At 42.2% G+C, this 72089-nt stretch overlaps 1 protein-coding gene across 5 annotated transcripts; it reads left to right on the top strand.

Moving 5' to 3' along the window:
- The first annotated feature begins 39498 nt into the window (after window positions 1–39498).
- myb (v-myb avian myeloblastosis viral oncogene homolog) lies at window positions 39499–71812 on the top strand. Of its 5 annotated transcripts, none has more exons than XM_068026211.1 (17): window positions 39499–39720; window positions 42719–42787; window positions 46910–47027; window positions 47336–47407; window positions 48981–49073; window positions 51709–51929; window positions 54424–54655; window positions 55118–55198; window positions 55521–55625; window positions 56952–57206; window positions 58065–58427; window positions 59526–59665; window positions 60210–60324; window positions 60424–60543; window positions 63246–63353; window positions 67166–67282; window positions 70476–71812. In XM_068026211.1, the coding sequence occupies exons 1-17, from the start codon at window positions 39704–39706 to the stop codon at window positions 70587–70589; spliced, it is 2340 nt and encodes a 779-aa protein (XP_067882312.1). In that variant the 5' UTR covers window positions 39499–39703; the 3' UTR covers window positions 70590–71812. The 5 variants fall into 5 exon arrangements, with proteins under 5 accessions (XP_067882312.1, XP_067882328.1, XP_067882322.1 ...); XM_068026221.1 differs by lacking the exon at window positions 39499–39720 and adding an exon at window positions 70067–70146 and having other exon boundaries at window positions 70476–70565; XM_068026227.1 differs by lacking the exon at window positions 42719–42787.
- The last annotated feature ends 277 nt before the right edge of the window (window positions 71813–72089 follow it).

Below are 72089 nucleotides of genomic sequence, written 5' to 3'. Positions count from 1 at the left end.
ATGAAATGGATTAAGGGATCAGTTGCCATTACTCAGTCCCCCATTGTAAACATCAGCAAAGTTGCAGGAAAACTTAAATAAGGTTGAGGAGCAAACACTGGGTGAATGCATAGCATGAGTTCAAAGGAGCATACGGCAGTGGTAGTGGAGGATCAGCAACCTATTGGCTACAGATCCAGCTTATTTCATTCATCAGTCACACACCATCCTGCCTGGGGAAAAATATTCCATTTCTTCATTGTCACTGGGCCAGTATCCTGGAATACCCTACATTACCACCATTGTGGGAACACTATCACAAGAACTGCAGCAGTTCATGAAGAAGGCCCAATGCCACTTTCAACAACAACAACAAAACTTGTATTTATAAGGCACCTTTAACACAATGAAACATCCCACGGCACTTCAGAGGAGCATTACAAAACAAAATTTGGCACTGAGCCACAAGAAGAGATATTAGGGCAGATGTCCAAAAGCTTGGTCAAAGAGGTAGGTTTAAGGAGTGTCTTACAGGATGAAAGAGATGGAGAGGCAGACAGGTTTAGGGAGAGAATTCCAGAACTTAGGGTCTTGGCAAATGAAGCAACAGCCACCAATGGTGGTGTGTTTAAAATCATGGATGATCTAGAGGCCAGAGTTAATTGGCTGCCTGCCTCCAGTCCCAGCTTTGGAAATAGCCCAATGCAGTTTGAAGATATCAGGCTTCCGTCCCTATGCCTTCCACTGCCATTTTACCAGCCCTCCTGTCTTCCAGCCCATCTCCAGAGGCCTGGTAAAACCAAGCCTATATTTCCACCTTGTAGGCTGGAATATATAAACTCGCGCACATCGTGGAGCCACCACGATATTCAGCATGGCGGCTCATTTAAATGGCTGGAGCGAAACGCCTCCATCCCAATGATGTGGAGGGGGCGGGCGGCCCATCCCCAGCAATGACATCAGGTGCCATTGCGCAGGCGCCGATACCATTTTTAAAGGGCTTCCAGTTCTTCCATTTTATTGAAATATTTAAACATATAGTTAATTAAAATGGATTCAACAAAATAAAATAAATGTTTCCAGCCCCTCTCCCAACCCCCCAATAACCATACAATTCATCCCTTGCCTTTCCACCCCCCCCCCAAAACACTTACCTTGTGTACCTGACCTTCCCCCCGCCACCCCAGTTTGTAAACTATGCACTTTACCCCTTCCCACCATCCCCTACACCGATCGGAGGCATTTGACCCCGCTCCCTCGCCTACACTGAGATACTTACCTGTTCCCCACTCCCTACCAGTGTCCCACATCGATCCCTGGACGGTTATCCGAAGGCACGGAAGTGCCGGCCACCAGCACCAATATGGCACTAGAACGGATGGTGGGAGCGGGTAAGTACTTAATTCATGCATTTAAATAAATTTAACTATGCAAATTTTGCTCCCGTCGCCAAGCGGCGGGGGAGCTGCCATGAGACCTCGCCGCCGCTGGCAATATTAGGTTGGGCCTTCCCAGTGTTGAGACTTGTGGCAGGCCTCTGCCAGAGGCATTTTCCGGACCCCCCCCCCACCACAACCCCAATGTCCAGGGGGCTGTAAAATCCAGCCCATAGGGCCGGATTTTACCAGCCCTCTGGAAATTGGCTGGGAGGTGGGAGTGCTAGTAAAATGGTGGTAGAAGGCATAGGGAGGGAAGCCTAACATCTTCCAACTGCCATCGGATATTTTCAAAGGCGGGAACAGCAGCAGCTCGGTTGCCCGCCAACCGGAGGCGGGGAGCCAATTAAGGCAATTAACTGGCCTAATAATGACCATTTTAGTACCTCCCGCCGGCACGTTACTGGCATCTGACAACCCCCTGTCACGTGGGAAGACCGCCAGAAACATCAAGGAGGCCTCCTTGCGACTTCCTGGAGGGGTTCTTCCTTCCCAGAGGCTCCATGTCTTACGTTGGGGCCCCTCGGTGGCAATGGCCACCACTGCTGCTCCAACTCTGCCGCTGGAGAGTTCACCCCCCAATCGCTGGAGCTGCCTGCATGGCCCCGGCACATTGTCAAGTTGTTTTTTCCTCGTGTTGGTTTTCTCACCACCTGCTGCAGGCCCAGTCTGGCAGATGTGTTCTCCAGGAAACAGCCAGCTTGGTCAGCAGTGGTGCTACCAAGCCACTCTTGCTGATGAATATTGAAGTCCCCCACCCAGAGTACATTCTGTGCCTTTCCTACCTCAGTGCTTCTGACAAGTGGTCTTCAACATGGAGGAGTACTGATTCATCAACTGAGGGAGGGTAGTAAGTGGTAATCAGCAGGAGGTTTCTTTGCCCATGTTTGACCTGATGCCTTGAGACTTCATGGGATCCAAAGTCAATGTTGAGGACCCCCAGGGTCAATTCACCCTGGCTGTATACCACTGTGCTAGCATCACTGATAATTCTTTTCTGAAGGTGGGACAGGACATATCCAGGGATAATGATGGAGGAGTCTGGGACAGTGCTGTGAAGTGTGATGCTGTGAGTAGGACTGCTTCAGGCTGTTGCTTGACTAGTCTGTCAGACAGCTCTCCTCATTTTGGCACACGTCCCTAGATATTACTAAGGAGGAATTTGCAGGGTTGATTGCACTGGGTTTGTCTTTGTCGTATCCAATGCCTAGGTCGATGCTGGGTGGTCCATCCAGTTTTATTATTGTTAAACCTTTTTATAGCAGTTTAATACAACTAAGAGGCTTGCTAGGCAATTTCAGAGGGCAGTTAACAGTGAACCACATTCACTATGGTGTCCGGAGTCACAAGTAGGCTGGACCAGGCGTCTGCCGTCTCAAGCCACCAGTGCTGCGGGCATGTATACAGTACACCCCGTCTGGTTGTTGAAAATTAGATTTCTCTGGCAATCAAAAACATTCTAGAGAGGTTACTTCTGATGGTGCAGAATAGGGTCACAGCAGATCAAAGGTAGAACTGAAAGTCAGTAAATATAAGGCAGTACATTTTGGTTGAAAAAAATTATTATACTTTGAATAAGGGAAAGTTGGATGATGTGCAAGAGCAGAGAGATGTTGGGGGTTTGTGTTCATAAGACATTAAATGCAGTATCTCAAGTAGATAAGGTTATTTAAAAAGGAACATATGGAATAGTGGGTTTATGACAAGATGTAAAGAATATAAAATGATTATGTAAATCTATATAATAATCCTAGTAAGACCACAGTTGGAGAACTGTGTGTAATTTTGTGCTCCACACTATAGGAAGGATATTGAGGCAATAGAGAGGGTGCAGCGTAGGTTCACTAGGATGCTGCCCAGTATGAAGAAATATAAATATGAAGAAAGACTTGAAGACAGGGGAGATTTAAAAAATGAGAACGAGTAGATAGAAACAGGCTGTTTCTAGTGATTGCGAGGCCTATAACAAGGTGATATAGAAATAAGATAAAATGTAAAGCCAGAGAGCAGAAGAAACATTTTACACAGAAGATTGCAAGGCTGTGGTATGCACTACCAGTGTTAGTGATTGAGGGAGGGATCATCGGGGGGAAAATTCAACATCATTATATCCATTTTTGGGCATAAAGAGAAACTCAGATCGCAATCTCCCGTGCTCAGTTTCTCCTTTTAGATGTCCCAGGTGTCCACCTGTAAACAGCTCATTAAAATAGTAAAATAAGGATCCTTCAACTATTGAAAACCCATCCAGTAATTCTCAATGCCAACAAACAGCAAGCGGAAATTTATTCATAGGTGCACTTAGCTAAGTCCCTGATTAGTTTTTTTTGACAGCCAATGAGCATGTAGGCCTTTTGTGGCTATTGTTGCCATAACTGTTTGCAAAATGCAAGTCAAGTAACTTTTAGGAGATCCAGCAGTAGCTTTGTTGGTGAAAGATAGGTCTGTTGATCAGGTTGTCATTGGGCCTGGAGAATGAGGAAAAGGAACAGCATCAAGGGAGGAGGGCATGGACTTGGCAGCTGCTTACAGAAGTGGGTGAAGGAGATTAGGGTACAGAAGGCCTTACACCTTGCAGGTCTTCTGCAATAGAACATTCCACCTGAATTTCAGTGAGGAAAGTGTGCCTGGTGGTTCTACTTCACCAGGGAGTTGTTCCTGCAAAAAGTGACATAGCTCTGTATCAGGTCATGCACATAACTGCCTGTGGCTGTAACAGCCATGGTAGCCCTCAATTTCTATGCCTCTGAGAATTCCAGGCTGCAACAGGTGATATTAGCAACATCAGTCAATTTGCTGTGCACTGTTGCATCAGACTGGTCACAGATGCCCTCTTGAGAAAGTGCAACTTTTATCACCTTTCAAATAGGTGCAGCTAAACAAGAGAAAAGAGCTCTGGGCTTCGCCAGAATTGTGAGCTTCAAAGGCCCAGGCATCATTGTTTGCACATACATTTCTGTGCATGCTTCATTTGAAAACCTCACATTATTTGTCAACAGAAAGGGCCTCCACTCCTTGAATCTGCAGCTGGTGTGTAACCACAGGCATGGATCATGCAGGCCTGGTTTCCTGGCAGCAGTCAAGATGTATTTATTGTATGCCAGTCATCAATCCCCCTTCTCACATTCGGTCTGAGATTAAGCCAATCTTTTCACAACCTTGGTGTCACAATTGACCCCGATATGAGCTTCCGACCTCATATTCATGCCTAAGACCGCCTATTTCCACCTCCATAAAATCACCCAATTTTGCCCCTGTCACAGTTCATCTGCTGCTGAAACTCTCATTTATGCCTTCGTTACCTCTAGACTTGATTATTCCAATGCACTCCAGGCTGATCGCCCACATTCTACTCTTTGTAAACTTGAGGGGATCTAAAACTCTACTGCCCCTGTCTTAGCTCACATTAAGTCCCGTTCACCCATCACTTTTGTGCTCGCTGACCTACACTGGCCTCTGGTCAAGCAACATCTTGATTTTAAAATTCTCATCCTTGTTTTCAAATCCTTCCATGGCCTTGCCCCTCCCTATCTTTGTAATCTCCTCCAGCCCCATAACCCTCCGAGATATCTGCGCTCCTCTATTCCTGGCCTTTTGTGCATCCCTGACCTTAATCACTGCACCATTGGTGGCCGCACCTTCAGTCGCCCAGACGCCAAGCTCTGGAACACCCTCCCTACACCTCTTTACTTGACCAAACTTTTGGTCATCCGACCTAATATCTCCTTTTGTAGCTTGGTGTCGTACTTTGTTTTATAATGCACCTGTAAAGGCGCCATGTAAATATAAGTTGTTATTGTTGTTGTTGGTCCATTAGGTCTCAGGTTGACAGATTGAGAACAAGGAGTTTCCCTGACTACCTGGCTCATGACACAGGGGAGTGCTACAATGAATGCCACATCTCTGATAGAGTAAAGAGTTGGCCTTCTGCTGCCTGTATATATCTGGAGGTATCTTTCTGTACAGCCCTAAGAGGGTCACCAGATTTGTCGTGGTATGCTGCATTCTCTACAACTTCACCATGCAAAAGGAACAACCCTTGGATCTACCTCAGGGAAGAAAGAGGTGGAGGAGCAAGACGAAGAGGATAAGCATGAAGCAAGGATGACCAGGAAGAGCAAGGGCCAGCAATCTTACCAGCCACTAGTGCTCTATGGCAGCAAATCATCAATGAATTTTTCCATTGAATTATTCCCCCCCATCACTCTGCCAATGCACCAATAATCCCTCCTACTGCCACACCCACTCTGTATACCAAGCTGAGGAATGCTTTCATATTGTACACAGCACCAATGCAAAGAAACTGCTGGACAACAACAAACTGGTTCATAACAGTTTATTTCCCAATTGATTACTATTTGGTACTTCATTCTGTTACGACCAGGTGAGAAAGGGGTCTAGGGTTCCCTCTCAGCCTTCACCTGGTCTTACCGTAACAGGGTTTAATTTTAAACACAAGGTTTTTTTAGCTCCCCCTTAGTGAATCCTTGTTCACTGTTTTCCAACAGGTTTTCTTAGATTTAAAGAAGAAAGGTGGAACTTTATTGAACAAAACTCTAATTTGGAAATGACTGGTGGATTGCACTTGCGGAAAAAACTCAACTGTATGCTGATACTGATGACATAAGAAGTGTCTATGAAGCACTAAAATCTGTCTATTGTCCAGCACATCAAACCTAAAACCCCTTGAGGAGCGCCGATGGCAAGACTCTACACACCGACAAGGAATCAGTCCTGGATCGCTGGTCGGAGCACTTTGAAACTCTCTTCAGTTCCAAGTGCACAGTGCATGATACTGCCATCAATCGCATCCAACAACAGTCTGTCAAAGAAGAACTGGATGAGAGCCCAATTCTGGAGGAAACTGACTGCCATCAATCAGATGAAGAACAACAAAGCGCCCGGAGCCAGTGGAATTCCACCCGAAGCCTTGAAGCATGGTGGCCCTGCTCTATACACCAAGCTCCATGAGTTTATCACGGCTTGCTGGGAACAGGGCAGGATTCCACAGGATCACCTTGTACAAAAACAAAGGAGAAAAATCAGACTGCTCCAACTACCGTGGGATCACCCTCCTTTCTGTTGCTGGGAAGCTCCTGGCTAGAATACTTCTGAACAGGCTTGTGCCTACCATTGCGGATGAAAACCTCCCAGAGAGCCAGTGTGGTTTCAGAGCAAACAGAGGCACCACAGACATGATATTTCCACTCAGACAATTCCAAGAAAAGTGTTGTGAGCAAAACAAAGGCCTATATGTCACTTTTGTAGACCTCACCAAGGCATTCGACACTGTGAGCAGAGACGGACTTTGGAAAATCCTTGAAAAACATGGATGCCCACCCGGGTTCCTGACCATGGTGAAGCAGTTTCATGAAAATCTGTACAGACAAGTCAAGCAAAACAGCGACCTCTCATGTCCCTTCTGTATTTCCAATGGTGTGAAGCACGGATGTGTGCCGGCCCCAACCCTGTTCACCATCTTTTTCAGCATGATGCTGCAGCAGGCAACAGAAGACCTTAAGGAGGGAGTTTGCATACACTTCCAGACTGAGGGAGGCCTTTTCAACCTCAGGCGTCTTCAGGCTCACACAAAGACACAAGAAAAACTCATCCGTGAACTTCTTTTCACTGATGACTGTGCTCTCTTGGCCCACAGTCAATCAGACCTGCAACATATAACACATTTTTCCAAGGTGGCACAACTCTTCGGACTAAAAATCAGTTTAAGGAAAACTAAAGTCCTGCATCAGCCTGCACCCCAAGAAGAATATAGATCACCAAGCATTGTCATCGAGGGAACCGAGCTGAATGCCGTCAAACAATTTACTTATTTGGAGAGCATCATCTCGTTTGATGCCACCATAGACAAGGAATTGGACAATAGGCTTTCAAAAGCAAACAGTACATTCGGCAGACTCTACAAACATGTGTGGAGCCACCGCAGCCTCAGAGCGCAGACCAAATCAAAGTGTACAAAGCCATAATCCTCACCACCCTTCTGTATGGCGCTGAGTCATGGGTCCTATACCGCCGTCCTGTACACCTTCCAGAGCACTTCCATCAGCGCTGCCTCCGCAGCATCCTCAAGATCCACTGGCAGGACCGCATCACAAACATTTAAGTCCTGGAAACAGTCAACATCACCAACATCGAGGCCATCCTTCTGCAAAGCCAACTGCATTGGGCGGGTCAGGTTGCCCGGGTGGATGAGAATCGTCTGCCCAAGATCATGTTGTACGGAGAGCTGACCACGGGTAAAAGGAACAGAGGGGCCTCACGCAAACATTTCAAGGACTCCCTGAAGAAGTCCCTCTCTGTGTGCCACATCGAACATCGCTAGTGGGAACCGCAGGCCGTAGATCGTGATAGCTGGAGATGCTACATCAGGAGGGCTACAGACACCTTTGAAACTGAGTGAAGAACCAGCATGAAAGAGAAAAGGAGGAGAAGGATAGATCCAATTGCCCCCAACAGCAACTACACCTTCACTTGTACCTGCTGTGGGAGAATCTGCCGCTCACGAATAGGCCTGATTAGCCACCAGCGGACGAGCAACCGATGACTACAACCTTCCCAAAATCTTTCTCCGCTAAGAAGTGCTAAGAGAGAGAATTCAGTTAACGCCTAAGGATATGCGGTGTGCCCAGGCTAGCATGCACATGCATTACACACACGCAGATAGAGTCAGAAAAGAGCAGAAAAAATAAAGTGGAAAAGTTTCAGGTAATATCTGAAGATGGTTTTGGTACTGTTCTTCAAGCTCATTGTAGGGTCCTTAATTATAGATAGGTCTTGCTTTTTGTTGGGGCCCAGTATTCTTCTTAAACCTTGTTCGATGTAGGAGACTTTTCTCTCTTGTGGTTCACGTCTTCAGTGGATTTGGAGTTCTGTGAGAAAGAGATGGGAGCAAACAGGAGATGTCTTCTCAGTCCCAGAGCAAACAGTCTTTCTGAATTCAAACTCTCTGTGGCTAGTTCAAAAAAAATCCCTGGACCAGCCAGTTAGTCATGTGACCAACTGGTTTAACCAGTCCTGGCTTTTGTTGATTGTATCGCCTTAGCAGTCTCTGGAATGCTCTTCCTTACAACTTCATTGTCTGGTGATCAAAATCCATTGTGGGCTGTGGACCAGGGAATAGCCCTTTGTCTCCACAAGCACTGTCTGTTAGTATGCAAATGTCCTTCCAGCCAAGTGTCTGGTGATGTTTTAACAAGTCCTTTCTTCACTCCAGCAATAGTTTAAAATCAATGTTCATATGACAAAATTAATATGCCTCATATGGCAGGTGGGGGCCAATATGTTACCTCCACACCCAGCAGAATGAAATGTCATTTTTAAAGAGAGCATTTTATTAAAAGGGTCGAGAGAGAAAATATAAGATACAGGGGAAAAACACACATCTCTCTCTTTCTCTCATTCATTCACAGTCATTCATAAATCCTAAAACTTATTACAGCTTGTCTTTTCTTGGTGCCAGTGCTGCTTTAACTACCTCCTTTTTGGCATCCCAATAAACATGTGGTTCTTTGGGGAGGTTTTTCTTCAGTTTGCCCAAGTCCATGACTGTCTAGGGTCTTTGTTCCTGTTGAGGCCTGACAAAGGGAGAGGGGGTGTTAGATTTAATTAGCCCTAAGTTGGAATTTTTTTTCTCAGGAGAGTCAGTTGTGGGCGGGTCTAACCTGAACTCTCTTTCAATGCTTTGCTGAGTCATGCAAAGGCTTTTGACATTAGGAGGATGGGTGGGTCTCTTTTTTCTGACTGTGGGGGAGGATTCTTTGCTAATCTCCCTTTTGTCCCCTGGGATACTCCTGTCTGCATGTATTTGTGCAGACTCTACTGCTCACCCCTGTTGCACTTTACTAGGTGAGGCATCACCCTCACGGTTTCTCTGCTCCCTAGAGGTATTTCTTTGACTCTGTAGGTTCCTGTAAATGCTGTTAGCAACTCTGCTGGGATGCTTCTAGTGTCTGCATTTACATAGGAGGAGGATGTGGGGTGTAACCGTTCAAATTTATGGGTTTGGCTGACCGGACAGCAGCGGTTTTCATCCAGGATTTCTCCCGGACTTCCTTTAACCTGCTCTCTTGGTCGTTTACCCTTCCCTTTCTAACCTGTTGCCAGCCTTGTGCTTGCCTGTCCCCTTTTGTTCTCGGCGGGGGTCCCTTACAGTTCACCAGCCATCTGCTGGAGGGTCCTCCTAACACTGGTACAGGACTCAGGGGTGCAGGTTTCACTGTAGGTTGGGGTTTCCCCTCAACCTGGCACATGTGGCAACTCCTGCAGTACTCCACCATATCTTTGTGGAGTATTGGCCTGTCAAACCATTGTCTTATGTGGGCTTTGGTCTTTCGTATACTGGCATGTACAGCCACTTTAGTCTCATGGGCCCTTCTTAATATTTCTCTCCAGTACCTCTGCGGCACCACTTACTGGTGAAATCCTCGCCCTCAGGTCTATGAGGAGAACTCCATTTCCTCATCAGTACCACATTCTTTAAATAGTAGCAATCAGGGACTCCCTCTGCTTCACTTTCAGACTGGGCAGCCTGTGCTAACTCTCGCAATACTGGGTCGGTTTGCTGAGCCTCAGCTAGGGAAAATCCATCTAATTCATTCCCTGGGTCTTCTAACTTTCCAAAGAAAGTCTCAGATAGACCGACCTGGTCACCTGCCTGCAGTGCCAATTCAGTCTCCTCTGGGGAAGCTGGTTTGATCATGGCCTGATCCACTACACATTCAGGGAAACTGCAGGGGTCCGTCTCCTGCCACGGCCCTATCTTGCTGACCTCCTGCGGTCTTTTTTCATTACTGGGGGGCTACCATCTTCACCCCCGCCAGATCATTACCTAAGAGCAGGTCAACCCCGTCCACAGGCAAACTAGGGACACTCCCTATGGTCACCGGTCCCGAAACTAGGTCGCACTCCAGATGCACTCGTTGTACAGGTACAGGCATACACTGCCCTCCAATACCATTCACCACCATTCTGGCGTTCACTGCACTCTCTGGGAGACAGGTTAGACCTTTTCCCAGTAAAAGGGAACTAGTGGCCCCTGTGTCCCTGTGAATTATTATGGGCTTGCTTGGCCCATTTGAGGGGTATGGGGTTACTTTCCCTTCAGATACCAAAAACCCTGATAACCTTCAGGAAACCTATTAAATTTTCCTGCACTTGTAGCAGTAGACTTCCTGGGTCTCACTCTTACTGCAGTTAAAGTCAAAGCTTGTTTTGCTGTGCTTTCCATCAGGTTCCCTTCTTCATTGAGCGGGTGTGCCCTGATTAACCCTACAGGTTTTTCCTTTAGTTTCCAGCAGTCAGCTCTTAAATGCCCTGCCTTATTACAATGGAAGCACAAAGGTCTCCGGGCCTCACTCCTGCTCACAGCACCTTCATTTTTGGCTAGAGGAGGGCCCAAGTGTCTCCTGCTTTTCTTTCTATCCCAGGACTGCTTGGGCTCCTATCACCTTCCCACCCTTTGCCCTTTTCAGATTTGTGCAGGTGACTAGGAAAGGTTCTCCCCTGGGAAACCAACTTATAAATTAAAGCAAACTCATCAGCCAGAACGGCCGCTTGCTGTGCTCTCTGAACCCGCTACTCCTCTGCATGGGTCTTTATGGAGAGTATGAGAGACTGTTTAAATTCCTCTGGCAGTATTACTCCTCTGGGGTTCTCATAGCTGAGCTGTACTTTAAGGGCCCTCAGCCGCTTGTCAAAAGCCAGCTGCTTATTTATTTCAAACTCCAGATTAGTTTGATTAGCTTGCTTCTTGAGGGTTCTAAACTTTTGGCGATAGGCTTCGGGTACTAATTCATATGCACCAAGGATAGCATTTTTTGTCAGTTCATAATTTGATGAACTCTTATCTGACAACAGGGAATAAACCTCATGGGCTTTTCCGGATAGCTTGCTTTGTAATAAAAAAGGTCTCAGCTGCCCATTTTAGCTCCCTTGCCAGTTTCTCAAAGGACACAAAAAGCACTTCCACATCTTCCTCATTGAATTTTGGGATTAGCTGAGCTAGTTTTAACAATTCTGTATCTAGCCCTGAATTACATTCTTCCACATTGGCCATGCTTTCACTGGGGTTACTCTGTCATCCACTAGTTAACTCAAGCTGCTTCAGTTCTCTCTCTTCGCATTCCTTCCAGAAGGTTCTTTCTCTTTCTCTCTCCTCCATCGCTTTGTCTTCACATTCCTTCTGGAAGGCTCTTTCTTTCTCTCTCCTGTCTCTCTCTTTCTTTCTCCTATCTCTCTCTCTTTCTTTCTCCTCTAATTCAAGTTACCTCTGTTCCAATTGTAGCTTTGCTAGAAATACCCTGTTGGGGTCTACTTCTAACCCTGCTTCTGCTTCTTCAGATTCAAGGGAAAAATGGTTGGCCACTAGTCTTAGGAGTTCAGGCTTCCTAGCCTTGCCACGTACAGTGATCCCACACTGCTCAGCCATTTTCCTCAACTCCTCCATAGACAGTGCTTTTAACTTATCCCAAGTTACTTCAACCTGGCTTGGGGAGCTACTAGCTTCAGTTGCAGACATGTTAGTATTCTCACACACACAACTACAAGAAAACCTGTATGAAATCTTGCTCCTTTTTGATTGAGAACAATTTGGCTTCCCACTTCCAATTTCTCTTGTTTGTCTGTGGGTAAAATCCAGGACGGTAGCCCCCAGGTTTCTGTTATGACCAGATGAGAAAGGGGTCTAGGGTTCCCTCTCAGCCTTCACTTGGTCTTACCGTAACATGTTTAATTTTAAAGACACTGTTTTTCTAGCTCCCCCTTAGTGAATTCTTGTTCACTGCTTTCCAATTGTAAGGCAAAAAAACCAGTCAAACAGGTTTTCTTAGGTTTAAAGAAGAAAGGTTGAACTTTATTAAGCTAAACTCTAATTCGGTTAACACCTATGGATGCACGACATGCCTACGCGATACACACATGCAGATAGAGACAAAAAAGGGCAGAAGAAATAAAGTGGAAAGGTTTCAGGCAATATGAAGATGGTTTTGATTACTGTTCTTCGAACTTGTTGTAGGGTCCTTGATTGTAGGTAGGTCTTGCTTTTCATTGGAGCCCAGTATTCTTCTTAAACCTTGTTCGATGTAGGAGACTTTTTTCTCTTGTGGTTCACGTCTTCAGTGGATTTGGAGTTCCGTGAGAAACAGATGGGAACAGACAGGGGAGGTCTTCTCAGTCCCAGAGCACACAGTCTTTCTGAGTTCAAACTCTCTGTGGCTAGTTAAAAAAAAATCCCTGGACCACCAGTTAGTTATGTGACCAGCTGGTTTAACCAGTCCTGGCTTTTGTGGATTCTATCACCTTAGCAGTCTCTGGAATGCTCTTCCTTACACCTTCAATGTCTGGTGATCAAAATCCATTCTGGGTTAAGTGGACCAGGGAATAGCCCTTTGTCTCCACAAGCACTGTCTGTTAGTATGCAAATGTCTGGTGATTTTTTTTTAACAAGTCCTTTCTTCACTCCAGCAATAGTTTAAAATCAATGTTTATATGACAAAATTAATATGCCTCATTCTTGGCAGGTGGAGGCCTGCATGACAATTCCTCTTAACTATGTTATGGTCAATATTTTCCAATTGTTCTCTTACTCTCACATGCATTATTTTCCCCTTTCCATCTCCCAGAGCTAAATCAAGCAATGGTTCTTTCCTTATTAAACTAGAAACACACTGATTGAGGAAGCTGTCCTTGATGCATTCTAGAACACATTACCCACTAGAGCACATACATTACCTTTATTCCAATTTATCTTGTTTTTTTTTACAGATTTTTCTAAATGGATCTCCTCCTTTCTCTCACCACAATGGTTTGGTAGCCTGTAATGCCCACCAAGTATGGCACAATTTCCGTTCATATTTCTCAACTGTATCAGTGCAGATTCGGTCTTAACTCAATTCATTAGGACATCATTACATTCTAGCACTGATAGAATCTTTCACTAATACTGCCACCCCTTTTTCCCCTGAGCTCTCCTGAAAATATTATGGCTAAGAATACTATATCCCAAAACTGTCCAAACTCAGCTTCAATTTAAACTGTTAATTTATGCAATAGTCCAACTGCCATAGAAGAAAACGTTGCCACAGGACAGCTATCGCACTTTTTTTGTAATCAGTTAATTACCTATTACTACCTCAAGCAAGCTCCTAGTCAAGACACTAAATAAACAACTTTATAAGGCAGCTAAAGTGAAGTAAATTAAAATAAATTAAAACTAAAAATACAGAATATATAAATGGAAATATTAATACTTGAGGTAGAAATTAGTACACATACCAATTTAGCTGTGGGACAGCCTGCACCCAATCTGCACAGGCATTGGTCCCACTGCTTAATATGTTACATCCCTTGAATATGTAAATGAGAGGCCTAGCATCTGTTGAGGACCCCATTTAGAAATTTGTCTCTGATGAGCAGGATAGGCATTGGGCCCAGACTATTTTCAACCCCCTTATGTCCCACTCACTTGCACTGAGGCTAAACTTTTTGGTCTCTCAAACTTCACTACCTTCTCATAGCTCTTGTCAGAGACAGTTTTTTGAAAATGTATTGTTATGATATGGACATCATTGGAAAAAGCCAGCATTTATTGCCCATACCTATTTGCCATGATGAGATGATGTTGGAGGACCTGAATCAGCCACTAGGAGCGCACGTGAGTAACTGGGTGCTCTCTTACCAAATTTTCTTTTTTACCTGCAGGAGCAACATTTGACCTTCACCTGGCATGTTCCTTCAGTGATTCTTTTGAGCTCAGAAATTCAGAAGTGTGGAATATCAGACCTGCTTCTCACCATTGTGTGTGGGTACTTCAATCTGATCAAATCTAGTTACAGCATTAATAATACACCATCTACAGGTCTGCTTGGGGAATTCTCTGGTGAATCATATACTGTAAATTTTCAGGCCTACTAAGTTTTTTGAAGAGCAACAAATAGGCTGCCACAAGACTCCAGTCAAGGTTTGTTGTATGATTGCTTTTACGAGTGATGTCCCTTTAAGATCTTAGTATGCTAACAAGCTAAGTGCCAGGATGCAGTCATGTGACTACAAGCCAAAGGCATTCAGCAACTGTAACACATCGAGGAAGGCTCTGTAAATAGTTTGCTCTGTACTGTATATCATAGCTTAGCTGTAATAAACCTGTTTGAGATCTTCAGCATAACTGGACTCCACACTTCTCATCCATGTTGCATCAGTCAACATAAAGAACTCATTACAGGTTCACCACATCAGTACAAAGTTCACCATGTTGAAGCACCTGTGTTAAAATGGACTAATTTGATCTGCACTGCTATTTAACAGCATGCAAAAGTATTTTTATGCTTCCAGTACTGGTGCCAGGATTTCTGTAACAGCCTCTGTGAAATGGATAAAACCAAGCACGCAATTACCAATGCTGCTAATTAAATTTTATTTAATTTTTAGCATGAATATATTCATTCAAGAGGATTGACTTTGCAACCATCCACTTTCTGTAGCACAGTACATTGATTGTCCATATTCCACCATACAGACTCAAACTCAATTAAAAAGACTTCACAGTGATATTAATAAAGCAGTTGCCAACTACTTTTCCTCTCCCTACTCCTCAGGTGTAAGCCACAAAACAGAAAACTCCATGCAACTAAGCAGATCTCTCACTCCTCCGCATGTCAGAAGAGACAGCACATTCACTAGATGCTCTAATTTTGGCCAAAAAATTTCAAAATGCATTCAATGACTTATAGTAGGGCAAAGCCTCAGGATCAAAAGACTTGACCCTCAGTTTAATCCACTAACTACCTGCAGGGCAAGGAATTTCCACAAATGGACTTGCTCAGCTTTTGCTACAGGTAGTAAGAAAGTGAATCTTCAGTTCTGGCATAACCAGAACTCATACTATACCAAGCATGGCAGCTAAAAACTTATGGAACATCAATTAAGTGTTGAAAATTAGGCACAGACTGCAACTGAAGTCAGGAAAATGCCAGGAGTATGGACTTCCTCCCTGCATGCCCACCTCTTAGTCATTCCAACCCTACATCCAAAGGGATTCTCAGGCTGACACCTGAATTACAGACCTTTGGCACCCACTTAACCTTCACCTGCCTCAAGTGCCAGGGATGACACCAACTCAGCAAGACTCCTCAGCAGCCTCTCCCTTACTCCCATAATTTGTGTCTCCTGGTGCAGAAAGAACATGAGGTTTACCAATAGTAATCCTGATCCAGCATGAAGAATTGTATAATTGTACACAGACCTCAGTTTATGTATCTGCAGTATCAGTGCTACCTACAAAGCAGCATGCATTCTGTTATTTGGTTCTCTGTTATGACTTGAGAAAGTCTGCAATGTCTTCTACAACTTAATGATACATTATTATTTGGAAAACAAATTCTTATTGACTCATCAATCTTGGCCCAATGCTACCATGAGAGGCAGTTTACTATTGGCCTAGTGCCACAGTTCTGATCTTTAATCAAATTCTGCATATTAGACCTGAGAACTGCCTTTATCATTTGCATTCATATTAATTGAATTTTAAGAATAAATTATGTATAGTCTATGTATAGTCCACAACCTGCTGAAGCACCAATTATTTAGTTACTGTCTTTTTTAATTTTTATGTTAATACTGAAAAAGACAAGGACCACAACCATGTTTGTGGGATCATTCATTTACAGTGACTTGGATGTAATTAATTAAATACATTTCAAGCTCAAAAACCCTACCCTACTGTATAAACCAGGTACTTAATTTTCGCCGAACCTTTGAACTTTGGTTAGCAAACCTTAAGTGGCTGTTCCACAGAATGTCCAAGTTAGATTTAACAGACAGTTGGAAAAATACAATGAACTGCCTAAGTTTTAGCAACATGAGCTGCAACATGCAAATTATTGTATTTTCTAAATTTCCCCATTAATCGTAGCACATTCATTTCGGTACCATTAATGATGGAGTGAGGATAAGCAAATACTCATAGAGACACCGTTGAATATGTTAGTTATTTTGCAAATTTTTCTTCTTATGTTTATGGGTCATCCACATCACAGCAGGCAAATTACTTCCTTGCAAGTCACTACAAATCTCACTTTCAACGCATCAACTTGAGTTGCAAGGAGCAGACTCGGAGGAATTTTCCCTCCCTCCCCATTCTGGAGAAGGATCTAGTCTTCCTCAACAGCAGAACTGGAGGTCAAAATTGAATAGTAATCATAAACCAACTGAACTTTGTTTTTAATTGATTATTCTAAGTTTTGAATGAATATTAAACATAAAAACCACTGAACAGCATTAAACAATGTGATCAATAGTAAGGCCAAATGAAGAGATAACATTCTCAATGTTAAGCCCCCGCCCACGATAGGCGGGAGAGGGTCAGGCATTAAAAAGAGAAATATGGGAAATACGACCCCAACCCACCATTGCGCATCTATCACTTTTCACAGCATATCAGGGTATCCGAGTGACTCGCCTTAGAGATGCGGGACACTTAATTCACATATTTAAATCAGGCTCCCACAGTACAACTGGGAAATGTGGAAATCAGTCAGCCTGATTCCACGACCCTGCACAGTTCTATGTCATCTCAATTCTGCTGTGAATAACTGCAGTTGAGAGATCCTGTTAGATCTATAAAAATACAGAAGACACAGATTTATATTTTTGTTTTTTTCACTTGCCATTTTTTCAGGGTATATACAATCTAATTTGGCCATGCAGCATAGATTAACAATCTGCTTTCAAGGCTATCAGGAAGAATATATAACTGGGGATGATTTTTCTTCTGATTTTCTCATGCTCCTTGCTTGGCACTTTTCCATAGTGATTTGGTGCAGTGGAAATAAGACTTTGTTGTTCCCGTTTTGCAGGTGTATAACAGGTGCAGCAAGGGTTAACTTCAAGGACCATGTGTCCAATGGTCAAGGTCACTGTGGCCCTTCGCCTTTACACCACAGGACTGCTCCAGACCACAGCAATTGAGCGAGGCACTTAATGCCAGGACGAACACATACATCAAGTCAAATGGACAGAGCAAAGCAGGATGAGACAGCAATAGATTTTACCAGCATTGTAGACTTCTCCAGAGTGCACAGACTGCACCCACATTATTTTGCGTGCTCCCCGTCACCAGTAATTCTCTCAAAAGGGGTACCACTCCCTGAATGTGCAGCTTGTTTGTGACCACAGCCAATGCATCATGCAGGTCTCAGTCCAGTTTCCTGGTACCAGTCAAAATTCATTCATCCTGCATCAGTTTTCTGTGTCGCCTTTATTCCAACCAGGCCACCAAGTCACAGGTTGGCTAATTAGCGACAAAATGTATCCCCTTCAGATATAGCGCATGACCCCTGTCAGGAACCTGGGCATAGATGCACAGCTGGCCTACAATGAAAGTCATGCTGCCATCAGAAATATAATTGGGAAAACTGTCAGAGTGCTGGCGCAACACTTCTATTGCCGAGACCATTTGGAAGGAGCTCTGCAATACACCTCTGACCTTGTTTCCAGATTTCTGGTTGTGAGCTGCATAACTTTGCTGCACTGGAAGAACAATTCTTATCAGCACCTGCGCAGCAACAAGAGGAGATGGAGAGGAACAGCATGAAGAGGAACAACAGCAGGAGCAGTATCAACCACGAATCCCTGAAGTTGAGCTCTCAGAGAACAACGCATACAAGTACGATTCACCTGAAACATCCCTCCCTTCCCTTCACTACATACCAATCTTCCTACTATCCTTGTAACTGTGATCTTCACATTACATCTGCTTACCTTCCTGAGGTGCAGCCTCATGGGGCTTGCCCTCACTTGATGACAAATATTAACATTAACACCAAACCCAGAACAAAAAACTTTACTCCAATAACCCAATTCATATTTTTAGATCAGTTAAGCTGCTGAATTAAGAATCACCCTTGTGCAAATAGTTAGTGCCTATCTTCTGTCCTCATGTACCTATCCTAGTGCTTCTGTGAGGTTTTCCCTCAGTGGCTACTGCCTGGGAGGTGGTAAGCTGCTGTTCTTCCCTTGAGGTCAATCCAGATGGCCATGGTGGGTGACCTTGAGTTGCTCTAAGTCTGGAGGGCCCGGCTACAGACTGGTTAGATCAAGTGATGCTGCATTTTCAGGAAGGCTGCCCTCCCCTTCCGGAACTGGCATAGGGGCCTCAACATTTTCAGCACCTGAAATGAAAGAGAGAGACATGGTTGACTTGTGGTGTGAAGGGAGAACAGAGAGAGAAGTGACTGGTGAAAGCAGCTGTTTTTGGACACAATTGAATTTCTAGATCTGGGTGTCCGATGCATGAATATGTCCGCTCTCCCCTTGTTGACCATAAAATTTCAACTGGAATTAGGTTGATGTGACCAGATAGTTTTCCAAATTCACTGTTCATATAAATCAGTATTTGCACACTTTGAGAACCACCACTTTCCCTTTTAACTTTCATTCTAGCCATTGTTGCACAAACATGTCATGGCACCAAGTAATCCACATAACTTTCCCCAGAATTTTAGCCTATTAAGAAAATATATACATGTGTACGTATGAGGTTTTGAAGTAGTGTAAGTTATTTCAGTTTAAAATCTAAAGAATATAAATTAATGAATATAAATACCTTGTGGTTACATAACACCTGGAAAATGTCAACTCTCCTTTCAGCTTCAGCCATCGAGTGGCCTGGGTGGGAGGAAGTGAAATTAGAGTGAGTTTGCCTTCAGATTTCCAAATATTAACAAATATACAGATCAAGAAGTCTGATTTTTATGAAAAAAGCATTCATCAGTTTACACAATTTCTACCTCTTAATTCCTACTAATAATGAATTTCTAAGGTTCAACAACAAAACTGCATTTATACAGTGCCTTTAAGGTAGAAAAACACCCCAAGGCTCTTCAGGGGGAAAAAAAAATCAGTGAACAATAAATGCTGAGCTAAAGGAAGAGATATGGGGATGGTTGACGAAGAGTTTGGTCAAATATGCAGATTTTGAGGAGGGTTTTAAAGGAGGAAAGGGAGTTACAGAAGCAGAGAGGTTTTGGGAGGGATTTCTCGAGCAGGGGCCTGGACAACTAAAGGCAATGATGACACCCCGACTATTTGGAACAGCTGCTCCTTATTGGGCTAAGGTATCACAGGTAGGCACACCACCAGTGCATGTTTTTCCGCTGCACAGACTTAGGCCGGAATTTTACGCCACCCCAGCCAGCCGGATGGTGGTGTGGGGGTGGCATAGAATTTAGCGGGAAGCTCCGGAATGTCTTCCCGACCCGTTCCTGCCTCCAGCCAACTTTACAGAGGTCGGGGGGGGGAGGGGAGGGGGCGGGGGGAGGGGGGTGGCGAGAAACAGTCTGCCTGCCCCAGGTCAATCAAGGCCTTTAAATGGCCCGCCTCTGACAGGGTGCCCAATTGAGGGCCGCTACCGCCTCCAAACCCACCCCCGGGACCCAAGATGCCCCCCCCCAAAACAAACACCCTTGCCTCACCGGGGCATGACTAATCACCCTCGTGAGGCATCCAAAACCTACCTGGGATCCCAGCTCCATGGCATCCTCCTCGGTCAACTGGGCTGCAGTCCCAACAGTAGCCACCTCTCCCAGTGGCGCTGCTAAGACTAAGAGCTGCTGTCCCGATGATTGGCCGGCAGCTCAATGAAGCCGGATTTCCTCCCTCAAGCGGGTGGAAGTCCCACCTCAGGACAATTAAAGCCCAGGAACCCATAAAATGCGGGATGGATGCCCGGGCCAGGCGGAAGTGGGTTCGCCACCGATTTTTACGACAGTGGTGAACTCCCCTCCGCCTAAGGTAAAATTCCAGCCTTATTCTTTGAAAAGGGAACAAAGTGACTCTTTCAACATTAGCAAGTAACAGAAAGGGGAACACAGAAAGAAGCCCACATTCCATTTGGTGTCATAGGATGAGCAGAGTTCTAAAAGCCATAGAAGTCTTCTGCCAGTTTCACGCTTCCCATGGCTTCGAGCTGGTCTGGCATCTTCTCCTCATCTGCCTTGGATGCCAGGTCCTCTGGAGACTTGGCAGGTTTCTATGGATAAGGCACTTGTCACCTGTGGCTTTTATCTCTTATCACTTATCTCAGCTCCAGATGGTGTGGCATGCTGCTACATTGACCTCTTCCTGTGCCACAAATTACAGCATAAATATATCTTCTTGTCAATTGCAATCCTCATTTACCTGCTCACGGGTGATATGCACATGGTGGACAGTATCAGCCGGCATAAGATGCAATGCTTTGATGAAGGCCATCTTGTTAGTGTGCAACTCAGACAGGGGCTCAGCTGTTGCCATGACATCTACAATTGAGATTTTGGGTTACATGTGTTTTTGGGGCAATGGTTGCTTTCACAGGGTGTGTGTAAAATTCCATAGTAAGCTTAAATAAATTCCTTTATTGTCCATTACCTGAACACTATTAAATTTGTCTTGTACTGTCCTGAAGTTATATTATGCTCAGTAAGTTGAAACAGTACAAGATTACCTATTAGAGATGGTTTCATAGCTCTATGTATTATGTTTAGGGGCTGAATTCGGGTGTGGCTGAGCCTGGAAGATCACACACTTGGAAGGTGTCACTGGTTCCTAATGCCTCAGGGACACAATACAATTTTCAAAGGGAGGGTGGGAGGGGAGGGCTAGCAACTCCATACCTCCAATTAATTCCTTGTTGAGCTCATTGTAGAGCTCGTTAGGAGTTTGGGGAGCAACAGTTTGGAATTTTCAATTGAGAAGCATAGGAAAAAGGAGGGTCTTGGCCACACAAGCACAGCTGTAGGGAACACAGTGGGGAGACATGAGTGCTCATGACTGCAGTATGCAAAAGTTGTATAGAACGGGACATTTAAATTCAGTTGCTCATGCAGTAGCACAGAGTTGCCATTGCTGGTGCTGAAAGGCTTTCCTTTGTGAAGTGAGTGTTTCGACTCTTGAGATGGACGTGAGGCTGCTGGCATCACTTGGGCATCAGAGGTGGTTTGAGGAAGTCCTGGTAAACCAATGAATGGCAGGTGAAGTTAGGATGGGAGCAGGCTACTCTTACATTGGAGAGAGTAGCAAGGACGCATCTTCTGGGTCAGGAGGAGGCCGGGGAGCAAAGTGAGGGGCTGCAAGGGGAAGAAGGTGCTACCCACAACATCGCGTGTACCACCCAAGAGTCAGCTACTTGCAAATGACAGAACGCATGTCCACGAGGAGACTGTGCCTATCCAGACAGTTGGTCTCTGTTATTTGTGCTCTTGTCCACAACGATCTGAGGCCTAGCAGTACCCATGGCAGTCGCAAACCTGCAGCCGTCAAGGTCACTGCTGGCCCTCTGCTCACTCTGCTGCTCCATTTTCAAAGGCAACAGCAAGCCCAGTCATGGCTGCCATTTGCCTTTTAAAATTGCCCTCCGTCACCCTCCACCCTCACCCAATGCCACGAATTGGGCACTGAACTCGCCTCTGGGCCAATTAGGGCCTTTCCCTTTAAAAATGATCTTGCATCACTGACACAGTGCAGAGTGGGACCCAGAAATGATCCAGCTATCAGGTTTCCAAACCCCAGATTGAAAATCCAGCCCTAGGGGTCTGGTCACCACTTTACATTGATACGACAAAATTACTATAGCAACAGTTTCATAGTTGTGAGCATAAGTTGCCCAGACCAGGTATATTGTCTACATTAAGAGCATATGACTATTTTTTAGAAATATATTTACAATCATTTCTTTACTGAATAGTACTATCCAGCGCCTGCCACTCCTGGCAATATGATGTCTTTGCAAATTTTCTCTCCTAATCTGGAGATGTGAAGTTAACTATTAATTTATTCTGCTATTTGTTCTTCAATCCCAGTTTCTCAATATAAGTAAGTGGACTAATGCTTTATTTCATCCTTTATTTACTGGATATACATTTCAGTATGTAACTACTTAATTTTATTTAGCAGTCTTTCATTCAGTGCTTTACTTTTTTTAAATACATTTTTCCTAATTCTGATCATTTTTATATACTGCCCAATTATCCCTCTTTCCTGATCCTTGATATCCTTAATACTTCTCTTTACATTCCCACTTAAAAACAAAGGGCACCATTGTCCTTTCAATTGTTCTTACTTAGGGAAGCAATTAATTTTGATTACAGTGTTACTATAGATAATCCCAGCAGCAGTATGATATTCCTTACAAGCTACAGTTTGAGTGATTATTCTCGTAAAAAATTCCAACACCACTCTAGGATCAAAGAATCAATTAATTTTACAACAAAGAGCATCATGCCTGTATGTCTGGAAGAGTTCACCACTTAGTCGCATTCCCTTGTCCTTTCCCCATATACTTTTAATGTTTTCTTTTTCTCCGATTTATCCATAGAAAGATTACGGCACAGAAAGAGGCCACTTTGCCCATCATGTCTGGACCAGCTGAAAAACAAGCGACCCAGCCTAATTCCAGTTTGATTTTACAAACTATTATGGATTATACTTCCACCACTGTTTCTGATATAGGATTCCATTCCATATCTTAACAACCTTCCACATTAAAAAAAATGCTCATAACCTCTCCTTTTGTTCTTTTGGTGATCTTAAATGTGTGCCTTCTAATTACTGATTTACCAATAGAAATAACATTTTTGCTATTTATGTTATGTTCCCTTCATAATTTTAGAAACATTTATCAGATTTCCCTTTAACCTTCTCCATTCTAATAAAAAGAGCCCCAGTTTCTCTAATTTCTTCAGGCTTCATCAATTTAATAAAATGTAGCATATCATCAGTCACACTTTCATATAAAAATATTAGTGAGTTACTTTTCAGTTATTAATAGGTAGCAAATCGAAATAAGAAACAGAGATTTACTTAATTACTTATTTTTAATATTTCAGATCTAAAAACTAAAGGTGAAGACGTCATAGAGTCATAGAGGTATACAGCACAGAAACAGGCCATTCAGCCCATTGTGTCTGTGCCGGCTATCAAGCACCTAACTATTCTAATCCAGCACTTGGCACAGAGCCTTGTATGCTATGGTATTTCAAGTGCTCATCTAAATACTTCTTAAATGTTGTGAGGGTTCCTGCCTCTACCACCTCTTCAGGAAGTGCGTTCCAGATTCCAACCACCTTCTGAGTGAATTTTATTTTCCTCAAATCCCCTCTAAACCTCCTGCCCCTTACCTTAAATCGATTCCCCCTGGTTATTGGCCCCTCCACTAAGGGAAAATGTTTCTTCCTATCTAATCTATCAATGCCCCTCATAATTTTGTGCAACTATTACATATTTTTGTGAAAGATTAAAGCACTCCTGATAAATATTTCTAAGTAAAATTCTAAAACAGAATATAGATGGATAATGTGCAAATTGCATTATAAAGATTTATCCTTAGAAAAGTTCAGTCACCTTTGAAAAATTAGATACACATGTTCATTCGTTTTTGTCACATCTTGAATTGTCACAATAATCACATATTTACAAATAATATGGTTGTACTTTTCTTTTGTGTAGTAGCGTTAGTGCCCATTTAGCAGTTATAGCAAAAGGTTACTTTTGTTTTATTAATCCCAGAAACACAAACTTTGCAGTGTTAATCACTGAGTTAGAACCATAGAAAAATTACGGCGCAGAAGGAGGCCATTGAGCCCATCGTGCCCGTGCCAGCCAGAAAAAAAACTAACCGCCCAATCTAATCCCATCTTCCCGCACCTGGTCCACAGCCTTGCCGGTTATAGCACTTCAGGTGCAGGTCCAGGTACCTTTTAAATGAGTTGAGGGTTTCTGCCTCCACCACCGTTCCTGGCAGTGAATTCCAGACACCCACCACCCTCTGGGTCAAAACGTTTTTTCTCATGTCCCTTCTAATCCTTCTACCAATCACCTCAAATCTATGCCCCTTGGTAATTGACCTCTCTGCTAGGAGAAACAGGTCCTTCCTGTCTATCTAGGCCCCTCATAATTTTGTACACCTCCATTAAGTCACCCCTCAGCCTCCTCCGTTCTAAGGAAAACAACCCTAGCCTATCCAATTTTTCCTCCATAGCTGCAACTTTCGAGCCCTGGCAACATTCTTGTAAATCTCCTCTGTACTCTCTCCAGAGCAATTATGTCCTTCCTGTAATGCGGTGACCAGAACTATACACAATACTCCAACTGTGGCCTAACTAGTGTTTTATATAGTTCCAGCATTACATCCCTGCTTTTGAATTCTATACCTCAGCCAATAAAGGAAAGCATTCCATATGCCTTCTTCATCACTCTATCTACCTGTCCTGCCACCTTCAAGGACCTGTGGACATGCACTCAAAAGTCTCTCACTTCTTCTACCTCTCTCAATATCCTCCCATTTATTGTGTATTCCCTTGCTTTATCTGCCCTTCCCAAATGCATTACCTCACACTTTTCTGGAGTGAATTCCATTTGCCACTTTTCCACCCACTCAACCAAACCATTGATATCATTCTGTAGTCTACAGCTTTCCTCTTTACTATCAGCTACATGGCCAATTTTTGTGTTATCAGCAAATTTCCCAATCATGCCTCCCACATTTAAGTTCAAATCATTAATATATACTACAAACAGCAAGGGACCCAACACCGAGCCCTGTGGAACGCCACTGGAAACAGCTTTCCATTCACAAAACCATCCGTCGACTACTACCCTTTGTTTCCCGTCCCTGAGCCAATTCTGGATCCAACCTGCCACATTCCCCTGTATCCCATGGGCTTTCATTTTACTGACCAGTCTGCCATGTGGGACATTGTTAAATGCCTTACTAAAGTCCAAGTAGACCACATCCACTGCACTACCTTCATCAATCCTTCTTGTTACTTCCTCAAAAAACTCAATTACGTTAGTAAGACATGACCTTCCCTTAACAAATCCATGCTGACTATCCCTGATTAATCCATGCCTTTCTAAATGGCAGTTTATCCTGTCCCTCAGAATAGATTCCGACAATTTACCCACCACCGAGGTCAGACTGACCGGCCTATAATTATTTGGCCTATCCCTTGCACCCTTTTTAAACAATGGTACAACGTTCGCAGACCTCCAATCGTCTGGTACCTTTTCTGTATCTAGTGAGGATTTTAAGATGATCCTCAGCGCATCCGCTATTTCCTCCCTGGCTTCCTTTAACAACCTGGGATGCAATCCATCCGGCCCTGGCGATTTATCCACTTTCAAGGATGTCAGACCCTCTAGTACTTCCTCTCTCATGCTTATCGTATCTAATATTTCACACTCCTCCTCTTTAACTACAATGTTTACATCTTCCCTCTCATTTGTGAAGACAGAGACAAAAAACTCATCATGAACCCTGCCCACATCTTCTGCATCCACGCATAAGTTCCCTTGTACATCTGTGATAGACCCTACCCTTTCCTTAGTTATCCTCTTGCTCTTAATGTACTGATAAAAGATCTTTGGGTTTTCCTTGATTTTACCTGCCAATAATTTTTCATGCCCTCTCTTTGCTTTTCTAATTTCCTTTTTTACTTCACCCCTGTACTTTCTATACTCCTCTAGGCTTTCTAAAGTATTAAGATTTTTGTGATCGTCATAAGCTTTCTTTTTCTGCTTTAACTTACCCTGTAAGCATCTAGATAACTGGGGACTCTAGATTTGGCAGTACCACCCTTTGTCTTTGTGGGGACATGCCTACACTGTGCCTGTAGTATCTCGCTTTTGAATGCCTCCCACTGGTTTGCCACTGATTTTCCTTCAAGTAGCATATCCAGTTCACTTTCGCCAGGTCACCTCTCAGTTTCTTAAAATTTGCCTTCCCCCAATTTAGAACTTTTACTCCTGTTTTATCTTTGTCCTTTTCCATGATTATGCTGAAACTTACAGTATTATGGTCACTAGCTCCAAAATGATCACCCACTGTTACTTCCTCCACTTACCTAGCTTCATTACTGAAGACTAAATCTAGAATTGCGCTCCCTCTCATTGGGCTTGTTATGTGCTGGCTAAAAAAGTTCTCTTGAACGTTGTCCAAGAATTTTGTCCCCTCTGTGCCCTTCACACTGTTTGTATCCCAGTTGATATTGGGGTAATTGAAATTCCCAACTATTATTGCCCTATAGTTTTTGCACTCAGAAATTTGCCTACATATTTATTGTTCTACCTCCCTCTCACTATTGGAGGTCTCTTGTACACTCCTAGTGTGGCTGCCCCTTTTTTATTTCTCAGTTCCACCCATATGGCCTCATATAATGATTTCTTAGTTCTAAATCAACAACTAAAGCAATTATTATGGCTCATATCTGATTAAATTTATCCACAAGCAGTTTTGCACTCCTTTTTCGTGGTAATCATGCATGCAACAAAACATATCTGTAGTAGAATGTAATACTTCTTTGATATAACAGAAACATTTAACTATAAATCTACTTTACAAAAATGTTCTCAGGACGTTGATGATGCTGACAAAGCTGCAGTTATTGCGGCTTCAGAAGCATGGGAACAAAGTGGCCATTCGGCCCCTTGTGTCTGTTCCACCATTCAATTAAATCACAGCTGATCTGAACCTCAATTCCATCTACCCAGCTTTGCTCCAAATCCCTTGATACCTTGAGTTCCAGATTTCCACTACCTTTTGTGTGAAAAAGAGCTTCCTGACTTCACTCCTAAATGGCCTAACCCTAATTTTAAGTTTATGCAAAGCATTAGAAAGGGATGATGTATCTGAAGGTTCAAAGTCAGAATATATTTGGTTAGAATTAAGGAACAGTTACACTGGTGAGTGTGTACTCTAGGCCACCAAACAGTGGGAAGGAAATGAAGCAGCAAATTTGCAGGAAAATTGCAGAAAGATGTAAGAACTTCAGAGTAACGATAAATGGACGGCATTGATTATCCTAATATAGATGGAAAAATAACAGTATAATCAGAAAAGAGGGCAGAAATTCCTGAAATGTGTATGAGAACTTTCTTGATCAGTTGTTTCCAGCCCAAGGAGAGAGCCACGCTTGATTTAGTTCTGGGGAAATAAATGGGGCAAGTGAAGCACGTTTCAGAGGGGGAGCATTTGGAAACCAGTGAACACTGTTACAATAGGTGCGAAAGGTGTCTAGGGGTCTGTTACTATCTTCACCTGGTCTTATTGTAACAGGGTTTAATTTTAAACACACTGTGTTTTGAGGTCCCCCTTTGTGAATCCTTGTTCACAACTTTTCAATTATAAGGCAAAGAAATGAGCACAAACAGGCTTTCTGTGGTTTAAAGAAGAAAGATTAAATGTATTAAACCTTAAACTTAAACTCTAATACAGCTCACGCCTACAGATATACGACATGCCCATGCTAGCATGCACACGTGATATAAACATGCAGATAAGGACAAAAAAGAGCAGAGGAAAAGATAAGTAGAACAGTTTGAGGCAATCTCTTGTTATTGTTTCTCAAGCTCGCTGTAGCCCTTGATTGAAGATATGGTCTTGCGTTCCATTGGGTCCCAGTAGTCTTCTTAAAACATTATTGACGTAGGAAACCTTTGTCTCTTTGAGTTTCACGTGTTTTCACAAGATTCAGGTCTATGGGAAGAGATAGAAGCAGGCAGACAGGAGAGGAGATGTTCTCAGTCCATGAGCACACGGTGTTCTCAGTTCAAATCCTTCGTTGGACGTTCAAATTCAAAAACTCCAGCCAACTAGTCATGTGACTGTAACTGGTTTGACCACTTCTGTGTATTGGGGAAGCAACTACTGGGTCCCCATTGTTTCAACATCGTCTGGTACTATGAAAATGTCCTTCCAGTCAGGGCTTGCAATTTTAAGTTTTGTTCATGTGGTGAAATAATGTGTGCCTCAGTCTTGGCAGGTGAGGGGTTTGCCTGACAACAAAATATCATTAGATTTAGATTAGTTACAGAAAAAGGCAAGGAAAAAAATCTAATGTGAAAATGCTCAACTGATAGAGACAGCTAATTTCAATAAATTGAAAAGGGATCTAGCATGGGTGGATTGGAATCAAAGATTGACAGTTAAAACAGTAAATGAGCAACGGGAAGCTTTCAAAGAGAAGATAGTCCAGGTGCAGACTAGACACATTCCCATAATGTTTAGTTTAGTTTAGTTTAGTTCAGAGATACAGCACTGAAACAGGCCCTTCGGCCCACCGAGTCTGTGCCGACCATCAACCACCCACTTATACTAATCCTACACTAATCCCATATCCCTACCACATCCCCACCTGTCCCTATATTTCCCTACCACCTACCTATACTAGGGGCAATTTATAATGGCCAATTAACCTATCAACCTGCAAGTCTTTGGCATGTGGGAGGAAACCGGAGCACCCGGAGGAAACCCACGCAGACACAGGGAGAACTTGCAAACTCCACACAGGCAGTACCCAGAATTGAACCCGGGTCACTGGAGCTGTGAGGCTGCAGTGCTAACCACTGCGCCACTGTGCCGCCCATAATGAGGAATGGAAAGGTATCCAAAGGTAGAGCTCCCTGGCTGACTAAAGATAGGTGGCTAAAAATTGTTTGGCGCCGCTTTTTGGGGGCAGGGGCCGGAATTCGTGACCTGCCTGCGCCAGTTCCGGTGGAGGTAGGCAGCACAGCTGCTGATGGCTGAGTGATGGGAGTGTGAGAGGCTGGTGGAGCGATGGGTAGGAGATGTCATGTGAAGATAAATTCACTGACCTTGACCACCTACATGAGGTCATTAGACCTCTTATGCTTTTGTGCTGCCAACTTATCTAAATGATTGTAGCATAAGTTCGAGTGTCTGCCGTGCTGCTGGCTGCCTGTGTGCTCAGTGCGGAGCTGTGCAGCATTCGCAGAGAGCATGTTGTCCAGTCAGTCTTCTGTTCTTGAAGGCAGTCTGTCCCTCTTAAAGGAAAGCTGCACTGAATTACAGGAGACAGCTGCTAAATACTATTGCTATAATTGTATACAAGGAAAATGGAACACTAGGGTAGAGGCTCCAGCATCACAGATGTAGTTCTGGAGGCCTTAGTAAGAGAGGTGGACAGGAGGAGAGTGGCCATAGTTCTGCAGGGGGCCAAGAGGCCTTCAAGGACCACCCTCAGAAGGGTTTGAGAGCGGTGGTCATTGAAGTCAATTCCTGGAGTCTGGCCCAGAGGACCTGGCAGCAGTGCCATAGGAGGTCTAATGACCTCATGCAGATGGTCAAGGTCAGTGAATTTATCTTCACATGACATCTCCTACTCATCGCTCCACCAGCCTCTCACACTCAATTCACCACCCTCCCATCACTCAGCCATCAGCTGCCCCTGGCTCTCAGACTCACTCTTAACATCCACATTCTCCACCTTACCCTCACACACATCTACCAATGCTGCTAGCCTCGCACTCACATCCCGCTGCCTCACATATCCCCAGCTATTCAGTTATGGCAGGCACGCCATTCAAACACAGTACAACGCAATCACTGACGTTCTTCCCTATCTCTTGCAGGGCAAGGTGGCACACAATAGAACACAGCAGAGCAGAACCACAGGGAACAAGGACTCCTGCATTTCCTGTGCACTATGGAGATCGCCCTCTGCATCATGGAGCCGGCTGCAACAGTGACCATGGCATCTGGTGTTGCTGAGGACATTGAGGATGGCAGTACATCAAGCCATATGCCCCTTTTCAACTCCCAGCTCACCCTCATCCTGCTATCTGGCATGATTAGTAAGCTGCAGCTGCAGATGGTGTCGACATGGATCTCTTGCTTTCTATCCCACCCTCCTTTCGTCCTCCTAATCTTTCTGTTCTGATTTTCTGCTTTCAGACACCCAAGAACTGTTGGCAAAGGTTAGAAATGTAACAGACTTTGAGGAAGTGAAAGGGGGAGGGGGAAAGAACAAAAGGGAAGGTCTGTGATAGGGCAGAGGATAGGAGACAAAGATGTCATAGAATAAAAAGCAAAGGGAGTAGTAATAGCCTTAGTAAAAGATAAAACATTTGTCCAGAGAGAGTGTTAATGGCAGAATAATGAACAGCTCTATCTGAAAGCAAAAACATGCAAAACAAGTTTAAGATTGGCATATGATTTTTTCAAAAGGCAGTCATGGTCTGAAGTTGTTGAACTCAATGTTGAGTCCAGAGGGCCGTAGAGTGCCTTATCAGAAGATGAGGTGTTGTTCCTCAAGCATGCGTTGAGTTTCACTGGAACACTGCAGCAGGCTGAAGACAGAAATGTGTGTGTGAGAGCAGGGTGGTGAATTAAAATGGTAAGCAACCAGAAGCTCAGTGAAGCTTGTGGACTGAGCAGAGGTGTTCTGCAAAGTGGCCACCCAATCTGCATTTGGTCTCCACGATGTAGAAGTGACTGCATTGTGATCAGCGAATACACTATCCTAAATTGAAAGAGGTACAAGTAAATCACTGCTTCACCTGGAAGAAGTGTTTGAGGCCTTGGATGGTGAGGAGAGAGGAGGTAAAAGGCAGGTGGTATTGACTCCTGTAATTTCATGAGAAGGTGCCATGGGAAGGGGACAAGGTTTCGGGGTGATGGAGGAGTGGACCAGGGTGACACATCCCTTCGGAATGCTGACAGGGAATGGAAGGGGACGATATTTTTGGTGGTGGCATCACGCTGGAGGTGCTGGAAATGGTGGAGGATGATCCTTTAGATATGGAGGCTGGTGGGGTGGACAGTGAGGACAATGGGAACACTGTCATGGTTCTGGGAGGGACGGGAAGGGGTGAAGGCAGAAGTGCAGGAAATGGGCACTGTCAACCACAATAACTGAAAAATGTTCGCGGCCTCACCCATTCATACACTCACACACATACACACAGGAAAAGATAGAGAGTAGAGTGGTAGCATGAAGTTAGAATCCAATTGTGGTAAAAGAGTTTGTTCTTTTAAGAAAACCTTTAGAAGCTTTTCAGGAGGAAATCTTTCAACAGTGCAAACCTGAATGTTCTTTGTCTTGAAAAGGATGAAGCATTGAGGGCTCCTTGTGGTTAAGCCTCAATCCAAAGTCAACGGTGGAAATCCTGGTTCACTTTCGCAGATGAAGTGTTCCAAAGTCACCGTGCAATTTCTCTGTTGCAGTATTTAAATTATGTTGTCAGCAGGGCTCCTGGAACTGTCTCACAGCGGATCTGGCTGGAAAAGACCTTCTCTGGCTGTTCTACTCTCTCGCCTTTTAAGGTAGAAACTTGCCAGATTGGGGTGTCAGTCAGGTGACTAAGGGATCTCTCCCCTGGGGTGATTCATACAATGTTCCAGGATATGGGAACCGTTGTTACATGATGGCGTCTGAATGTGATGCATTCTGATAAATAGGTGTTAGTTCATACCTATTTTACATCTATTATTTTGGCCTTGGTTTTGGAGTCAGTCTGTCGGCAAAAGTCTTTGTTAGCTCCATTCCTGCAGGTATGCGTTATTAGGATGGAATGGGCTATTTTCCATTTCAATATGTTTTCCCCAAAGCTAATTCAGACATGTATAATGTGTTTTGTCTTCAACAGACAAACATGTCTATGGAACAGTACAGGAGGGGTCACCTGACCTCTACTCCATTTTGTCTATGGCACAAATGTGTCCATTGTCTTGTAGTTCAGTTCAACAGTTGACTTTTATGTCATAATTTCTCCTGTTCATTTCATATTTTATCACTGTTCCCTTTGTGAGCATGACAATACATTAGTGAGTAATATAAAACGGAACCCAGAAGTGTTTTATAAACATCTAAACACCTATCAGGTATAGGCAGGAATGTGCAGTCGAGGCTACAATCAGATCAGCCATGATCTTATTGAATGGCGGAGCAGGCTCGAGGGGCCGAGTGGCCTACTCCTGCTCCTGATTCGTATGTTCGTTAATAATAAAACGGTAGACAAAGAAAAGATGGGGCCAATTAAGTACCAAAGGGAGATCCTCTTTGGGAGGTAGAAGGCATGGCTCAGGTGCTAAATGAATACTTTTGAATCTGTGTTCACTCATTTAAAAGGTACCTGGACCTGCACCTGAAGTGCTGTAACCTACAAGGCGAAGGACCAGGTGCTGGAAGGTGGGATTAGATCAGGTGGCTAGTTTTTTCAGCCGGCGCAGACACGCTGGGCTGAATGTCCTCATTCTGTGCATAACTGGATGCATCCTAGATTGCTGAGGGAAGTAAGGGTGGAAATTGAGGAGGCTCTGGCCACAATTTTCCAATGCTCGTTGGATATGAGAGCGATGCCAGAGTACTGAAGGATTGGAAATGTTACACCCCTATGTAAAAAAGGGGAGAGAGATAAACCAGGCAGTACTGGCCAGTCAACCTGGTGGTGGTGGTGGGGAAACTTTTAGATACAATAATTTGGGACAACATTAATTGGCACTTGGAAAAATACAGGTTCATAAATGAGAGCCAGCATGGATTTATTAAAGGAAAATTATGTGTGGCTAACCTAATTGAGTTCTTTGATGAAGTAACAGAAGGTTGATGAGGGTAGTGCACTTGATGTTGTGTATATGAACTTTCAAAAGTTGCTTGTTGAATTACCACATAATAGACTTGTTAGTAAAAATGAAGCCCACGGGATTAAAGGGGAAGTGGCTGTGTGGATATGAAATTGGTGAAGCAGATAGTGTTAAATGTTTGTTTTCATTGGGTCTGTCAAGGTTCGGTACTAGGATCACTTCTTATTCATTCATGGGATGTGGGTGGCATTGGCTATGCCAGCATTTATTGCCCATCCCTAATTGCCCTTGAGAAGGTGGTGGTGAGCTGCCTTCTTGAAGCGCTGCAGTCCATGTGAGGTAGGTACACCCACAGTGCTGTTAGGAAGCGAGTTCCAGGATTTTGACCCAGCGACAGTGAAGCAACGGTGATATAGTTCCAAGTCAGCAAGGTGTGTGACTTGGACGGGAACTTGCAGGTGGTGGTGTTGCTAACCATTTGCTGCTCTTGTCCTTCGAGGTTGTAGAGGTCGCGGGTTTGGAATGTGCCGTCTAAGGAGCCTTGGTGCATTGCTGCAGTGCATCTTGTAGATGGTACACACTGCTGCCACTGTGCGTCAGTGGTGGAGGGAGTGAATGTTTGTGGATGGTGTGCCAATCAAACGGGCTGCTTTGTTCTGGATGGTGTCGAGCTTCTTGAGTGTTGTTGGAGCTGCACCCATCCAGGCAAGTGGAGAGTATTCCATCACACTCCTGACTTGTGCCTTGTAGATGGTGGCCAGGCTTTGGGGAGTCAGGGGGTGAGTTACTCACCACAGGATTCCTAGCCACAGTATTTATTTGGCTACTCCAGTTCAGTTTCTGGTCAATGGCAGCCCCTAGGATGTTGATAGTGGGGGATTCAGCGATGGTAATGCCACTGAATGTCAAGGGGAGATGGTTAGATTCTCTCTTGTTGGAGATGGTCATTGCCTGGCACTTGTGTGGTGCAAATGTTAATTGCCACTTATCAGCCCAAGGCTGGATATTATCCAGGTCTTGCTGCATTTCTACATGGACTGCTTCAGTATCTGAGGAGTTGCGAATGGTGCTGCACATGGTACAGTCATCAGCGAACATCCCCACTTCTGACCTTATGATTGAAGGAAGGTCATTGATGAAGCAGCTGAAGATGGTTGGGCCTAGGACACTACCCTGAGGAACTCCTGCAGTGATGTCCTGGAGCTCAGATGATTGACCTCCAACAACCACAGCCATCTTCCTTTGCGCTAGGTATGACTTCAACCAGCTGAGTGTTTTCCCCCTGATTCCCATTGATTCCAGTTTTGCTAGGGCTCCTTGATGCCATACTCAGTCAAATGCTGCTCTGATGTCATGGGCAGTCACTCTCACCTCATCTCTTGAGTTTAGCTCTTTTGTCCATGTTTGAACCAAGGGTGTAATGAGGTCAGGAGCTGAGTGGCCCTGGCAGAACCCAAATTGAGCATCACTGAGCAGGTTATTGCTAAGCAAGTGCCGCTTGATGGCACTGTTGCTGACACCTTTCATCACTTTACTGATGATTGAGAGTAGACTGATGGGGCGGTAATTGGCTGGGTTGGATTTGTCCTGCCTTTTGTGTACAGGACATACCTGGGCAATTTTCCACATTGCCGGGTAGATGCCAGTGTTGTAGCTATACTGGAACAGCTTGGCCGGGCTGCGACAAGTTCTGAAGCACAGGTCTTCAGTACTATTGCCAGAATATTGTCAGGACCCATAGTCTTTGCAGTATCCAGTGCCTTCAGTCGTTTCTTGATATCATGCGGAGTGAATCGAATTGGCTGAAGTGCGGCATCAGTAATGCTGGGGACTTCAGGAGGGGGCCGAGATGGATCATCAACCCGGCAGTTCTGGCTGAAGATTGTTGCAAATGCTTCAGCCTTATCTTTTGCACTGATGTGCTGGGCTCCCCCATCAGTGAGGATGGGGATATTCATGGAGCCACCCTCTCCAGTTAGTTGTTTAATTGTCCACCACCATTCATGACTGGATGTGGCAGGACTGCAGAGCTTAGATCTGATCCGTTGGTTATGGGATCGCTTAGCTCTGTCTATTGCATGCTGCTTATGCAGTTTGGCATACAAGTAGCCCTGTGTTGTAGCTTCACCAGGTGGACACCTCACTTTGAAGTATGCCTGGTGCTGTTCCGGGCACGCGCTCCTGCACTCTTCATTGAACCAGGGTTGGTCTCCTGGCTTGATGATAATGGTAGAGTGGGGGATATGCCGGGCCATGAGGTTACAGATCGTGGTTGAGTACAATTCTGCTGCTGCTGATCGCCCATAGCGCCTCATGGATGCCCAGTTTTGCATTGCTAGATCTGTTCGAAATCTATCCCATTTAGCACGGTGAAGGTGCCATAGAATACGACGGACGGTATCCTCAATGTGAAGGCAGGACTTCGTCTCCACAAGGACTGTGCGGTGGTCACTCCTACCAATAGTCATGGACAGAAGCATCTGCGGCAGGCAGATTGGTGAGGGCAAGGTCAAGTATGTTTTTCCCTCGTGTTGGTTCCCCCACCACCTGCTGCAGACCCAGTCTAGCAGCTATGTCCTTTAGGACTCGACCAGCTCTGTCAGTAGTGGTGCTACCGAGCCACTCTTGGTGATAGACATTGAAGTCCCCCACCCAGGGTACATTTTGTGCCCTTGCCACCCTCTGGGCTTCCTCCAAGTGGTGCTCAACATGGAGGAGTACTGACCTATCGGCTGAGGAAGGGCAGTAGCTGGTAATCAGTAGGAGGTTACCTTACCCATGTTTGGCCTAATGCCATGAGACTTCATGGGGTCCGGATGTTGAGGACTCCCAGGGCAACTCCCTCCCTAATGTAGACCACTGTCCCACCACCTCTGCTGGGTCAGTCCTGCCGGTGGGACAGGACATACCCAGGGATAGTGATTGCAGTGTCTGGGACATTGTCTGTAAGGTATGATTCCATGAGTATGATTATGTCAGGCTGTTGCTTGACTAGGCTGTTCCGAAGAAGGGTCACTGACCCGAAACGTTAACTCTGCTGCTCTTTCCACAGATGCTGCCAGACCTGCTGAGTGGTTCCAGCATTTCTTGTTTTTATTATTATGTTGCTTGACTAGTCTGTGGGAGAGCTCTCCAAACTTTGGCACAGGCCCCCAGATGTTAGTAAGGAGGAGTTTGCAGGGTCGACAGGGCTGAGTTTGCCATTGTAATTTTCGGTGCCTAGGTCGATGTCGGGTGGACTGTCCGGTTTCATTCCTTTTTAATATATTAATGACCTGGACTTGGGTATAAAGGGCATAATTACAAATTTTGGAGAATATGCAAAACTCAGAAATGTAGTAAACAATGAGGAGTGTAGTAACCTGACTTCAGGAGGACATAGAATGATGAAATGGACAGACGCATGGCAGATGAAATTTAATGCACAGAAGTGTGTAGTGATTCATTTCGGTAGGAAGAATGAGGAGAGAATATAAACAAAACGGTATAATTTGAAAATGGGTGCAGGAACATAGAGATCTGAGGATGCATATATACAAGCTTTTGAAGGTAGCAGGTCAAATTTGGAAGGCTGTAAAAAAGGCAAATAGGATCCTTGGTTTCATAAATAGAGGCAAGGAAATTATGCTTTATAAAACACTGTTAGGTCCCAGCAGGTGTATTGTGGCCAATTCTGGTTATTGCACTTTAGGAAGGATGTCAAGTCCTTCGAGAGGGTGCAGAAGCGATTGACTGGAATGGTACCAGGAATGAGGGATTCAGTTATGTGGAGAGACTAGAGAAGCTGTTCTCCTTAGAACAGAGAATGTTAAAAGGCCATTTGATAGAGCTGTTCAAGACCATGAACGGTTTTAGTCAGAGTAAATAAGTAGAAACTGTTTCCTGCGGCAGAACGGTTGGTAACCAGAGGACATGGATTTAAGGTGATTGACAAAAGAATCCGAGTCAACACAGTAAGTTGTTGTGATCTGGAATGCACTACTGGAAAGTGTGGCAGAAGTAGATTCACTAATAACTTTGAAAAGGGAATTGGATAAATACCTGAAGAGGAAAAATTTTCAGGGCCACGGGGAAACAGCAAGGGAGTGGGACTAATTAGATTGCTCTTTCAAACAATGGGCATAGGCACAATGGGAAAAATGACCTCTTTCTATGCTGTATCATTCTATGATTCTATGCCACCTTCTTCTGGATTCCTCTGCAAGAGGAAATAGCTTCTGAATATCTGCAAATTAAGTTTATGCAATCTGTCCTCATAATTTAGTCCATCATGCCTGCTATCACTCAGATTAAATTTTAGCTTTCAATTTCCCCACCTCCTTAGTGGCAATGCCTCCCTCTAGGTTACACTTTCACTGTGTGCAACCACCTCCCTAACCACCCCCCCCCCCCCAATCAAAATGGCCATTTTATACAAAACAATTGCTTTAACAGATGAATGGCTTGTTAGACCACTTCAGAGAGCATTAAGAGACACCCATAGCATGGAATTGAGTTGCATATATGCCAAATCAGGTTATAGTTGGCAGATCAATATACATGCATGCATTAAAAAATGTACTGTCTGGTTTTATGTTTCTAAGTTGTGTAATTTTTGTAAGGGCACTACATAGTAATGTTTGTTGATACACTGGTCCATTGTCCCACATTGTATTTAATTATTATCCCATTCTTTATATTTTACTTACTTTTCACTATTTTTGATTGTTTAATTTGAATTTTTACTGCTCTTAAAATGCCTAATTTCTTAAAAATAATTTATAAGCTACCTGTAAATGAACTGTCTGATACGTGCAGAAACATCCTTTCCAGCAAGGCAAACTACAAGTAATTTTTTACAGCTGTTAAAAATTTCTGTAAGAAAGAATAAGATATTGACCCAAGTGTAGAACACAGCAGGATATTGTGTTAGGCACATGCTAAGAGATCCTCAAGGATCAGTGTTAGGACTATAATAATTGTAATTTTCATTGACTTCAATTCAGAAGCTTTGTGCAAATTGGTCAAATTCGCAGATAATGCTAAACTACGAGGGGCAATTGAATTTAGTGAGGCAGCTCATAAACTACAGAACTATTTTAACAAACTATTTAAAAGGACAGGTCAATTTGACATTTAATTTGGACAAATGTCAAGTCTGCATTTAGGATAAAAATGGATCATATAAATATCCCATGAATAGTCTTGAAGTAACTGAAGATGAATTAAATTTTAGTAGACTTGATGTTTAACAAAGAGAAATTCTAATCAACAGAAGTCAGATACAAACATCTAATGTGTTCATACTACATTCCCATTTACACTATTTAAAATTAGGCATTAAAACATTAATTTCAAACAGGGAAACACTTGTATAAAAGGTCCACAAAAGGAAATAGAATAAATATGTTAAATAAACTTCTTCAATCAGAATTTATACCTTAATCAATAAGCAAATAGAATGCTAATCTATTCAGACAAAACAGTAGTCTGGACAAAGTAATGAAGGGAAAAAATAGTTGTATGCTTTGGTGAGGAACTTGCTGGTTGGATAAGCTAAGAAGGGGTGAATGGCCTTCCTTATCTGTTTCTATCTTGTGTTCACTCAGTTGCTGCAAATGTTAATAGCCTGAATTCTGCATTGGAATATTACATAGCATATACAGCACAGAAACAAACAGTTGCCCCACCAGTTCATGCTGGCATTCATGTTCCATTCAAGCTATAAATATTGCATAAGGTCAACGTACTATTTTTATTTAGAGAAAAAAATGTGGAAACATAAAAAAGAATCCTTTGTAAATGTAAAAGGTTGTTTACTGCATGCTTTTACCTGAAAATTACCAAACAATTCTAATTTAATATTTGTAACTTAGAGAAAACAAACTCCATACTACCTTAAAGGATTTATAAAGGAGCTAATTATAATTGTGATCATTTTCAGTGTGTTTTCCTTAAACTTTCATAGATTTTCCATGGTAAAAGAGATGCCAAGAACAGTTACACTTGTATTTCAGTTGCAGTTCACAAGTGAAATCCGGTCTTGTAATTTATGGAATATAACTGGGCTAGAGGGAATTTCCAGAAAGGACATTTGCGTTGCTTTTTCTATCAAGCTACCTTGGAACAAGAATGCCAAAGCTGGTAGCAGTGGTAGTGTTGCATACTTTTAACCGCCGTCCACACCCGCTTCCCAATGGCAGGCGTTCATGATAATGGTCGAGAAACGCTTCCAGGGCAAAAAGCGGGACCAGAGGCGTGTGGGGAGGTGGCGGGGGTGGGGTTGTGTGTGGTGAAGACGAACAAATGTGAATTCCGTGCACGACAAGCAGATGCCCGCAGCTGCTACCCCGGGGATGCACGTGGCGCTGTGAAGCTGCGAACAATGCAGGTGAGAATTCGCCGCACGCACCAGTCCCGCCCCTCCCCTCCGCTCGCGCCACCTGTACCTGAGGCAGAGGAGGACGGCGACAGGCTACTTTCTCACCCTCTCGCACGCACGCGCGAGACTTGTCGCCCACTTTCCCCCTTGCCTAACCCTGCACAATCCGCGCGTGCGACATTCATCACTCCCTCGATACACAGACGCCCCGCCCCGCCCCGCCTCCCTGGGGCTGGCTCCCCCACCCCGAGCGCAGGCGGCACGTGCATGGGGGGGGGGGGGGGCCGCGCGAGGGCGTTCCCGGGGAGAACCCGCCGCAATTTGAATCGAGAGGATTCCAGATGTGGAGAAGATTTTGTGATTAGCAGTGGTTAGAACCAAAAAAAAAAACAAATTCTTGCGGGTACGGGGTGGAAAGGGAGATCTTTTTTTATAAAAGTGTTTTTTTGGGGTAAAATCCCACCCTCGTACCTCCCCAACATCACCGCCGCTGGCCCGGGTTTTCTTTCGGTGGTGCTGAGGAAAGCAGCACCGGTAGCGCTGACGGATCGGCTCCCGCCCATGGATACCTCCTTCGGGTACGTGTGAAATCAGCTCGGCCGCGACCGTTATCAGCGTCACGTGGCCCCGGGGCCGGGGAAGGGAGGGGTGGACCTCGGCTCTTTCCACCAGTTCGATGGTGAACAGTGGGCGCTTTCAATAACCTCCCCGCCCCCTGTCCGCAGAGTGTTTGGACGATGGGGGAATTTAATGGGTGATGAGAATTTCACCTTCGAGCGACTGGCTGCTCTTTATTTGCCAGGGTGGGGGAAAGGGGGTGGAGTGGGAGGGGGGCAAACGTTGGCGTTTATAGAGTTTTCCCCCCTTGTAAACAGCTGGTTAAAGTTTTTTTTTTGCGGGGGCCGTGTGTGAAGATAACGACCCCCCCCCCCCCCCTCCCCTCCCCAGTGTCTCTGTGTGTTGGGCTGGACATTAGGTACATTTGGCACGGGCGAGGTGCACACTCACACTGTCTGAATTGGATCCAAACAAAATACTGCTGAAAATCTGATTTTTCTTTTAAAAACGGAGAAAATGCTGGAAACCACCCCAGCAGGTCAGTCATCAACTGTTGGAGGGAGAGAGAGAAATAAACTGGAGTTAACTTTTTAGCTTCATGACTTCTTTCACCAGAACCTGGAAAAAGTTGAGATGCAACAGTTCCAGGCCTGAAGCACTGATGTAACATTTACCCATTAGTCCTGCCGTTATTTTGACAGGATATTCTCATATTTTAATGTCCACAAATACTGCCAGAGCTACCGAGTGTTCCTTCAGCATTTTCTGACCCAGAACCTGTCATTGCAATCCATGCTGGAGAAAGCTGTGATAAAGCAGGCAGACAGTGACATTGGATTTGGTTACAGTGGTCACACTGTCGGTGGATTTGATTTATTTTAAAAATGTAAATATTGGACGTATATATATTAAAAGTATTTAAACTATTTATTTTAAAAAGTCCACTTTCCTGCAAGACAGAGCTTGGGAAACCTGGGGGGTGGGGGTGTGGCGGCACTGGAAAGGAGCATTAACTGGATGGAAATGCAAAATAACTGGGTTATTTTATACAGGTAACGGGAAGATGCCGAACATCTGGAGAAATAAATCCAGGGGAAAATATCATCACTAAACGGTGGGGGGGGGGGGGGGGAAGATCTGAAAGAAAAGAGTGAAGAGAAACACAAGGGGAAAGCGACGATAACGGAAATGAGGAAACCAATATACAAAAAAAAAGGAAGGTGACAAACTGAAGGCAATAAATATGTCTTTTTAAAAAATTGCCACGAACAAACAAAAAAGGGGGTGGTGGCCATTTAAGTGCGCCCATCAAATATTAAAAATGGGAACGCTGGTTGAAGGTTCAGGGTCTGTCCAAGCAACAACCTGGTGTGTTTTTTTCCTTCGGGCCAGAAGTTAAAAAAAGTAACAAAAGATCGGGTCTAGCCAAAAAAAACAAATGCAGCACGTTGCAAAAATTGGAAATAGAAACATGTCATGGAAGGTGTTCCGAGTGATCTAGTCTTCGCTGGGATGCACACTGAGTTATCTGCAATTGAAGTAACAAAAAGTAGAAAATAAACGAACGCGAGGAGAGCATGACTTGTAATAGGGAGTTTCTGGGGTGGATTTTTGCAGAAATAAATTGCCTGAATAGATCCAAAATGACAAGTTAACAGGTATTACAGATTCCTGGCAATTAAACTTAAGTACAGATCTATCCGAATTAAGTTATAAACTTATAATTGCAGACTCTGAAATATTTTGTTTGTTTAAACATTAAATAATATTACAATATCAATCAGCTGGAGATAAGTATAGGAGCAAAGGACTTGGGGAATTGTGTTTATTTAGGGGCTTTGTCTTGATTTGCATTTTGGTTTGGTCTTACGTTCGTGCACACGCTCTGGACTCGATCCATAGGAAACATGAACCTAAAACCTTGCGCTCATGCGGCTGCAAGTGCTTTATAAGTTTATTGTCCAGTTGTATTACACACGTGCCAGGAGTGTGCAGGAAAGAGGAAGTGTATTACAGTGATCCAAGATCCCAAATTACTGCTTTCACTAAACTTGTAAATCTGTTGTTGCGGTTAATACATCTAGGAAGTTTATATTGCTTTATCGATAACATAAATGAAGATACTATAGCGAAACATCACCTAGAATGTTGAGTTTGATTAATAAATTTCAATCGGTAGTTTTGAATATATTTTGTACTTATCCCAAGAAAATATTACACTTTTTTAAATTAAACTTGGATTTTGGAAGATACCTAGCGGAAAATGCACTTTTGCATTCTTGTTTTGTTTTTATACTGATACGTTTACGAACAAAGGACCCTCGTTACTCCATATTTAGGTTTCATTGCAAAACTGAAGGTTGCGCCATCTATGGAATAAGCACTCGACTTTTCGTTCAACACAGAAGTGTCATTTGATCACTTAAAAGTGCAGCTTTCTCTTGTATAAATGTTTCTAAAATTATATTTTCCAATAAACAATTTTCTATTGACTTCCAAGAAACGGTAACTAGGACATAACCCCCTCCCCCACACTTTTCTAAATTATTAGTAAAGCAATATTTCACTAATATTTAAAATATTAAACAAATTTACTTGGTTCTACACCGTCTCTGTGTGCGTCTGACTTTCTCTTTGCTGGAGAAAGTAGGAAGGAATTTAGAAGGAATATGGTAATTTTGTAGATTAGCAACAGGGAACCCCGCTACTGGATTCTGAGAGAGCTGACAGATGAAAAACACAAGCACATTATCTATACTTGTTTACTTTCTAAAACCCCGGTTGGGGCGCGGGGGGGGGGGGGGGGGGGGTGTAGGTGCGGGGCTGAGCGGGGATTGCAGGAAAAAGGCGGGTTTCGCAGAGGACCGCCAAGGTCACTAGTGCGCTTGCGTACTACACTGTCTATGGTTTGGGCGCGAGATTTGGCGGGAGGGGAGGGTCCAAGGCTTTGTTTGTAGGAATCTGTGTTTACAGACTGTACACTTTAATCTCAATTTGCTTCCTCCTCGTGTGAGTTAGGGTGATCACTTGCAGCGACACTTCTTCCGCACTCTCCGAGAGACTCATGGCTCGGCGGCCACGGAATAGGTAACTGAATTATGTGTTTTGGCTGCTGCCTAATGAACAAAAAATGATTATTACAGAAAGAGGAAGAACTTTCACTTTAATTTTGTGAGGTTTACACTAGTTAGAGATGAGGACTTATTAAGCAGTGAGCTCGGAGCTCGGTCTTGTGCTGATAATCTATGCAGCTAAATTATGAATGGATTCGGATCCGTGTATGTATGGTACGCTGAGTTTCTGTAATAAACTTGCCAATCATGACTGAAAAACTGGTTAAAATGGAGATTATGCATCGATGGCTTAATCAAGTATTCTAAATTATATGGGCATGCTGCAGAAAAAGCAGATTTAAAAGGTGCAGAACTTTCACGTGTGCAAGTTCTGGGTGACAAATGACAACACAGTCTTAAAAATGCAGATATAGCATCTTGTAAGATCGTCTAACAGGCTCAAGAGACACACTTTACATTGTCTGTCTCCAAAAAGTGCTTGCTATATAATCGCATATGTGGAGCTGCAACAATATTTCTCATCTTGCAACACGTTGTTCGTATAGGAAATAGTTGACGGGTCCGTGTTTATGTGTTAGCATTTGTAGTTTCTCAGTTGTGTTGATCATCCACTGAAGTACGCACGACTGGGAGTCAAGTTCTAGTTCAGTATGTTATTGACATAGCCGAATGCTTTCATGCATGAAAACAAGTGTATCCAGTATTGATCAATGAACTAGATCACATTTTTATTGTTAGTACATGGGCTGTTGGAGTGACACGTGGATTTAAACTTGTTGCAAGCTGTATGACTACGGAACACGAGATCCTGATCCTAATTTTTCAACTTAATAAGGAGGTTCCTGGTTGTGTCATGAAAAGCTGAACTTGGCGGAGGCTGTGACCTAACTTGTCAAAGTTATAATACGTAACAGTGACAGAAATCGCTAAGAGCTTTTTCTCGTATTTGGCCACTGGTGCGTGACTAATGTTTGTGGTCTAAGAAAACTGAATATATCAGATACATTATCTTCATTAAAATGTGAATGAAATGGGGAACAGTGACACTTACCCTGAATGTGCATTGCACTACCAGAAGCCATGCAGGTTCTTTGTACGCGGAATGTGTGGAAATTCCTACGGGCCGATATATTCTACTAAAAGAAACTAGTTTCCGATAGGATTCTTCCAAAATTTCAGGACTACCAAAACACCCACAGAGTTATAGTATTACAGAAACTTTGTTTCTTTTGAATTTAGTGTAGCAACGCCGTAGTTTTTAGTCCTCGCACGAAAGTACAGATTGTGAATTGTCTAGTTAGACAAGAGGGCCGCAGTTGTCACGCTTTAACCCATGAACTGCCGAGTTGGTGGTTTATTTTGCTCGCATTTATGGGTCACTAACTAAACTATGTAAAATCTCGTAGTTGAATGTAGGGACGTTATGATCGCATAACTATGAAATCAGCAATATACATTCATTTTGTTTTGTAAAACGTTTGTCCTTTATTTTCACCAACGGGTTGGTTTGATAGTTTTACAAGCAATAATGCCGAGCAGAATGCAAAGAGCTGAATAAAAAAATCATTTCCAGTTTGTATTTAACCTACCTATCAACGTGTTTGAATTTTAAATACATAATTTTAATTTGCCTGTGAAGTTAAGCCTTGAAGATGATATACTAACAGAAAAATTGTTGTTAGCTTATTTAGATTTATACATTGTTTTACTGTGTACTTGCACACAAAATGAATATTGTCAGGGATATACTGATTTGGACTTTAGAAGTGTACCCCGACCGCAACAATATGACATCCTCTGCTCCCTATCATATGCCTCTCTGAATGAAAATGTTAATGTTTGCTGAATTATGACAGTTTTGTGCTGTGAATGCATGTCTACTAAGAACTGGACTGAGACTGCCCTAACCACAGCTAGCAGGGAAAGAAATTCCTTCCATTAATTTGGATTGAATTTGTACACAGGTGGCATAGGTGAGAGATCAGTGAGAAAATTAATTGCATATTTCACTCGCTGCCAACTTTGTTTTTTTTGCTGTGGACCTATGCTGAGTTTAAATTGTCCAATTATATTTCTAGAGCAAAAACAGTACTTCTGCAAGCAATTAGGTACATTCCCAACTTAAAAATTGCAGACTTGTTATGTAAGAGGTTGAGGAAAACCGATGGCTAGGGCTGTAATTCTTGGTGTTACCAGTTAATTACTTGATGCACAACCCCAAAAAATCGTGGATTGCCATTCCAGACCTGGCATCCAAATGCAGTTTGAGTTGGGATAGTTTGTCTGCTTTTGCCCATACCACTAGATGGAGTGTTGTGAAGGGAGAGAAAAAATGAACTTGTTTGAATCATGAGCCTGCTGGAACAATGCCTCCTGCAGGCTGAACTGGAGTGGCGTTAATAACTAAACGTTCTAGTCCAACTGTTAGTTGAAGCAGCTATTAAAGCAATGGAAAGTAGAGCTTAAGAAAGTAATTGTAACTGTATTCCCTTTTTGGTAGCTGTACTAGAGTGCAATGATATTTTTGAAGAGATTGGAATAACAATGACTAAAATACCATTTATTTTGTCTGTTAATAAGAATTCATGCTTAATCAGCTAAATTATTGATGGTGGACTGATGCTTTAAATATCCACTTATAGTGTGCTCAGAAAAGTTAACTTCTGACAAAGCATTAAAACAACATAATGTATTTAAAGCCTTTATTCAATTTTGGTGTAGGAAGAGCATTTTTGAGATATTTTCCCCTTTTCTTTGGTTTTCCAATGGCACACACAACACCTATCAACCTGCTCCCACCTATTGCTGGTCTGAAACTGGGTGCTAGGAATGCACAAATGAGACATCAAGTGATTCCTCTATTTTATATCTCTTTGAGGGGAAACACTAGACTATACTTGGTGCCTTATAATAATGGCAGTACCAAATCCAGTAATGTGACGTGTGAATTATAATTGGATGCAGATTTGCAGTCATCAATCTGGTTCTTTAGGCTATTGTTACCTATCAGACTTGTATACAATATGAATGTGAGAATTCTGAGGCTAGGTTTCTCTACTTTCTTCTGCTTATAGTGTTAACCCATTTCTGGGGTGTGGATATATTGGAAAAAAGTTGCCCTTATTATCTTGCCCAAATGGTCATTATTCATATAAGATTTTACAGACTGTTTGGGAATACAGAACATCACACCTAAACCTGATTGTGTTCTCACCTGACATCTGCGCACACAAACACACACCTACAGAAGTTATTGGAAGTCAAGAGTGCGAACTTTGGCCAATTTAGATATTCTTCTCCCTCCATAACCATGGTTTCTGAGGCCAATTACAATGCTCCTATCACTACCTCCATCAAGGTCAGCTAACTCAAACTGAGTATCAGAATGGTGACATTCTTGGTCTGTATGGTTCAACTGTGCATTAATGCATTAATATAACCGTCAGGGCACTACATGGTAAGCTTTTTTTTAGTGCATGTGTGTATAGGCCATTAGTACAATGAATTAATTTATGTATGTCTTACAAGTGCCTAATACAGGAATAACTATTGTAACAAATCTTTTATTTCTTTTAGGCCTGACGTTTTAAAGTGGATAAAAAACTAACAAAAGTCACTGATCTGTGATAAAACCATTCATATTCTAGAATTATACAAAAATGTACTTGCCTTATGGTCAGCTTATTAGATATGATTGTGAAATGTGCTCAATGGAAGCTTCTTGTGTCTGGAAATACATGTACTGGTATCAGAATATTTTTACTGATTCATTAGGTGTATTTTACAAGTGTTAATTTTAAACAATTCTTCCATAATTAATATAATTATTTTGTCATTTCAGTGTATTTTAAGTGATCTGGCTATTAAAATAGAATTAAATACACTAGAAAAAAATAATAAATTTAATTTCGTGCGGTAATTGGATTCCACTATCAGCTAGTGCCAGAAAGTTGTTTGGAATATGTCTGTGAATGTTGTACTGGACCTAATGTCTGATGTTTCTAGATTCTTTATTTGAAAATGCAGTAATTGTTTTCATTCCTTACTGGAACCCTGCAATTATCTTTGAAGAGAATGTATGAAAAACTTATAAGTATGAATTGCTATATGATTAATAAAATTATTTTGTTTGTAGTTTATACAGCAGTGATGAGGAGGAAGAAGAGATTGAAATGTTTGATCATGATTATGATGGTCCACAACCAAAGTCTTGTAAACGCCAGTTAAGTAAAACTCGGTGGACACGTGAAGAGGTATGTCAAGATTAGCTGAATGTGATGTAACTCCTTTTTAACACCTATAAGCTGAAAGTGTGATCAAATTAAACTAAACACTGTTTGATACATTTAAGTTATACTAAATTTATTTGATTTAGCATAAAATCTTGAAGTAGCTGAAACTGGTATTTTGCTGCTGAAAAAATATTCACATTTAATTCTGATATTTATTAATGCAGTCTAAACTATTGATGTATTGAAAAGGCTGTTAGCTTCAACTTGGGATTTTTGATTATTGGGTGTATGTACACAATGAATATAAAACATTCAGTTTTTTTTTAAAGGATGAAAAGCTGAAGAAATTAGTTGAACAACATGGAACAGAAGACTGGAAAGTGATTGCTAATTTCCTTCCAGTAAGTATTATTTTCTGTGATACTTATATGTACCTTCAAGATGTGAGTCTCACTTAAAGTAAATATATATTACTTAGTAGAATATAGAACTGGAGTAGCCATATAAATACCGTGGCTACAAGAGCAGGTCAGAGGCTAGGAATCTTGCGGCAAGTAACTCACCTCTTGACTCCCCAAAGCCTGTCCACCATCTACAAGGCACAAGTCAGGAGTGTGATGGAATACTCTCCACTTGCCTGGATGGGTGCAGCTCCAACAACACTCAAGAAGCTCGACACCACCCAGGACAAAGCAGCCCACTTGATTGGCACACCATCTACAAACATTCACTCCCTTCATCACCGACGCACAGTGGCAGCAGTGTGTACCATCTACAAGATGCACTGCAGCAACACACCAAGGCTCCTTCGACAGCACCTTCCAAACCCACGACTTCTACCACCTCGATGGACAAGAGCAGCAGATGCATGGGAGCAGCACCACCTGCAAGTTCCCCTCCAAGTCACACACCATCCTGACTTGGAACTATATCGCCGTTCCTTCACTGTTGCTGGGTCAAAATCCTGGAACTCCCTTCCTAACAGCACTGTGGGTGTACCTACCTTACATGGACTGCAGCGGTTCAGGAAGGCAGCTCACCACCACCTTTTCAAGGGTAATTAGGGATGGGCAGTAAATGCTGGCATAGCCAGTGACGCCCACATCCCATGAATGAATAAAAAAAAAATTACATGTACTGATTTTTAAAAAAATTCATTGTTGTCCTTGTTTTTGAAAATTAGTATAATTACATATATAAATGTTAAGCATGTAAGGATAAAGACATGAGCAAAGTATAGTGTTCTTTTAAAAATAATAAATTCAATTGCTTAACATCCTCTCATCATGTCTCAAAGACCGAGTTTGAAATGATGCATGACAAAAGGATTTACTTTACATTACTGGATTTAAATACATTTTCTTATTGCAATGCTGTTAATCCTCTTCCAGAATGTTGAGTTTAAAAAATATATTTTCAATTATTATGCAAAGGCACAAAAGCTTTGGGTCACTCAAAACGATAAGATAAGCCTTATGTATTTGATGACCCATAAATGGGTTGTTTCATTTATGGATCATTTATGGATCATTTAATTTCACTTTCACCAATCAGAATTGAATGTCTTACCACCAAACACCTGGTAAACTATCTGACACCTGACTTGCTGCAGCTGTTCCATTAAGATTATATGTAGTTTGATGAAGTCAAGTACTGTGAAAAGTTAACTATGAGTAAACAGCATAGTCTGCAATACTAAAAGTTGATAAAACACCTGAGTCTAAATTTGTTTAATAGAATAATCTCCTGCTTATGCAATGTGATATGCCAAATGTTTATTGACACATGCAATAGTTGTATTTTATAAGTTATTTCCCTTATTATCTTACACATTTATATGCTTGAAAAGTGAAATGCAGAAATGAAACTTCTCTGCTGAGTATTGCATTGAATTAAAGCCACAAAGTGTTGTACATTCTCTTGAAAACTCTTTAAAACATTAGAATTAGTTCCTGTATTCCTTTACAAATCTAGAACCGGACCGATGTGCAGTGCCAACACCGATGGCAAAAAGTTCTAAATCCTGAACTTATTAAAGGCCCTTGGACAAAAGAAGAGGATCAAAGGGTAGGGTCACTTATTAAAAGGTTTAGTATTTATAAGTATGTTTTTTTTGACTTGGCTTTTGAGCCAAAGAGCCCAACTGAGATCAGAAACTCACCACTCAGCTGAGAAAAATGCCAAATATTGTTTGGACGTGTCTTTAGAGGAAGGAAGAGTAATTGGAACGTGAAACATCGTGGACTGAATTTTAGAAGCCCCCCGACATCGGGGGTTGTGGTGTGGGGGCCCGGAAAACCCTTCCGGGAGAGGCCCGCCATGGGCCTCGATGCCAGGAAGACTCTGCCGCATTTTACTGGCGGTGGCAAGGCCTCAGGGTGGCCCCCCGCTGCTTGGCGGTGGAGCCTTCGTTTCAATATTTAAATACATACAAAAACACCTACCTTGTTCCGACGGCCGTTCCATGCTGATATACCGTGGTGGCCGGAACTCCTGCACCTTCGTATCTCTGTTCGGAGATCCGAGGCGTGACACCGGTGGAGAGGGGGGAGAAGTGAAATTTTCATGGGCAGACCATGGAAAACTGTTTCTATTGGCTGAGGGGATGGTGAGAAGGGTTGAAGGGTAAAGGTAATGAAGTTTGGGGGGGGGGAAGTTCGGGTTGGAAAGAAAAGTTTTTTTTTTGGTGGGATAGGTCCAAAAATAAAGTGTATGGTCATGGGGGGTGGGAGAGGGGCATCCAGCATTTACTTAATTTTTTATCTCGCTGCGAAATTAATGTGTCTTTAAAAATTTAAATTTAGCTGAAGGGCTTGAAGCCTTTAAAAATGGTGCCGGCGACTGTGTGGCGGCTCTGCGGTGCATCTCTTTTGCGTGCGCCGTGCACGTTTTCAAGCTCGCTGCCAAGGATAAACTTGTCTTGGAGGGGTGCAACAAAGTTTCACTGGATTGATTCCTGAGATGAGAGGGTTGTTCTATGAGGAGAGATTAAATAGAATGGGGCTATACTCTGGAATTTAGAAGACTGAGTGGTGATTTCACTTTAACATGCACGATTCTGAGAGGGTTTGACTGGGTAGATGCTGATAGACTGCTTCCCCTGGCTGAACAGTCTAGAACTAGGGGGGCATAGTGTCAGGATATGAGGTCAGCCATTTAGGACTGAGATAAGGGGCTGAATTTTACGGGTGCGCCGCAATTTGTGGCGGCGCACTCTAATGGCGGCGTACATCCCACACAGATGCGCCGTCCCTGAGCCCCCGCGCTATTATACACAGGGGCTCATTTAAATAGAGGGGATGGAGCGGCACCACTGCGCAGGCGCTGGCCCCATTTTTAAAGGGCTTTAAGCCCTTGCAATTAATATTAATTTTTAAAGGGATATAATTATAACATTTTATTAAATGAAAACTTTTGTGATGGAAGCCCTTCCCCAACCCCCCCCCAATGGTCATTTAATTGCCTGGGATAACAAAAAACATGCCGTTTTCCCTATCCGAACTTTACCCCCCAACCTTCAAACTTTTGCCCTTCAACCCCTTCCCCTCATCCAATCAAAATTGTTTTCCTCGCTCCCCCACCCCTCCCGCCCTGAAAATTTTATTCATCCCCCCTCCCCACTAGGTTCCCGCCTTGGAACTCCGTACGGAGTTCCAAAGGTGCGCGAAGCACGAATGGCCACCGTAATATTGGCGTGGGACGTCCGCCGCCTGCAGATAAGTTTATTTATATATTGTTAATGTTCATTTGCATATGGTGATGAAGGGCCCACTGCCAGGCGGTGGGGTGGGGGTGGGGGGGCCACACCGAGGTCCCCCCGCCACTGATAATATCGATATCGCGGGTCGAGGCGGGCCTCTCCCCGCAGAATTTTAACGGCCCCCGCACCGTCGAGGGGCCGGCAAAATTCAGCCCAAGGAGAAATTTCATCACTCAGGGTTAAGAATCATTGGAATTCTCTACCACAGATGGCTGTGAATGCTCCATCATTGAGTATTCAAGGCTGAGATCAATATATTTTTGGATACTAAGAAAAATATGGCGATTGTGCGTGAACTAGAGTTGACGTTAAGGATCAGCCATGATCTTACTGAATGGCAGAGCATGGTCGAGGGGCTTATGACCTATTCCTGCTCCTATTTCTTAAGTTTTTAATGATGCTTAGATATTATGATGCAGATAATAATTGACATAATAACACTGTTTTATAGGCTTAGAATGTGAAAACTGTCTAGTGAAGTTTTCAAAACAATTCTGAGGGACTGAATGAGCTCTTCCACAGTTTCAATGTTCCTAATGTCATTAGGTGCAATCCAGAACAATTTCAAGAAGGACACCCAATTAATAAACCATTAGAGCAAGTATGGTGTATCTTAGAGATTTTTTTCATACTCAGGAATAAATTCCTTTAATGTATTGTAGATAACTTATCCAGTAGCTCTAATTCTTCTGTCCATATTCATTCATGTGTAAAATGTATTACATATACATTTTAAGTTTTGGACATGTTAGATCTACTTTCTTTTGGTGAACAATAATAAAGTATTTTAACGCAAAAATTATGAATGAACAATACTTTTGTTTACTTAAAAACTCTGAATTTACTACTTTATGATTTTAAGATAAATTCCATAATTCAGAATAATGTTAACATTTGCATAACTTGAATATTGCATTTTTAAAACTCAACTTTTTATTCTAGGTAATAGAACTTGTTCAGAAATATGGCCCAAAACGTTGGTCGGTTATTGCAAAGCACTTAAAAGGCAGAATTGGAAAACAATGCCGGGAGCGGTGGCACAATCATCTGAATCCTGAAGTGAAAAAAACGTCCTGGACTGAGGAAGAAGACCGAATTATATATCAAGCACATAAAAGACTGGGAAATAGATGGGCAGAAATAGCAAAGCTACTTCCAGGAAGGTAAGCTGTGTTGAAGAAATAAATGTTGAAGCCTAACCTGCAGAAAATAGGAGCCTAAAATCTTCTGGGTCCATGTAATAAATTATAAATTATATTATCTAAACCTTAATAATGGTGGTCTTTAGAACACATTGCAACCTTTAGTGAGAGAAATTACGTAACATAACACCAATATGTAATTATTAGAGAATTTGTGTCAGAATGGGTGGGGGAGGGAGTATTGAGTGGGATGTCCAAGGGATCAGTATTGGGATTACTTCTGTTTCGTTTACGTCAATGATGTGAATTCAGAAACTATGAAAATTTGCAGATGATATTAAATTAAGGCACTTTAGAATAAGGAGGAAACTCAGTACTAACAGTGAGTTGGATAAAATATTTAAATGGGCTGTAAAATGGCAGATGAAACTTAAAGTGGCTATGTGTAAAATATTGCACAGAGAAAGAACATTAACAATGCACATACAATGACTTTGAAATAGCTAAAGAAGAAGTTAAGAGGCCTGGGAGTCTTAAACTCAATGCTTGGCATGTCCAACCAATGTAAAACAGTCCTCAACAAAACCAAAAAAATATTAATTTGTATAACCAAAACAGAAGAATACAGGTCAGAGGGAACCTTGGTCAAATTGTATAGAGCTCTGGTCAGACCATACCTTGAATACTCTGTCCATTATGGTCACGGTCACAAAAGGGACAGACTGGTACTGGAGGCAGCACAGAGAAGATCTATGAAGCTAATCCCTAAAGATCTGAGCTATGAAAAGGACAGTAGTGGAGGCAAAAAATCATTTAAGAACCAATTAGATCCTACAGTAGAGGAACTTTAGGGTCTTTTTGAATGCATGAACCAAGGTGAACTGAATGGTTTTCCACACATTGGGAGGAATTTTAACTCCCAAAAATGGGTAGGTTTGGGTTGCTAGGATGTTAAAATGTTATAAATCTCAAACTTGACCCACCCATTTTTGGTTTTAACAGAGACACAATTGGGGAGGGGCAACTAACTCATTCCAGGAGACAGGTTGCTCATGTAAATATTTTAATGAGGCCACATGCTTCACATTTTTTCTGTATTTTATGCTTAACCCTGAATGGCCTGGTTTCCCGGGCCTCAAGGAAACCCAGCAGCTAAAGGGAGGTGAGTACTGCTGCATTTAGCAGGTAGGTGCTTTTCTGGCACTGCATGTGGGCTAGGAGGGACAGGACTGCTCTCCCCTGATCCTCCAAGCTTAACTAAATCACTCCTGTGTAGGGCTGGCCGACCCCCACACCCCTCAACCATGATCTCCCACAGACCCGGCCTTGTTGATCCCTCCCTGCTTCCCTCCCATGCGCTCCTTGGTGATGGCCTCCGACCTCCTCCCAACCCTCTGATTTCACCTTGACTCTTTCGATCACCCCAACCATGCCAATCTCTCCCTGGCATTTCCAATCTCAATCCAGCCTCCTGTCCCTCCCTTCCTCCTGTTCATTCCCTGGTTATGACCTCTTAATTTGGCTGGCTGTGGCTGACCTAAAAAAATGTTAATTCATCAGGACCTTAGGGAAACGTGCTCTTGCTTGTTTGCTGGACACAAGACAGCATCCACATCAACCCACCCACCCACCCCCTCCTCACCTCCCTCACCGTCTTCCTGTAAATATCTGAGTCATTACCTTGTGCTGTTGTATATTGTTTTCACACTTGGTATATCATGGAACTTTACAACATAGATCAGTGGACCTGGTGGCTAGTTCTAGTAAGTAGTAATAGCATTAGGGTGTACTTTTGCAATTGCCTGTTTCATCAATGTCTGAATTTTAGTTGCCACTGTTTTGACTTTCCATATTTGATGGAGTAACGTGCACCATCATGGTCTTTGCATTCTCCAGAGATTGTTGGCAACATGCTTGTCAGTCTTTAGTGTAGGATAGAAATGGGAAGAAGATTTCAAATAATTTCTCTTGATTCAACTTGAGTACATTATAGCAGTGACTACACTAGCATTGCATGTGAGGTTGCGAAAGGCTCCATATAAATGCAAGTCTTTTATTTTTGAATCTGGGCTAATTTCTAGAACATCTCAATTCCCACTGTCTGATGTACAAGTTCTCCTTGCAGTCAATCGGTTGTTGTTAGAGGAACAATACAGACATGACTAGAATTTTGATTCGATAGAATCATAGAAATTACAACATGGAAACAGGCTGTTTGGCCGTCCAGTTCATGTTGGTGTTTACCCTCGAAATGAACATATTTGCAGTTATATATAAATACGTCCGAACAAAAAAGATTTAAGTCTCTGAGTACTATGGTTAGATAAGCAAAAAGAACTGCTACACTATATCTCTCTATAAATCTGACTACCACTCCTCGTGAAAGGGGATGACCTATTTTTCCATAAATTGTTTATCTACAATCTATACACCAGCAAAACTTTTTTAAAATTTAGTTTCATTGTTTTTCCATAAGTTGTTGATTTATATGCATTTTTATATTATCTATATGGAGGACTGATAACGCTATCAAGAACCATTGGAATTCTACTATGCGTCGTAAAGTAGAGCAAGAGGGCTATCTGCAGGAGTCTTCTAAAATTAGCCAGCCAACGGTGACTGCAAATTTTCAAAAAAGTAATCATATTATGGGTTTTGCCCATACTCCTCCATCTGCCCAGTTGCCAACTACCCAACCCCAAGTAAATAGTGACTATGCATATTTTCACATTCCTGACCCGCAAGAGGTAAGATTTTGAATTTCTTTTTATGCTGTTTTTTTACCTTCTAGTAACTTTATGGCTTTTGCACAACCAATCCTAGTATGCATATCCATCTACAGGTATTAATTTTGAAAGGTTAATGGAATAAAAGTTGTTAGTAACTTTTTCGGGAATGTGGCTTTGTATTCAAATAGTATTTCTACTTTCAATTGAAGTTGGTTTTTTGCATAAATTAAAAAATGCTACATTTCCTTAATTGCATACAAGATGAATTTTATAGGCATTTATGAATCCAGTGTTTTTAAATAGTTGAATCTATCATTACAGACTGAAGTTATTTTTCTTAAATTACTTAGGATTATACCTGTTTCACTTATAAATATGACATACTATTTGACATACTATAATACATGTAAACATAATACAGATAAATACTAACAGCTCTTGCAGTATTGATTTTAACCATTCTTTTGTCATTTTGCTCAGATTTCAAACCAGATGCCCTACCCAGTAGCTCTCCATGTGAACATGGCCAACATTCCCCAACCAGCCACTGCAGCTATTCAGGTAAGTTGAATTTGTTTTGTCATTGATCACTTTTATATGAGCTACAAAGACCACTGTTCTTCAAGGTTAGTCTTAAATTCAATAAATGCATCCTTAAGGAAATATGACTCAAATTTTGATTTTTGGAAGAAAATATCCTCTTAGCAGCTAGCCATTACCATTTATCCACAAGAAAGTTCAGTTAATAGTTGGTTTTGACCTTCATGGTTGCCTTAGCCTCAGCTGTGGTAGCTGAAGTCTGGAAGTCTTAATCGGTGTAACATTATATTTTAAATCATACCCTTTGATCTCTTCTTTCTTTTCCCTCAACTCTTAATTTCAGAGGCACTATAATGATGAAGATCCTGAAAAAGAGAAAAGAATAAAGGAATTAGAGTTGCTACTAATGTCGACTGAAAATGAACTGAGAGGGCAGCAGGCATTACCAGTAAGAATGTCACTGTGTGGCTTGGATAAAGGGCTAGCAGCTTCACCCCAGTGCTCTTTTCTTTACATCTCTACCTTTTAAAGGCTCTATATTAATTTCAAATCTGTCATGTCCAAAAATAAATTTTAAAACTGAAATCTCTGCAAGACTACTGTAGAGTAATTGTGGATGCATTTCTGTTTAAATTCATTCCAAAATCTTAAATGTTACAATACCAATAAATACATGTAACACTTATTTACTAATATATATATATCCTCACAGTATCATACCCAATAAATTTTAACTTGCTGAAAAAATAATCTAGAGCCCACTTCCAAATGTGTCTTTCACTTTCTATGGCCTTGCTCTTTTTTGCATTGCATTTCATTGCTTGCATACATTAATTTTTAAAGTGCATGTTTTGACTGTTTATTTCATTGTTCTTTTAAAATTGTGCATTATTTTCATGGCTGGTTATGTTAACCCATTTTGTTTAAATTATTAGCAGACAGTGATGCATGACAGAAGCTCTTACTGGCTTTACAATCAATTCTGTAACGTATGAACAGTATTTCAGTTGTAAAAGCAACAGTACTGGTTTTGGTTTTACTGTATGTGGTAAAAGCCAGATAAACCCAAGTGAAAATAAATGGCCAGCATACTCAGGGTTTTTGAGGGGGAATTGTTAGTACAGTGGGTTTGCATGACAAATAACCTGCATGATAATTTATGTAACTGTACTAATAGTTTACATTTAGAAACTATGTAAACCTGATTTTGTTTTAAAAATTTATCATTTCTTCCATCATCTGACTACATATTAAGCTTATCTCTAATTTCTCCTCTATTTTCTGATAATATTGATTTGCGCACCTCTGTGTTGCGTTGGTGTGAGCTGTAGCATCAAAAAGGGTTAGCTGCAGTAATTTACTGCTATGAAAGCAACTCTAACTCAGCATTCTAAAATGGCCTGCACAAAAATTTTAACCAGCACAGGAAAAAAGCCACATAGAACACATAACCCCAGAAACTTTGTTATGTTATCCTAAAATTTTTCTTGATTAAAGCCATGGCCCATTATTTAGTTGTTTTATTAGTTAAAGACATTTAAAACTTGGTTACAATATCTGAAATTTTTTGTTGAGGGAAGAAAAAAGGCAAGAGTATATCTAGTGAACGTGAATTAGAACAATTTTTTTGCAGTGCAGAAAAATTCTTTACATAGCGTTTCAAAAGTAATTTACAAGAATGATGCAACTACTAAACTGCTTAAGCTAATATCTGATTCAACCTTGTGCAATCCAATTGCTAACTTCCTTTACTTTCTCTCTTCCTTTTCTGCAGACTCAAGCAGCAGACTACTCTGGTTGGAACGGTACTGTAATCATTGATAATGCAGGAGTTCACAACAGTAGTGTGGCCATTACTTGCTTGGGAGAACATCGGCAGCCTGCACATCCACCTCATATGGATCATGGTTGCTTGCCAGAAGAAAGTGCATCACCAGCAAGATGCATGATTCATTCTAATGGAATACTCTCACCCTTGAGAAATGTTCCAAACTCCGAATACACAGAAACACTTCAACTCATAGATTCAGTGAGTGACTTTATCAGTTTTTGGGTCTTTAGTTAAAGTCAAATACTTCAAATGTTTTTATGTCAGATTTGAGTCTGATTAAATTTAGTTGGTTATTGAAAGGTGGGATCTGGAATTATGGGTAATAGATTAGTCAGTATCTCAAGATTTAAAAAAAAAGGCATAGTATTATCAAAATATTTCATCACTACAGTTAATTACTTTTTATTTGCTAATCTTCAAATGCTGACATGGTGCATGATGTGAAATTCAAGATAGTTATGACAAAAAATGCAGAAGGTTCTGTTTGGATAAAATTTATCACTACAACTTCAACTTCGGTGGTGTTGTAAAGCAGGCAATATCAGATTGGCTACCCAATATACACCTCAATGGAACAGAAATTCGGGTATGGGGCAGAGCAGGTAGCCAATCCGATATCACTCATTTTTCAATCCCGCCAAAGTTGAATGTTCCGCCCTATGAGTTTGCTATTTCATTATGCTGAATTAAACGATTTAATAATAGAATAAGTTTGACTTGGAAAAAAAAATTGAACACCATCTGATTTCTGTTAAATTTTAATGCATTCAGAATCAACAGGTAAGATTGGCAGAAACTCAAGGTTATTCGGGTGAAACAAGTTTATATACAACTCATTGTGTTTAGTTAACTTGTGTAGATCTTACTGTCTGAAAATCTTGGAGGAAGTAAGAATTTTAAGCGTGTTTTAAAGACTTACTTAAAGTACAAGTAGTTGAAAAAAGGGATATTCCCAGCAAATGTTACTATGGCTTTGAAAGCTGTAGCATATAGCATTTAGTTACACAGGTGGCACTGTTCGCCGTTTATAGATTCGTGCCTCCCAAATTGTTTCAGGATCCATCTACATGGGGTGATCTCAGCAGTTTCGACTTCCTTGAAGGGGAAGACAGCACACCTAGCAAAAATGTTACAGCCAAAATCACGCAGCTTCAGCACAAAGAGAGCAGCGTTTGCCAGTGTGAAGGACATACTAACACAAGCCTAAGCAAAAGCATGGTGTGTCAGGGTTCCCCTGCTTCGCTCAGCTCACCCTCTCCTTCAAAGTTCAGCACTCCACCAACTATCCTTCGCCGCAAAAAGAGAGGGCATCCTAACCACTCAACTAGTGGTGATAGTAATTGCTCCACATTAGCTGACTTCAGCTGCTCTACTCCCAAGCGTACCCATGTCAAAGGTCTGCCCTTCTCTCCCTCGCAGGTAGATGAACAGTAATCAACAGATATTACTAATACTGCGACAGATATGAAATGGTTAACAATTTAGAAACTAATTCTGTGGAACAAATGACTAATCACTTTTGTACTCACTGACGTGACTATATTTTTAACCCACTCACTACTGTCCCTCTGACCACTCTTCTCAGATCAGCACAATGCTAATTAGTTATGCTTTCATTTTTGTACACTTAAATGCCAACTTTTTTCATTGAGTTTTCTGGAATATGATTGGCTTTTCTCTAACATTTTGTATTCATTTTACTCAAAAAGTTGTGTTTCCCGTAACCAAGACTTGGCCTCTTTTTCTGATAGCCCAGATGCAAAGGTTTCCTATTTTGCAATTTCAACACAATCTTTTTGCTTCTTGATGCATTTAACTTGTATCCTTTTGGCTGAAGTATTCTAAAACTGCAATTTTAAATGCTATTATTGAGTTTATTAAAACGTATGCCCCCAAAAATGCATGACAGAAGCATGCTGGATCACTCAGCTTACCATCAAAGTTTTCGGGATGGGCAGTTGAGGGCAGACCTTCTGCCTGCCCCAAACATGACCAATAATGTAAGAGGATGTGATGACTTTGAACATATTGGATTCCTGCTCCATGGACCTTCATTGGAACTTGGTGTATGGTGAGAGCAGGTGTATTGGCTGACCCGTGGGCTGATGTGGGGAGCAGCTTGGGGTCTGGGCTGAGATCATGGCTGTATCTATGACGATTTAGAAACAATTTTTTTTTTATTTTTTAACTAGGTCCCCTTTGCAAATTAGACAACTTCCTAATACTCACCCCAGAAAATTGTAACGGTGAGCAGTAGAGGTTCCAGTGAACAATGCCAGTGAACAATATCAAAACTTCTGAAAGTTGCATTATTGTTACTGGAAACAGAACTTTTTTCTCTTAGGTGTTATTTTGTGTTGCGTGATTGCATCTACCAGTAATTTTAATTGTTTCAGATGCACAAATGAGAATCATTTCTGTTAGAGGTTCACTTTTACCGTGGTCTGTATAGATGGTGCTTTACACTTTGGTTTTTGGTTGCATTCAGTTCAATGTAATGGCTCTTCTTCCTTTCAGTTTTTAAATACATCTGCAAATGACCACCTAGAAGTGGAATCTCCTGCATTAACTTCTACTCCAGTGTGCAATCAAAAGGTTATTGTAACAACTCCACTACATCGTGACCAAACCCCTAAGCCTCAAAAGGAAAATGATGCGTCAGTATACTTCTTGCTAATTTTTGTTTGCTTTTTTCAACACATTAATTAATGGAGCAAACCACATGTAGAAGGATTTACCTTATTTGTGATAGTTTCGGCGATTTTTGGTAGAATATGGCAGTCATTTGTTGAGGAAATTGTCTTTAGTCACATCAAAAGACACTGATATAACTTATATTTGTCCTCCCTAATATCATGGAGGCAAACAGTTTGGGCAGTGGGTTTCCTTTATTGTACATTGCAACTGTGGCTTCCCACTAGACAACCGTATAGTCTTATTGCATCAATAGGAGCTGTAGAATGACAGGTAGACATTTATGCAGAGTTTGCATGTGAAGTAAGTGTCAGTTCATGCTGCTTTTGTGCACCTTACAGGAGTCACATCAAAATCAGCATTTACAGAGGGCTAGGATCAGCAGGTCTGTGTATTCAATTCAACAGAGAATGGCATAGATGCAGGGGAGTTTAAAAGGGATGAGTTAACACACTGTACTGTATTTTTAAAAAGAAAGTAGTAATTTACCTGTTCTTATTTAATCAGTTTCAGAACTCCAAATATCAGACGATCAATATTAGAAGGCTCACCTAGAACACCCACACCATTTAAAAGTGCACTTGCTGCCCAAGAGATCAAATATGGACCCTTGAAGATGCTGGTAAGGATATCTAGCTAATGGTTCATCACTGTATAACTATTAATTTGAAACTGATGTATAGAAAGATTTTGCTAATGTCTCATTTCCTCACATTGTTAGACACCATCTCATCTTGCAGAAGAGGCTCAAGATGTAATTAAACAAGAAGCCAATGAAACAACAATTATAAATAGTCTTCATGAAAATGGGCAACCTCTTTTAAAGAAAATTAAGCAAGAAGTAAGTTATTTCCTTTTTCTATAACAGATCTCATCCACATGCAGCGAATCTTGTGTGGTCAGCAGATAGCCTACAGGGCAAGATTTAGGAAATTACATTTTATTGGGACAGAACATATGCTAAAGATTAAAAGCATTATCTCATATTTGCACTGTCTTTCTTTCCCTAACCCTCCTATCCTTAGCTCATTGGAGGCAGGAATATAAACCTGGAAATTACTATATGCATTGCTATTATACAAACACTTAACATGTTCCTATCAAGTTTCTGATTGCTGTTTTAATGGAAGCCTTAATCTGTTTATTTTAAATGGGTTAACAACTCCATTAAAATAGTGGGGAGAGAAATAAGCATGTTAAGCATTTGTACGATAACATCGTTCACAATAATTTCCAGGTTGTTTTTATTCTTCAATTACAGCACACATGTTTATACCTGTGTGGTTAATAGGATGACATTGATGTATTTCTACACCAATATATTTAGGAACATAGGAGCAGGAGTAGGCCATTCAGCCCATTGAGCCTGCCCCGCCATTCATTATGATTATGACTGATCATCCACTTCAATGCCTTTTTCCCACACTATCCCCATATCCCCTTATGTCATTTGTATTTAGAAATCTGTCAATTTCTGCTTTAAACATACTCAATGACTGAGCTTCCACAGCCATTGGGGATAGAGAATTCCAAAGACTTTTTGAAAAGTAGCTTTGAGACTCCTAATCATGAAAGTTTTTGAATTCTCACAAAATTTATCAATCAAAGCCTACAGCAAGTAATTTTTGATGTCTTTAACCAAGTTATTTTTAGTTCTTTTTTCCCTTGGCCATCTAGACAAAATTCAGGAATGGTGCTCGAAATGTTTTTGAATATTGATTTAGTGCCAACCTTTGCTTTCTGCCAACAAAAGTAGATTTCCCTGTGTAACATAGCTCTCTTGGCTGCTTTTAGTACAAGTATTAGGATTGACCCAATGGAGTATTTTGTCTGTGTGTCAAGAAGACTGTAGGCTGAATTTTACGAGTGCATCGCAGTCCACAGTGGCGCACGCTGATGGCGGCGTGCATCCCACACGGATGCACCGTCCCTGAGCCCAGGCGATATTATGCGCGGGGGCTAATTTAAATAGAGGGAGCGGAGCGGCTGCACCCGATGACGTAGAGGGGACAGCCACCGCATCCCCAGCAACGGTATCTGGCGCCACTGCGCAGGCGCCGGCACCATTTTTAAAGGGCTCTAACCTTTAGAAGGAATTTTAATTTTTTTTAAAGGTACAGAATGTTTTATTTCTTATTAACAAATAAAAATGATATGGGGGCCCCTTCCCCAACACCCCAAATGGTCATTTCATTGCCCGATATTGAATAAAATTGTCTTTTTCCCTACCCGAACGTCCCCCCCAACCTTCTAACTTTTGCCCTTCACTTCTTCCCACCATCCCCACAGCCAAGAAACATTGTTTCTCCCGTTCCTCTACCCTTCCTCTCCTGAAAAGTTTATTCCTCCCCCCTCCGCACCAGGTTGTCGCGGTGCGAGCGATGTGAGTGGCGGCCGTAAAATTGGTGTGGGTGGCCGCTGCCAGCAGGTAAGTTAATTTACATCTATTTAAGGTTAATTTAAATATTCAGATGAAGGGCCTGCCGCCAGGGGGGGCCACACAATGGCTCCCCACCACCGGTGTTATGTGACGGGCCCTCCCGACGTCGCGGGTCGAGGCAGGCCTCTCCCTGCAGAATTTTACTGGGTCCCCCACCGCGACCCGCAGTGTCAAGGGGCTGGTAAAATTCAGCCCTTTCATTCAGAGAATGAGGATCATTGAGCTAGGTTTTAAGAGCATAAGGAGCTCAAAAAATCGGGCCGCATGCCAAAGAGCCGCCACAATCTCGAGCACGGTGGCTCATTTAAAAAGCTGGGGCGGCCTGCCTCAAAATTTGGTGGAGTGGGTGGACTGTCCATCCCCAGCAATAGCATCAGCTGCCTGTGCGCAAGTGCTGGTGCCATTTTATAACCTGCCGGCATTTTAAAATTTTTAAAGAAATATCCCCCCAAAATTAAATAAGTATATTCCTTCTGCTCCTTTCCCACCCCCCCATAACAATTACAATAAAATATTTGCCCTTTCCCGCCAAAACTCTTACATGTGACCTTCCCCCCTCCTCACCCAAACTGCACAAAGTTCAAGGTTCAACCCTTCCCACCATCCCCTACACCCGTTATGTGTATTTGACTCCTTCTCCACCAACCACCCCCCCCCCGCCTCCGCACTGATAAACTTACCTCCTGCCACCAGTGTCACGTCTCGTTTCCCCAGATGGGGATCTGAAGGTGCAGGTGCACTGGCCGCTGCACCCCTCAAGATCGCAGGTAAGTGTATTTAAATGTATTAATTTTATTGATTTGAATATATTAATTATGGTCCCATCGCTCAGTGGCAGGGTGGTGGGGCCAGGCGCTGCCACAGAGCCTCGCTGCCGCCGGAAGAATCGGGCCGGGCCCTGTCGGCGTCGAGGTTCTGTGATGGGCCTCATCTGGAGCCATCTTCAGGCACCCCCCCCCCCCCCCGCCACAGATCATGACATCGAGGTCTTCTTAAAATGCAGTCCATTATATCCTGATAATTGTGTACTTTTTCTTTGTAATTCAAGATTTTTTTCTGACATTCCTAGTAGTGTAGTCCAGTAATTTATGCATTAATTTCAGGTGGAGTCTCCTGATAAGAAAATGAGAAAATTCCTTTCATTGGCACCGTGGGAAAGGGAACACTTGAATACTCAGCTTTTCTCGCAGAGTCCCTTGGAAGAAGTACCTGTATGTATGCTAAACCTTTCTACACTTGTGCTCTATTTCAACCATTGCAGCTAATAGGATAGCAGTTCATGTTCAATTACAGTGCATTGTCAACTGTTTTGAAAGTAAAGTGAGGAAAAATGGGCAGTATCAGTTTTACCTTCTCGTGTTGTTGGAAATAATCCCAAAACTCCCTGTGTAAACTGTGAAGGCATCATTTTTGATTCCTCGGGGGAAGGCTGTGATTTTTTATGGGACTGACACCAACAGCTCTCATTGACTAGCCTGTAGCATTCCTATTTTCACTCATGCTTCTTAATTGCAGATTAAAATTTTGTGAGCCTGAATACTTGAAGAGTGTTTTTAGCGCTGTTTCATCCTTGGTGAACAAATCATCTGAGCTCTGCAAACTGATTGTGGCCTGCTGCCTCACAAGGATACCCCTACTGTGAACACATCCCTACCCAGACCGAAAAGTGCTAGCTGGGTTGGCTTCTGGACTGCCCAATCATGCACTAGCAAGCTGCAGCAGGGAGCCCATTTGGCGCCTGTAGCCCCCTGGCTGTTTGGTTAGGAGGCCCAGCCCTCAAAAAGGGCAGGACACCCAGCAACACCATCAGTCAGTCAGCCAGCCGACCAGCTGCCATGCTCCACCTGATAGTTAGAATCTGCCTGAAAAGTTCTTCTCCAATACATGGACTCGATGGGCTGAATGGCCTCCTTCTGTGCTGTAAATGACTCTATGACTCTAAATACAGGATTTAAGGAGTGATTTTTTTTTTCTTATATAAATCCTGCAAATGCACACACATGGCTCTGTGTGCACCACATTTCAACAGGGAATTATACTGAAACCGCAAAGGGTTCCACTCCCTTAACATGCAGCTGGTGTACAATCATGCACAGAGCATCATGAAGGTGAACGCCTGCTATCATTGCAGCAGCCACGATGCTTTCATCCCACGCTAGTCAGCCATTCCTGCCGTATTCAAGCCACCACTACAAACCAGAGGCTGGCTGCTTGGTGATGTTACCCATACTACATATGGCTTATAACTCAACTCTGCCACTCGGACAGTACACGTACAATGAGAGCCATGCTGCCACCAGGAAAGTTGTAGAGCAAAACATCACTGTTCTAAAACAATGATTCTGCTTTCTGGACCACTCGGGGGCAACTGTACAATTTGTGGTGGCCTGTTGCATTTTACACAACCTGGCTCTCAGTCCTTGCCACTGGGCCTTTAGAGGCCATATCAGGAGGAAGAGGGACGAGGCATTCGAGGCCTCATTGCTCTGTGAGCAGCGAATCAGACTCCTGTTTCCCAGTTATAATCCCTTATCCTAATGACCACTGCTCCACAATTCCCCACCCATCAATCCCTCTGCTAGGGACCTTCATAGTGTCCTCTTGATCAAAATCCTGAATTAAACAACACCACAAAAAACAATTCCATAACAATTTTATCGAATAACGCTTCCAATAATACGTACAAAGCTGCACCCTTGTAAATGTCCTTAGTGCCTGTCTTGTGAGTACCTTTGCCTTGCCTGGTGCTCCTATACAGTGCCATCCCAGTGGCTTCAGGATAGCTGGTTGGAGGCTGCTGACTTTCAATCAGGGAGACTGCAGATGGTTTTGCAGTGCATGAGCAGTTCTGGGCTTTGAGGCCCAGCTTTGGACTGCCCCAACTCATCATGGGCAGCAGCAGTCTGGGCTGGCTGGCTGGCTGGCTGACCTGCAACAGAAGGGGCACTTCTGTGTGGCGGCGATGGGAGCACAAATGTTGTCCTCCTGAGAGAGGACAGTAGGTTTGCTGTACCATGGAGCCACTGCCATTCCCCCAGGACAGCACATCAGCATTCCTAGTAATCTGCTGATGCACAGTTTGTAGGACTGCTGTGAGACCCTGCATACCCCTTTGAGCACTGGTATCTACAGCTGTGATGGCAGCAATCTGAACCTGCATAGCACCAAGCGTGGACCTCATGACCTCAGTCTGTGCTTCCACTGCAGCACTCAGACGTTGTGTGGCTTCTATCTGTGCTAAAATGGAAGCTGAGATATTGACCATCAGACACTCCACCAGGGCTGCCATTGTTGTCATGGAGTTGGCCACCATTTCCACATTGGAAGGGATGGGCTCCAAGCTCTGCGCGAAGCCCTGTGCCAAGTTTGAGCTGAACTCCTCTATGCTCCTTGATAATGATAGCAGGCTCTGTGGCAGGCCTGCCAATGTGCCAAGCATCTCTGTGTGCATTCCCATCAGCGTTCTCCTGTGCACTGCCCCATCAATGTCCTCATCTGAGTCCTCTATGGCAGAACTCATCTGTGACTTGGCCCTTCATAAAGATGGCACACATGCTCTCCTTTCCTCCTGACCTGGCTGCAGCCCACTTCAAAACAGTACCAAGGAATATTTTACATCCAGCTGAGAGGACAGATGGGAACTCAGTTTAACATCTGATCTGAAAGACAGCACCTTCAACAGTGCAGCACTAACTTTTGATCTTAAGTCCTGAAGCAGGATTTGAACTCACAACCTTCTGACTCAGAGGTAAGAGTGTTAGCAACTGTCACAGTTGACACACCTAACCACTCCAGCTCAGAACTTCGTAGTGCTTTCTCTGGCCTGTTGCTCCATTATTCCATATGGGAACATAGGAGCACAAGTAGGCCATTGAGCTTGTCGAGGCTGCTCCGCCATTCAATTAGATCATGGCTGATCATCTACCTCAACGCTATTTCTCTGAAACACTTTTGAAGACAGTTCCACCAGTTGCTGCAGCCTGAGTGCACCTTCCCTTTATGAAGTACAGGCTGTCTTTAAGAAATACTGGCTAGCTGTGACTCATGCCAGCCACATCGCATTGGGCCTGCTGCTGAGCATGTTGTACTGGGATGCATGCCACAATCATTGAGATGAGCAGGCAACACAAAGTTTGTGTGCTGTCTGCATCACCTCGACCAGGCACAGGTAATATCACATCGCGATCCCTGCATATGCTAATGGGCCTAATTGAACTTTTAGCCCTAAATATTTTTTAATTGCCTAATTGAATATAAGGCAAACACATATTGCTCCTTTAAAGCTCCTAATATTTCCCTCTCCAAAAGAACTTTCAGTATTTTGGATAGTTTTTGATTTGTTCAGCTGTTCACTGTTAATTAAGCAGCTATTCTTTGTGACAGGTTTTGCTGTAGGAAGAGCACATTGTGCATTGTTGTAGAGTGTTAGATGCAGAGTCCCATTTTCCCACTCTGCGGAGCTCCCAATCTCTTCTGATTGGTGTCATCTCTTCATGGAGTAAGTGAACATTATCATCAGCATGCTATTCCCCTCCTGGCAGCAGCCAAGAGCAGCTTAAAATCCAACTTTCCATCTTGGCCACAGAAAGTGTTGAGGTTGAAAAGAACTTCAAGGGCAATAGAAGAGGTTGTTTGTCCTCATAGTAGGATAAGTGACCTTTAAAAGGAGTCATTTTGTGGTGTGGTGTGACTTTTACTTAAAACACACAGCAAGTACTGAGGAGATGTGTTGTTGATGCACTGATCCATGTTTGCATGATGATTTATTGATACTGGTATGCTTTTGTTTTAAGTTCCCAACTGAATATTAGGCATTTTGCTAGAGAGGAAAGGAAGATCAAAATCACCCTGGATAACTTTCATTAACCTCATTAACCTGGAAGCAGGTTAGCTGGCAACAATCGCAGCAGTTGATAACACATTCCTAAGGAAGATGGTAAAGGGGAAAGGGAAGAAAATGACCTTTTTAAGAATACACTGCAGTATAAATGGAAATTGATTTTGATCATATTCTTTATTCTAGATGCAAAATCTCCTGACGAGTTCTGTATTAATGATGCCTGTATCAGAGAAAACTGATGATATTCTTAACAAAGCATTTGCGGTGCAAATGAGCAAGCAAATGGGCAGTCCTTTACCGGTATGTATAAAATGTTATGCAGAAAAGGTTAAGCTACATAACTGAGCTTTGTATACCTATGGCATGTGATTTGTTAGCATTCTGGTTGTGTATAATACTGAGCGCATTAAATGTGAAATTCAACTTCGGCGAAGGCACCAAGCTGGTGCTATTGGATTGTCTACCCATTATACACCTTGGCAGACTTTTCTTTCAATTGAAATCAGTGGACAGGGTGTACAACAAGTAGCTGATCCACTAGTACCCATTTTGTTACTCTACAGAAGTTGACTTTCACCACATCATCTTTTAATTATGCAGTTTAATTGTATTTACTCAATTCTTAAGAGGATATGAAGGGAAATAAAATTTATAATTTATCTATGAACGTCTCGATATAAGCACAAAGTATAATTTTTATATTGGATATTCTTGCGTAAGTTTGCAAAGTTTCAGTTTACTTTAAAACATCGTTATGAATCAAAAATGCACATTGCATAAGTACTGTAAAGCTTGCATTTAAAATCAGTGTTCAGAACCTAAAACGTGTTTGCATTTACATATCTGGGGGCGTTCATTCTTTGCTCACAGTGTTAGGTCTAGCTTCTTATTCTTACAGTAAACAAAATGTTTTCAATTTTTGCAGTTTAACGACTTAAGATTTTACAAATAACTGGTGTTAAACCAGGAGGGTGGTGCCCACTCTTTGAATTTGTTGCATTGAATCATTATTTTCCGTTCCATTTGTTTGTCATGTTTTGTAAAACAAAATGCAGAGTTACAAATGCAAGTATCGAATGTTCATTTTGTTCATTTTTGCTGCTTATGTGATTACTGAAGTAAGCAATTGAACTGCTAAGGAACACCAGATTTTCTCTGCAGGTACTAATTAACAGTATCAAACTTTGCAGTTAAGGAATTACATGGTACTGTGTCAGGCTCCCTTATGCTGCCACAATGAATCTAAATGCTTAAAATATTCCATCATTTTCCATTGTTAGAATGCTAAAATGTGAGAACTTTGTGCTGTGAATTTTCATTCATTGGAGCCTGAAATGAGACTAAACTATATTTAATGGATCACAAATCTAATTTTACCTGGACTGGATTCAAACCCAAGTCCCAGAGATTTTTTTTATAAACACTTCCAACCCACTATACAAAACCTGTTCTGTGTAGACGTGCAAGGGGTGATTTTATGTAAGTGTGCTACCACTGGGGAGTTTTGCACATCTTGGGCCGGATTTTATTCTCACCCCAACGGCGGGATTGGTGGGGGGGGCGGTGCCGGGGAATCGGGGCAGAATTGCCTGCCATGGAACCCGATGCCGGGAATGCCAGTTTCAATTCTCCTAGGGGTGGGATAGGCCAACGACGACCTTCCTGCCCAGCCCGCCACTGCTGGGATCTTACTTGAGGGGGGGCGTGGGTGTGCCTCTACCACACGGGGAGGACATCTTGGAAAACAAGGTGCCCTCCCTGCGAACTTGGGTGGGGTGGGGGAGGTTTCCTTCTTCGTGGGCAATTTGTGACCCATGGAGGACTCCCACCAGGAACAACTGTCACTCCATGGACCCAACGCCCCGGACCCAACGCCCATCCCCCTTGCAGGGACCTTCCGCACTGACCCTGGTGACCCCACCTCACCTACCTCTTCTCTGAGGTTCTGGTACTGGGCTTGGACTCAAGGCCTCTGCAGTACCGGCAGTGGCCACTGCTCCCTGTGATTGGCCAGCAGCTCTTGGGGATGGGATCCCAGTCCCTATTAGTCTTTGAAGGACGGAGATCCTGCTTCCTTAAACTTTGACAGCAAAATACTAGAGGATCGTTCTGGGGGGCTGAAAAAATGCAGCGGAAGGGGTCGCCCCACCTTTTTGGCCTGGTGCCAGGAGCCCCGCCTCCTGCACAAAATCCAGCCCCTTATGACCTTAGCTTTAATGGATAGAAAATCATGAATATATCTGCGGTTTCCCAATATGCACTGCCAGCAGGCTCTGTACTATCAGGCAGCATTTAGAAAATTGGCTCAGTTTTTTTTAGGCTTTCATTAACTCCAAAGTTCCAAAAACATATGCATGTAATACTTTGGCCACCGAAACTGATAAAAGGTTTGCATACATAAAACAAAATCTTAATTATATCATAGGGCTTTATCTGAAGAGGTAGAAATAGCCTCCAACTCCACAGTACTTGGACCTGTAAGATTATTTATTTTCTTACTGATTCGAATTTCTACTCCTATTTTCTTAGCATGTTATATGCTATTGATTGCTTTAATAAAATGTTTATATTAAAGATGTAATTCTGAAAATGGTCAATTAGCCTCTGGGGGTGAAATTGGTCTACACCAGTAGCATAAAATGGGATGGTAGTGAATCAGCATTGAAAAGAAACTTGGGCCTGGTATAAAATGGGTTGCTGGTTTGCTATCAACCCATTTTGCACTACTGGCATTAACTAATTTTTTCCCCACTGTGTGAACAGAAAAGCATTGTCAGAATATTCAACTAAAATAATACTTGGGTTTTAAGTGAATACAACTCAATCTTATCCAGTCCATACATGAATTTCAGTTTGACTTAACATAGGGGCAAGAAAAAAGCACGGTAGATGGCACAAATTTATATATAAATTTATAGAGTTTTTACAGGGAAATTAAAACAAAGAATTAATTTCATCATTTAAGTCCCAATAGTGTTCCAAATTGTCTGAGATGGGGAAAGGATGATGATAGTGTAATTATTGTGTACATTCTGTACTTGAATGTGAAATACTGGCAGCTGGACTCGTGTAATATATTTTCAGGTATCCCAGCTGGATTTGAGAAGTCCCTGGACCTGGAACCCTGGTTAGCTGAAACTCTGTTCCAGCACTCCATACAGCCAGTAAGAGATTCATAATAGGAACAATTAGATACTTAATTGTTCTTTTTATTTAAATACCTTTATATTTCTCCTTCCTTTTCGTTAAATGTAAATTGTTTTTGTGAAAAAATGAAGTACTTTGAAGTGATAGTATTTACCACAATATACCTTCTTACAGAATTAGACATGGAAAATTTATGAAAAATCTAGGTAACTACAGTGGGACAAATCTAACTTTTCCCTGTATCTGCTAATAGGCTATAGTGGAGTCTTGAACAACAGGTTTTAGGCAGAGGATTTAATTGTTCACTTTTCAAAATGAAATGTAACGTCTGTGTCTTTTCTTGCAGTTTGCTAATACCTGGGAGGCTGTGGCTTGTGGGAAAACTGAAGATCAACTTATTGTAACTGAACAAGCACGCAAATACATGAACACCTATTCTACCAGAACATTAGTCATGTAATCTTTTCCAACTAAGCATTAAGAAGTTTTGAAACACATATTGTTGTGTCATGAACAACATTTCTTCTCATGAAGTTTCCATTGATGGATGTAGAGCAATGTTGTATTACAATAATTCAGAATGGCACAAAATTCATTCTTCACTAAGCACATTTCAGTTGAGTTTGTCAGACTAGAGGGGTTGCATTTTACCAGCCAAAAAGACAAGTATCACACTTACCTACATTACAAGATGCTTGAAATTACAAAAATGACTCCTTGTATTTAAAAAAGGGTTGAATAAATATTTTCAGTTGTGGGAAACAGACTGGAACATATCAGTATTTCTTTTGTATTGGGTGACGGAAAAGCAATTAGTCTTTGGAAGTACTTCAAGACTGATGTAATTTAAACATGTAAGTTAATAAATTAAATGAAATGCACTGTTGAAAAAATAGAGGAATAGCATTACTACAAACCAAATTAGATGAAAAAAATCAAGCTTTCGAAGATATAAAATTGACAAGGTTTGAAGTATTTTTTTGTTTGATTTTTTGGGCCTGGTTTTGAGCCATATATATTATATATACATACATGCATACATATATATATAATATATATGTGCATGTGTGTTTTTGTGTGTAGCTTGGATAATACTGATACTGTATGTAAAAAAAAAAAGTTTTATGTATGAAAAATGTATATTTTATCCAGTAAGTTAATTTTGTAAATGCCAAATGGATAATGTGTTGTGCTGCTAAAGACTTTAGCATGTAGACATGCTGCATGAAATGGGCAGTAGAGTTATCAGAGAAAATGGTGTTAGATGATCAACAATGCACTGGTAGCTAGTATTTTTTTAAACCTAGCATTTACAAATACAAACCTTTGGGAAGCAAAATGTTTTGTCTTGTGACAAAATGAATATGATGCACCTTTTGTACTTTGGGAGAACACTGATACATTCACTAATTTTTTTTACTTTAGTCCCATTCATTTCATATTTAATTCAAGGCACTCTGGCCCAGATATATTTTCAATTCATTGAACAACACGTGCAAGAAGTCTTGGCTTCATTCTACTGCCATATCAAATGCCTCTGGTATACATGTACTAAACACTTGATTTTAAAACAAAAATAGGTGATTTTCAAAATGTACTACCTTAGTATCACCTTGGTGCAAATCAACTGCACCAACATTTTGATTACAATTATATGTCCACTGCCATGTACAGAAAATAAAAGTGTGATTTTCTACTTAAAAAGAATTGTATTTCATTTTATTTTGGAAAGAATTTTTTACTTTTGTTAATGTTGCAAAAACTATAATTATATTGCTTTTATATGAATGTGCCACCACTTGGATTAGGACTTTTATTATTCTGCAGACTCCTTTTTTTTTGTATACCATTGGGAACAATCTAGTATCAGCATGACTTTGATTTTCCAATGCTTATTTTCAAGGTAATTTTCCATAATTTTGGTTTAATGTTGCAAATAACATCTGTAACGTAATTACAA

Source organism: Heterodontus francisci, chromosome 3 (assembly GCF_036365525.1).
Source record: "Heterodontus francisci isolate sHetFra1 chromosome 3, sHetFra1.hap1, whole genome shotgun sequence".
NCBI lineage: Eukaryota > Metazoa > Chordata > Chondrichthyes > Heterodontiformes > Heterodontidae > Heterodontus > Heterodontus francisci.
Note: the sequence above shows the minus strand (reverse complement) of the source record. Positions and strands in the feature narration are given on the sequence as shown.

Excerpts from the sequence above, each read along its gene's own strand:
- myb (XM_068026211.1), top strand. Across the intron at positions 55,626-56,951 it reads GAGGGCAGCAGGCATTACCA|ACTCAAGCAGCAGACTACTC; the intron begins GTAAGAATGTCA and ends CCTTTTCTGCAG. Across the intron at positions 67,283-70,475 it reads AAATGGGCAGTCCTTTACCG|TTTGCTAATACCTGGGAGGC; the intron begins GTATGTATAAAA and ends CTTTTCTTGCAG.